General features: G+C 43.2%; 1 protein-coding gene across 3 annotated transcripts; it reads left to right on the top strand.

Moving 5' to 3' along the window:
- Positions 1–30,569: 30,569 nt before the first annotated feature.
- On the top strand, positions 30,570–62,652 carry LOC147902630 (E3 ubiquitin-protein ligase BRE1-like 2). Of its 3 annotated transcripts, none has more exons than XR_015540891.1 (20): positions 30,570–30,820; positions 31,098–31,259; positions 31,344–31,431; positions 31,577–31,804; positions 34,192–34,359; positions 34,533–34,699; positions 34,846–34,929; positions 35,032–35,151; positions 35,255–35,441; positions 37,513–37,673; positions 37,761–37,832; positions 37,984–38,060; positions 44,994–45,188; positions 45,499–45,571; positions 45,667–45,753; positions 45,903–46,040; positions 46,207–46,409; positions 46,505–46,670; positions 61,330–61,968; positions 62,519–62,652. XR_015540891.1 is itself a non-coding variant. In XM_087373670.1 (19 exons), exons 1-19 carry the CDS (start codon positions 30,701–30,703, stop codon positions 61,459–61,461), a joined length of 2,628 nt encoding a protein of 875 aa, XP_087229796.1. In that variant the 5' UTR covers positions 30,570–30,700; the 3' UTR covers positions 61,462–62,512. The 3 variants fall into 3 exon arrangements, 1 of the variants encoding a protein (XP_087229796.1); XR_015540892.1 differs by having other exon boundaries at positions 37,761–37,837; positions 37,989–38,060; XM_087373670.1 differs by lacking the exon at positions 62,519–62,652 and having other exon boundaries at positions 61,330–62,512.
- Positions 62,653–72,089: the final 9,437 nt, after the last annotated feature.

Genomic DNA, 72,089 nt, shown 5'->3' with positions numbered 1-72,089 from the left:
CACAACACCCATAGGTATCTCAATCAACCTTAACTCTTTAACACTTACCATGTTTACAGTCGAATCCCATTCTCCATACTTTGAGATGTGATTGAGTGTAATCCTGCATGCACGATACATGTTTCCTCGACATTGATCACACATACATTTAATTTTTTGCTCCAACCACATTTCGCGATGGTGGATACAGAGGGATTCATCCTGACTGGAGCTACTTGTTGAAGATGAAGACATCCTACAAACAAAAAACCCAAAAAAAATTGCTTTTCTTCAAATATATAATCTTAAAACTCTGTGGCATGTGTAAAGGTGTCTAAAACCGCATCTGTCTATTCTATGGTGCATGTCTATAGGTGCATCTATTACCACGTCTGCTCTGTGTATTTAGATGCGCAATTATACAGATATTTAGATGTGTGTGTAGATGCACCATTAGACATAGTTTTCAAATCTACTTTTAGTGTGCTTGCTTTGTTTTTCTTCACATAAGCTTTGCGCGGCTTGCTTGCTTTGCTATTAACAAATCCATAGTCTGACACTTAAGAGGAAGGCACCCACACTTACTTCCAGGCTTACACAATCATCTCCAAGCACACAGGAGAAGAGGGTGAACAAGGAAGAGAAGCACTTTGAAGAAGGACAAGAAGCTTCCATACTTCTATTCAAGGTAAGTCTCTTTACGGTTGATCTTCTTTGAAAGTTGTTCTCTCTGGATTCTTCATCCTTTGTCGTATCCAAGAAACGAATGATTTTGGTATCAGTGTTATGCTTTTCTGTCGGGCGCATGTCCTTTTTGTCTTTTTAGAATAGTCCATCTATTGGAGTGCGTCTACGGATGCGTCTCAGAGCGCATCTAAAATTGCATCTACAGGCGGGCCTATAGACATAGACTGCATCTTCCCCAATGGACTGCATCTGCTCTGCCTTTGCTCCATCGATGGCCTCTATGAGCTAGACTTGTAGCAAAAGACATGCCAACAGCTCCTAGGTGACTCCATTCTGGGTGACGCAGTTCGATTTCCCCAGAATTTCTTTGAAGCTTTCCCTAAGGTTCTCCAAAAAAAAAAAACCAACCACTTGGCAAAAAATAAAATTTAACTATGGTTAAGTTTACCTTACTTTGGTCAATGGTCAAGTAACTCAAAACCATGGTTAGAGTAAGGGTTATCATGATTGAGTTTGGTCAATGCACACATCATTGTCATAAGCATGCCAAAAGTGCAAGTGTATGAGATGACCATAGCACAGAACATGGCATCCACACATAAAGCATTAAATCACATGGAAGTACAAAGCATCTTGCATCAAGCTACATCAAGCAAAGAAGACAATGACATCAACAACATGTATTGAGAAGCAAAAACCTTTCCATCTTCCACCCATATGTTTATAAATCAAACCTGATCACCTGAGAGAAGCTATGAAAGCACCCAATGGAGGTATTGACATTTAAAAACCACCCTTTACCACCTTAAGTAGCAATGCATGCACTAAGGGGAGGTGATGGAATATAAACTCACATCTAACCACCTTGCAGTAGCCAAAGGATCATGGCACCAAGGGGACATGTTGAGATATGGTGCCATGAGAACATGAATTAGAGGTTAAGGTGTGGTATAGGAAACAATTAAAGTAGCCACCCTAGGATGTGGACTACATGATGTGGAGATGTGGATCAAGAATATCCACACAAGGAGAGATGTGGATAAGAGGATCCCACATGTGTTGACTATTCAAAGGGCACTTTCGATATAAGAGACCTATCATGTATTGTTGAATACACATTGCAAGAGAAGAAATGCACATTCAATCAAGATTTATGAGTCCTAGCTAATCTATTTTGGAACCTAATTGACTTGAGGTACATGTCATGAGCATTCTCTCCATCATGTTTACACATAGATTCCATCCACCTTGGAGCGCTCCATAGATCCCGAGGCACACATATTTTGTCAAAGGGAAATTATCATTTTTATGCAAGACTTATTGAGAAACAAATTCTAACAATAAAATAAGTTAATTGACAAGCCATAACTCACATTATTCATGTCACGACATAGATAAGAAACTTATTGACACTACAAGGCACAGGCCATTTTTTGACGAAAATACTGACCTTTTTTACACTATGACGGATGCAAAGGTCGAGCATCAAAAAAGAACAGTCACTATATAAGTGTCGCTCTATAGTGACATTGGTAAACGTCGCTATATAGCGACGATTAACAGAAGCTAAAAAAAACATTAGTGGGGCTAAATAGGGCCACAAAAAGCCTTGTTTTGCCCCACTAATGTTTTTTTTTAGTGATTACAAAAGAATGTTGTTTGTTACAAAATTTCCTTGTAAAAGGGGTGATACAAAATCACTCAAACAAGGCGAGAGATAGAAGCATATACATGCCGAAGATATATAACATTGTTTGTTACAAAATTACCCTTTTGAAAAGGGTGATACAAAATTGCTTAAATGAGCCGATATATAGAATCATATACATCTCGAAGTATATATAAACTACTACTACTACTGCTCATCCAAATCGTTGTCCTCATCCTCGTACTTGTAGTGGTCACATTGGGCTGATCCCTAGCCCTCGTGAGGTACGCCTGATCCTTGGTCCTTGTCGAAGCTGTGTAAGCCTAGTCCCTCATCATCACCGCTCACCTCCACTGATGGGACATTTGAGCTTGCACTCTAAGACTGAAACCATATTAATTGAAAATTAGATTGGATCTTAAAGAATAAAACAATTTAAAAAGTGGGATTACAAGTAGGAGTAGACTTATATTGTGCGAGCAGCCACCTCATCCCAATTGACCATTGCCATGGCCTCCATCTCAATAAACCACGGCTTTGTTCTTATGTGAAATGCACGTCTCGCCTCTGTGTTTGTGGGAAGTGACCCATCACAACTTGTTGTGGGCCCAATTTATGAGAGTTAGATAAAGTGCATGCAATATGTAATAAAACAAATAGAACAATAAATTAAATTAGGAGAAGTAGACTTACCATGGTTGCCTCTCGAATGCCAACCATCTGCCTGCACCAAAGTGGGAAGTACCTACAGAGTCCAACCATCTCCTCGTAGCCCTCCTCTAACCCTCAAACTTTTTGGGATGGTCCATGTACTCCTTCTTGAAAAACTTCCAGTGTGCTTTGTCTGCCTTAGCCTTCCCCTTTGCGATGGAAGTACGCAAGGTTGACCTACAATGCTTCAAGACCAAACCCATGTGCTCTCACATGTAGTTCTCATTGAAATCCCAATTTGCGGGGTTAGGGTTTTGTCTTTTCAATTCATCGATCACAGCCTACTTCTTTTGGTCATCCTAGTACTACCAGTCAGTAGCTATGCCGCTCTTGAAGTGGGGGCTCATTAACCGCCTCATGGTGGCCATCGCTACTGAGCCCTTTTTATTTTCTATTATCTCTCCAGCCACCATGATTTCATAGAACACGTCCTTGGGTGAGAAAGGAGGAGTCATGCGAGTGGTAGAGCTAGAGCGAGGGTTGTTACTACGAGTGTTGATGGAGCGAGGAGTAGCAGAGGGAGTGGGAGAGGGCAAGGGATTGACTGGTACTGGGTCTCATGAACAAGTGGAGACCTCTAGGATGTGAGTGTGCTGAGTCGTATACATCTGCCGAGTCAACACAGCATAAGCAACCCTTCCTACTCTTGCTTCCCTTACGATAGGTATGCCCAGGTGATGGTAGAGAGGATGTCTGTCGAGCAGGTCCAGTTGGTGTAGGAGAGAGAAGAGCTGAGGTTCTCTTGGATAGCAGAGAGAAGAATCTCGTTGCCTTCGCATCGCTCATCTATGTGACAAACTCGTTAGGACTCCCTACAAAGCCATGGACTACTAGCAAAGGAGTTCCCCAAGGGGTAGTCATAGTGCTAGGTCCAAGAGAAGTTGTCATAGGGATAGGCCCCTAAGGTATTGCCTGAGTGGAATCAAAGTCATTTGGAGAGTAGAGATCCTGATGTCTCCTCCTACGAGGGTTTTCGTACTCGTCAGACATGCGACATGATCCCATGTCTAATTTGGAGGGATTAGACAAACGTAGACACAAACACGAATACAAGAAACAAAAAACAAAAAACAGAGTGGGTAAGAAGCGAAAAGACAATTAATTACTTGAGAGAATTATGAAATTCAAACTCAAGAAATTATGAAAAGGTAATTAATCACTTGTGAAAATTATGAAACGATATCAATGCATAAAAGATAAATATGAAAGGACAAATATTTACTTAAGACAATTATGAAAAGCTAGTTTTGAAATGACAAATATTTATGAAAGAAAAGTGGAATCCACGAAGATTTTCATATATAAAAAATATTGCCAAAGGTATGTCTCCAAAAGTATCACAAAATTTGTCTCCAAAAGAGACATTCTCCAAAAATGCCAAAATGGTGGAGGGGTTCTACTGCTCTGTGTTACTGTCCGAGGTACTTTCCTTCTCCGAGCCACTAGGTGGGTCACTGGGGACCTCATCCTCCACTTCTTCTAATATGTGGTCATGCTCTTCAATGATTATGTACTCGTAATCCCTAAAGGCCTCCACACAATCCATTATGTCCTTTACACAATCATATTTGGTGCTCCACTGGCCGTGGTGGTCTCTCCAAAATCTACGGAGATCTTGTAGGTTGTGTCGTGCATTCCTTAGTTGCCCTTGCTCCACTACCCTTCGTCTTGGACCCCACCCAAGCGCACACACCCCCACGTTGTACTTCACCCAATCGCTCTCTTACACAATCTTCTCTTTCACATGAGCTACTAGAGAAGCTATGTCTATAATCTGTGCGACGTGGGGAACTGGGTGGGGATTTAGGGAGGACACCCATGGGTGAGGGCATGGTTGTTCCATTTAGAATCTGTTTGAAAAAAAAAAGAACAAAATACGGCTAAGGAGCATGTGAAAAAAGAACTGAATACAGCTAAGGAGAAGGAAATAAGCATAAGCATAGGCAAATGCATATGCTTATGAAAAGAAGAGAAAAGAGGATGAAAGAGAGGAAATAAGAGAGGGAAGAGAAGAGAAAGAAAGAGGGGAAAAGAGAAGAGAAAAAGAGAGGGGAAAAGAAGAGAAAGCATATGAGGGAAAGTCGAGAAATAGAATATGAGGGAAAGATGAGGGGAAAAGAGAGATGAAAAGAAGAAAAGAGAGGAAAAAAGAGAAAAAGAGAGAATGCATATGCTTATGCTTATGCTTATGCATGAGCATATGAGCACATGCTCATGCATAAGCATAAGCATAGGAAAATGCATATGCTTATGAAAAGAAGAGAAAAGAGGATGAAAGAGAGAAAATAAGAGAAGGGAAAAGAAGAGAAGGAAGAGGGAAAAACAAGAGAAGGAATAGAGGAAAAGAGATTGAAAGAGGGGAAAAAGAAGAGGGGAAAAGAACATAAGCATAAGAGAAGGGAAAGCCTATGCATAAGAGAAAAAGAGAGAAAGTAGAAATAACAAAAGGAAAAAGGAGGAAGCACTTTCTTACCAGGAAAAGTCTTGCTCAGTGTTTCATGGACTGGCCCTACAAAAGAGAGGAAACAGACCATTTTTCAGATAACTAGTTAGAGGAAGGAGGAATTTGGAGATGCAACTTTTCAAAGGGATTGGATTGAGGAGACAAGCATAAGCCTACAAACAAGGAGAAAGCATAAGCCTACAAACAAGGAGAAAGAGGAGGAAGAGAAATAGCAAAAAGAGAAGAGGTGAGTCTTTTTTCTTTCACCAAATCTCGTTTTTTGTCCTTAACCTCTAAAAATCAATCATGAAAATCAGCACATAGGCTTCGCAATGCAAGGAGAAACATGCTTCAACACTCACAAAACAAAATCTCACAAAAGATGAACCTACATTGCTTAAAGAGACACACCTTCTTGAAAAACTTTCTTTTACACCAGCAGAGAGGGAGAAGGGTGGAGAGGGAGCACAAGTGTTGGGATAGGGGTTGGGTAGGGGTGAGGAGTGTGGGGATTAGAGAGGAGGAAAGCGAGGTCATCAAATATAAGGTGGGAGGAGAGATTTTTGCTTTTTCTACAATAGTGTTTGAAAGACATCATCGCACAGGGTTTCGGGTTTTTAGCCCCAGCTGTTGCTATATAGCAACACTGGTTAGTCACTATATAGCAACAGAATAGGACAAAGTATCTATATAGCAATGGTTCAGGGTACTTATTCTAAGGAGAGAGGAAAGGAGCTCATGGGTGGCTATTTTTTGGATCTTAATGGATTTCCTTGCAGATCATGTTGTCATTTTGGAGGTGTGCAGATGGAAGGGTGAGTGGAAGCTCATTAGATGATGCGCCAATGCTGGGAGCACAGAGTGGCTTATGAAGAGGTTGTATTGTCATTGCACTCATTGCAAGCGAGAAGAATGACATCAATGCCATATTGTCATGTGCCACTTGCAGATGTATGGGGAGGAGCCCAAGCAAGTAGCCACCGTTGGTGCACATGGTGATGGATCATTGGTAAGTCAATGCTATTTGAGTTCGTGATTAATATTGCATGTGTACATGACACGAAGCCTTGAGACAAGATCTTATATTTACACGAAACCTTGAGACATGATGAGGAGGGTGGTGAGGGTGCGCATATAGCTTCACACTTTGAGTAGGACTATAGTCTCCCGGATGTGCCAGATGATGAGACAAGGTTATGGTGGACATGATGGATTCTATTTTTAGGGGCACTACATCACATGTACACGTGACATCCGAGTCTGAGGTCAATATGTGAGAGTTGCAATCAACACAGTTGTACGAGGGTGCTAGGATGTCTAAACTATATGCTTGTCTCTCAATCTTGAATTTGCAAGCAAAGTATGGGTGGTCAGATACAAGTGTCTCGGCCTTAATGAGGTTAGCTTTCGCATTAATTTGTCTCATTATTTGGATATTGTTTGTTTTGAGAATCATCATGTATGTTTGAGAATCATCATTATTTGAAGCCTATGTATGTTTGAATTGCAAAAGGTTGCTCCAAAAGATGTTTCCTACACCAAATACCATGCCCACGTCAAGAAATAAAGCGAAGAAGATGCTAACAATGGTGGGTATGGATTATGATACCATCCATGCTTGCCGTAATGATTGTATTCTCTTTCACTACCATGAGCATGGAGATTTGGCTAGTTGTCCGAAGTGTGGGGAACAATGATATACAAATGACTTGCAAGGGTGAGCAGATACTGGTAAAGGTCTTGAGACACTTTCCCATCATTGCAAGAATACAACATATGTTCTGATGCAAATCCATAGCGGAGTTGATGACTTGGCATGCATCTCATTGGTCCACTGATGACACATTGAGGATTCTTAAAGATTGTGCAGCTTGGAAGCACATAGACAATCAGTGGCCAAACTTTGCAAGGGGGCCACACAACTTACATTTTGGGCTCGCTATGGACAGCCTGAACCCTTTTGGGATACGCTCGACATGGCCCATAGTCTTGCTAAATTACAATATCCCACCATGGCTAACAATAAAGAAGGAACACCTCATGCTTGCACTGCTTGTGCTAGGTAAGTACAAGGCCAAAAATATGGACGAGTATATGGCACCTTTGATAGAGGAGTTACAAATCTTATGGAGAGGAGTGCGGGCATTTGATATTTCCAGAGCTCCTAGACATGCCAATGACATTTTGGTCCGGGGAATCTTGATGTGGACCATGCATGACTACCTAGGATATGGAGAGTGCATAGGTACGTGGTTGTTTCTTTACATGTATAATATAGGATTATGCTTTTATGACTCTCTTTCTGCCTGCAAACCTTATATTAACACATTCATGCATGTGTGTAGGACTTGTTACAAATGGGTACCATGCTTGTCCTATTTGTGGACTGGGTTTGAAACCTCTTGCACGATACTCCAAACATATGAGGAAAAATGTAATGTTTATGAAGGTTATGCTCGATACCTTCTGCTAGACCATCTCGTGCGTGGAGGTCACCTTGATCCACCACCACCATATTTGTTGAAGGCAAGTGATTGGATCTAGGCGAGGCAAATGGAGAGGAGCCTCCTCGTGGTATGAAGAGGCTATCCATCTTTCACGAGCTTCCTTATTGGGATCAGTTGCAAATCAATCATCTCTTCAAGCCCATGCATATCTTCAAGAATATGGGGGCTATTATTTGGGCACACTTGGTGGGTCCCAAAGACTTGAGAGGAGTGCGAGAAGACTTGCACGCTATGAATAGGATGCCTCATTTGTGGCCCCAATTGCATGCTCACAAAGTTGTCCTCCCGAAAGCAACATGGATCCTCTCCAAGAGAGAGGAGTCAGTGGTCAAGGTGGACATTGCCTCTTTTCGAACACCCACAGGGTACATGCATTGCTTGAAAGGATCATTTGCAAAGGACAATAAGCTTAGTGGGCTCAAGTCCCATGATTGGCACAAGGTCTTATAGGTATTCTAAGCTGTAGGATTAGTATACCAATAATCGTGATGCGTTAGTGTAATTATGATTATGTTATATTATTGACATGACTTCTTTGTTTCTTTGATAGTTCATCCTCCCAATTACAATCAAAGGGTGCTTACAAGAAGATGTTAGAAATGCTATATTCAAGATCAGTGGTATTGTGAGGTATGCTTACTATCAAATTGTATTAATTGCATTTTCTTCAATTTAAGTTGAATAATCTGTAGACTGATTATGAATATATCTTACTCCATCGAAGCCGTATGCTTTCTTGAGAAGCACTTTCCCTCGAGCATTATGACAACTCAAGTGCACTTGCTTGTGTGCATAGTTGATGAGGTGGCCATTGCAGGTACCATTCATAGTTGGTGGATGTTTTTTCTCGAGCGGTTTATGAAAACTTTAAAGGGATTGGTAAGGCAAAGAGCAAGACCGAAAGCAAGCATGGCTAAGGGATGGCTTGTGCAAGAGTCATTATTATATATCACGTAGTTTCTTACATCCATGGATCTCGATATGTCGCAGGCTTGGCATAACAAGGATGGTGATTGCATCGTTGGCATTAGGGGAGAATTGGGGTCTCAAAAGGGCCTCATAAGGAATGGATTAAGAAATGGATTAGTCCTAATGAAAGAGCCAAGGTGGGTCCCAAAAAGTCCTAACCCCCCCTCACCTAGATGGGTTAAGCCCAAAATGACCCCACCTCTTACACCTTTTGGAACCAAAAAATTCAAGATTCAAAATTTGAATTTTGAATTCCCTCCCTCCTCTCTCCTCCCCCCCTCCCTCCCCCTCCTCCATCCCCCTCCCTCACTCCCCCTCCTCACTCCCTCCTCCCCCTCCCTCCTCCTCCCCCTCCCCTCTCCTCCCCTCCCCCTCCCCCTCCTCACTCCCTCCTCCCCCTTCCACCTTCTCCCCCTCCCTCCCTCCCTCCTCCATGCCTGCTCCTCTTGCCCTCCTCCTCCCTCCCTCCTCCATGCTTGCTCCTCCTTCCCTCCTCCTCCTCGCACTCCCTCTTCTTATGTGCTACTCCTTCAAGCCTGCATCTCCACACCTTCTCCTTCTCTACAGTCCTTTAGTCATGGCACCATTCGAGGACATCTTCAACAAGTATAGGTTCACTTAGAGTTGGAGGCTGGATATGCAAGCACACAGTCTAGGATTGAGGGGAGCTTCCAAAATCCACAATCTTCATTCGTAAGCAAAGAAGTATCTCGACCTTTGGGTAGAAGGATCCTTGTATCCTTTAGATCCTACCAACCAAAAGAGCCCTCCTTTCCATAAAATGCATGAGCTAGTTTGGTTTGTTGGAAATGTGTAAAGAATGAGGGAGAGAGATAGGAGACTCAAGTTTAGCTTTCTTCACAACACACAAAAGAGAGAGGACACAAGGTTGGAGGGTGAAGCCTTTCTTCACTTTTGCACACAACAACAATACAATAGAAGAGGGAAATACCCTATATGTCAAAACCTAGAATACGTGGTTCATATGTGAACCCAAACCAAAAACATACGTGGTAGTCTAACTACACCACGAGTACAACTAACATAGGCGGTGACATAAATGATAGTCATCTAGGAGATATATCGGGGGTAGAGCTTGATATCTCAACACTCCCCCTCAAGCTCAAATCCATCTCACGTACACCAAGCAAGCTCCTAAATCTGCGAAGCTTCTTGGTACCCAATGCCTTCGTAAAAATGTCAGCCACCTGCTCCTCAGTGCTGACATAGACAAGATCAATCTCACTAGCTAGAACCTTCTCTCTCACAAAGTGATAATGCACCTCAATGTGCTTCGTTCTAGCATGATAAACTGGGTTATTAGCAAGCATGATGCTGCTAATGTTGTCACAATGAATGACAACTGCTGCATGAACTGACTGTCCCATATCTGCAAGTAGCTTCCGTAACCAAGCTACCTCACATGCAGCCATTGCTGCACCCCTGTACTCAGCCTCTGTGCTCGACAAGGCAACTGTTGGCTACTTCTTGCTGCTCCAACTGATGGCACCACTCCCAAGGGAAAACATAAAACCACTGGTAGATCTCCTGTCTGAGACACTACCAGCCCAATCAGCATCTGTGTATCCATGTACCTGTAATGCACACCCAGCTTCATAAAACAGTCCATAATGCAATGTGGACTTCACATACTGCAGTATGCGCCTAGCCGCATCCAAATGTGGCTTCCTCGGTGCCTGCATAAACTGACTCACCAGCCCCACAGCATAGCAGCTCAAATCTGGTCTGGTTATAGTCATGTAAATCAAGGTACCTACTATGCACCTGTACATAGTAATATCTTCAAGAAGCTCACCTGTCTCTGCATTGAGCTTCACATTCTGCTCCAATGGAACAGAAATAGGCTTACAGCCTGTCATCCCATATTTGGACAGCATGTCCAAACCGTATTGCCTTTGCAATAGCCATATCCCACTCGGGGATCTAATAACCTCAATGCCCAAGAAGTAACGCAGCTCTCCCAAATTTTTCATCTCAAATTTCTGCTTCAACAGCAGCTTCACTTCATTAATGTCTGCATCACTATCACCTGTAATAATCAAGTCATCAACATAGATGACTATAAGCACAATCCCTCTATTTGTCCTTTTCACATAAAGTGAAAAATCTGAATTGGAAATCTGAAATCCAATAGTGACAAGATATTGCCCTATCTTGTCTGACCATGCCTTCGGCGCCTGTTTTAAGCCATACAAGGCTTTGCGCAACCTGCATACAAAATCGGGGTGTGAATTATCCTCATAACCTTCTGGCTGCATCATATAAACCTCTTCCTGCAAATCACCATGCAAGAAGGCATTTTTCACATCCATCTGATGCAAAGACCATCCCTTTGCAGCAGCCATAGCAATTACTGCTCTCACGGTTGCCATCCTTGCAACTGGGCTGAAAGTTTCCTCATAGTCAATTCCATATGTCTGTGCAAAACCTTTGGCAACCAATCTTGCCTTGTACCTGCTAACAGACCCATCAGCATTGTGCTTTACTTTGTAAACCCACTTGCAACCAATAGCCTTCTTATCATGAGGCAAAGGCATCAAATCCCAAGTGTGGTTTGCATCCAAGGCAGCCATCTCTTCATCCATAGCTGCTTCCCAATTTTTATGCCCTGCTGCATCCTCAAAACATGTGGGCTCTGGCTCCTCTAGAACCTTGACCATATAAGCATAGTGATGTGCTGTATACCCATCATATCTCAGCCTGTCAACTGGATACTTAATACGAGTGGACCTCCGTACAACTGGATCAGTTGCAGGAGTCTTTAAATCATGCCTGCTTTTCCTTGCACCAGGTGTAACAACAGAAGGAATCCCAAGTTCCTCATCAAGGCTCATTTCAGAGCCGCTTGACTCTCCATCAACATGAGAGCTACCAGCAGACACATCAAACACTGGAGCATGGTCCACTTTTTCTTTTCCCTTATGTGATACCTGCACAACACTATCAGGACTGCCATGTGACGATTCACTAGATCTCAATCTCCCTGTCCATGCATTAGATCCACTAGTAGAGGACTCTCTGGGTCCACTCAAGGCTTGAGATTGCTGCTCTGGACTTATTGCAGCATTCCCATTTCCTGCATCTGCATCTCCTACCATAACAGTTGGTGCATACCAGCTGCTCATTTCATCAAAAACAACATCTCTGCTCACTTGCATTTTGCGGGTGGAAGGGTTATAACAGCGATACCCTTTCTGGTGCAGAGCATATCCAATAAAGATGCATTTTTCTACCTTTGGATCCAGCTTTGTTCTCTTCTCATCGGGAACATGAACATAAGCTATGCAACCAAATACCTTCAAGTGAGAAATATCTGGTTTTTGGCCTGTATACATTTCTTCAGGCGCCATGCCACGGACAGCTGCAGTGGGGGTTTTGTTCATAATATAAACAGCAGTTGCTACTGCTTCAGCCCAAAAATAATCAGGCATGTTTTTCTCATTTAGGATCGCCCGTCCTACTTCTGCAATATGCATGTTCTTCCTTTCTGCAACCCCATTCTGCTGAGGGGTAGACCTGCATGAGTACTTCCTTTGAATTCCCTGTTCTTTCAGATATTCACAAAATTCTTCTGAAAAGTACTCTCCCCCTCCATCAGATCTTAGCACTTTAATATGCACACCTTTCTCTTTTTCAACCATGGCCTTAAAAGCCTTGAAATGGCTGAACACTTCACTTTTGTGCTTCATAAAATAAATCCACACCTTCCTAGTGTAGTCATCAATAAACGTCACATAATAATGGCATCCACCAATAGAAGCAGCTTTGGTTGTCCAAACATCTGAATGGATCACTTCCAAAGGTCTTCTGCTCACCTTAGCATTTTTGGGAAATGCATGTCTGGCCTGCTTACCCATTTGGCATGCTTCACATACCTTTTGCATTCCCTCAACTCTGAATTTAGGCAAACCTGCAACAATTTTTTTCTTTTGCATAGATTTCAGCCTTTGTATATGCACGTGCCCAATGCGCTTGTGCCATATCTCAATATCTGCAATGACACCTCTCCCATGCGCAAACATAGCAGCTTTCACCTCAGGCATATCAACATCCAAGGTGAACATTCTGCCATTTTTGTTGCCTTTCGCAACCAAGCGGCACTTATTTTTCAAGTCCTCAACAAAGCATCCATCAGGATTAAATCTAACCTGCAGACCTTGCTCAACCATCTGGCCAACTGAAACCAGGTTCTTAGTGATTTTTGGAACATGAAGTACATCTGCCAAGTACTTCGTTTTGCCATCCTGCATAGCCAATGGCACTTTACCAACCTACGTAATTGGGTGCGCAGTATCATCACCTGTTTCAACATAACCTGGCTTATCCAAATTTCTAACATCATGAAACCACTCACCATGACTGGTCATGTGGTTAGAGGCACCTGAATCAACATACCAAACATCATTGCAAGCTGTAGCATCTCCTGACATGGAGTTAACCATATGCTGCATCACAAAAAGGTGCTCATTTCTGTCGTCACCATGCCCACTTGATGATGCATAGTTGCTTTGCTGCAACTTCCCACTTTTGATGTCATTCTGCTTTTTATAGCATGTATTCTCCTTGTGTCCAGGCTTTCCACAATAATAGCATTCTGTGCTGCTATTTACTTGCTGGTTCCTTTGCCATGAACCACGGCCTCTTTGGCTCCCCCTGCCTCTAGAATTACCACGTCCTCCTCCATAGGACTGGTTTTCCTGTTGTTGCTGTTGATTCTGATTTCCTGCACGGCCACCAAAACGGCCTCTTCCTCTACCCCTGCCTCTACCTGTATTCGAGTAGAAAGCAGTCTCTTGAGAAGTTGAGGTGGCTGAACCACCATTCCTTTGCTCTTCACTCAGCAAGAGAGCAATAAGTTCCTGAAAATCAGGAAATATTTCACGGACTCCAATGGATGTCCGAAACTATGCATAATCTTTCCCAAGACCATTTAAGGTCACGGACACTAAGTCCTCATCATCAACAGGTGCTCCAATGGAGGCAAGAGAATCTGCAAGGCCTTTCACCTTCAGGGAATACTCATTTATATTCAGATTTTTCCTTTGCACATTGTGCAACTCCTGCTTTAGCTGCATCTTTCGTGCTTTGGTATTTGTGCTATACAGCTTCACCAATGTATCCCATGCCTCCTTAGGCGTCTCTAGATCCTGTATATGCACAATCATAGAATCTGAAATGCTAACAGACAGCCAATACAGGCATTTTCTGGCTTTTTCATGCCATTCTTTAAAGGCCTTCAATTCAGCAGGAGCAGTACCCAAAACTGGTTCTGCAGTTTCACCACTGATGTAATCCCAAACTCCCTTTCCCATAAGGAAGTTTGTCATCCTGAACTTCCATGCTTGGAAGTTGTTCTTATCAAGCTTCTCACTGACAATGGTAAACAGATTCTCAGACATTTTACAAATCTCGAATTGCAACAGCAACCTGTAAACACAGCAAATGCCTCACAAGGGCAAATAGCAAAACTTCTGCAAAAAGCCTCACAGGGGCAGATCTGCAACACTGACGAAAGTGGTATTTCACCACACAGTCACTTCCTAGTGACGATTTTGCATCAACAGGCAATAGGCATGAAACTGCAACTCCCAATATCTCTGCACAAAGGCATACGATGCAATTTCTGTGGCACCTTTCCACCGACTAGCCGCGCAGTGGTCGCACAGCGAAAAATAGGGCCTTTTTCTGAGTGCCTGCGAAGAACTTGCGCCTTCAAAACGGGCCCCGAAACGGCCTCAAATCAAAAAAATAAAGTCACCAAGGGCTTCGCCCTTTCCGCAGCATATACTGCGCTCTCGCCACACCGCGAAGGGCTTCTCAATCTGAAACAGTGCACTCCTGCACTTCTGACTGTGCTACCTGCAGAGATTTGCTCCCAAACTCGAAATAGGAAAGCAACACTGGTCCTCTTACCAGGACACCACAAACTTAGCTTGCTTTCTTGAGCTCCTTACCACGAACAAGGCTCTGATACCATGTAAAGAATGAGGGAGAGAGATAGGAGACTCAAGTTCAGCTTTCTTCACAACACACAAAAGAGAGAGGACACAAGGTTGGAGGGTGAAGCCTTTCTTCACTTTTGCACACAACAACAATACAATAGAAGAGGGAAATACCCTATATGTCAAAACCTAGAATACGTGGTTCATATGTGAACCCAAACCAAAAACATACGTGGTAGTCTAACTACACCACGAGTACAACTAACATAGGCGGTGACATAAATGATAGTCATCCAGGAGATATATCGGGGGTAGAGCTTGATATCTCAACAAAATGGACATGAGATTGCTTGGTTATTGCAATCGGTCAAACAATTCTCACTCAATGGCTATGCAAGCAAGCGAGATGCACAGATCCCAAGCAGAGATGCTAGCACATTTAGGAAATAGCACCATTGTTGCAATGCATAACTCTATGTAGGATCTTCAAAGGGAGAACCAGGATCTTCATGATAAAGCTAAAGCATTGGACTTGGAGCAACATAAATTAGAAGAGTCACTCTGTAAGCTAGTTGAGTCCAAAAAAGGCTTGGAAAGATCTATATACAATCAAGTTCAACGAGGCATAGAGAAGGAATGAGAGAAGGCTGAAGAACGAGTGAAAAATATGAAAGAAACACCTTTGGGATTGAAGGAGAGGAAAAGAAGGTACTTGCATAACATGGATGCATTGGCACCCACTAGTGGTGCTAGAAAGAGGAGAGTCCAGGCTACAAGGTTGGTTATCGAATGTTCGAATGAGATTACACTCTTTTGTGCTACACTGTTTGTGACTAAGTTTTTATTGTGTTCTTCTTTAGGAACTTCATGGAAGATGTGATAGGAAGAACGGATGGGGATGATATTGACTGTTCATATTCTCTAGCTAGTTTATTGAAGTCAAGTGATGTCATTGGGTACTAAGGGACCCAAGACACAAGCACCTATGTGTGCAAGTTGTTGAGGAGGAGATGAAGGACTTCAAGGATATTGTGGATGCAAAGGAGATGCTTGTAGCTTGTGATACTGCCGGTGTAATCGTGAAGCTTACACATCTATTTTCAAAATTTTAAAGTCTACTATTTTGGGAAAGTAAAAGAAATCTACAGTGCCCCTACCCACACCTTGGCCTGTGAGATGTGCACGGTGAGAAACAAACCAATGTGCAAGAGAAATGCTTGGAGGTTACCATTGCATAAGGGGCACAATGACTTGGAAGAGTAAAAAGAAATGTAGCTTGCAAACCTTTGAGATGAATGCTTTCGACAATGTCTACTTAGATGTTGAGAAACTGCAACAAGCAATGGTCAAATTCTATGGCATGAGAGAAGATGGTAAGAGGAAATCCATTATAGCATTGCACTTTACTTAGTTCATTTCCTATATCATGTTTATCCTAATGATTTTTCTCTTTTGTTGTACAGATTGCAATGGAAAGCTCATATTTGTCATCAAAATGGATGAAGCTCAATTGGTGAAAGAACACAAGTTAGAGAGAGTCAGCATTTGCATTATGAATAAGGCCTTAGCCTTTGTTCAAGGGGATGAAGAAGTAGATAAAGATTTCTCAGTGCAATTAGAGAAAGATAATGGTGGCTTGCAACATTTGAGACTCTGAAAGAGTGCCATGAGAATTGAAGTGGGTTCTAGATAGAACAAGAATCCCATCGACCATCTGAAGACAAGAGGAAGTGCAAACATTAACAGTCGATGGCCATGGAACCTTTCAAGTTGAATGGCATCTTGCTAGTGATTTGAAAACCCTCAAGTGCTCTCATGGTTGTGATACAAGGGCAAATGCAATGAAGACATGCGTTTATTGCATGTGTTCACAACGTAAGCAAAAGGCTGGCTTACAATGGGAGAATGGCATTCTATCTTGCAACCAAACGCAAGCTCCCAATTGTGACAAGAAGGATCCAAAGTGGGATCCCATCTTGCCCATCCCACTTGAGAGAGTACACATATGTACTTTACATGTAGAACTGCGCATACTTCATAAGTTGTTGTATTTGCATCTTGTTTATGCTTGGAATTTAATTTCGCAAGAAGTATCCACACGTTGCATTGCAGAAGCTGAGAAGTTATTGTCAGAGATGGGATTCCATGGAGGACATGTCAAACTTAAGGAGGATAAGAAAATGTCTAGGGCAACATAGAATCTTCCTGCAAAAGTGTCCATGGGTGGAAGGAAGGCAAGGAGATTCCTATCAAATCACAATCTCAACAAAGACAAACATACATTGTCTCAAAGTAGTTTGGGTTGGGAATATTGGAAAGCATTGTGTGAATGCCTGACCAATAAGACTTCTCATCCTCAAGTAGCAACTTTGAGAGCTAAAGTATGTACAAAGGTAGATGCATTGATAAAATTGCTTTGCCAGGTTCAAATCGATGAGATGTATTATGAAAAGTTCAGGATGGTTGTGAAAGATTTTATGCAAATAATGGTGAAAGCATGGGGGGAGTCGCACATTACACATTACATGGTAAACTTGGCACCATCATAATATTTAGCACTTGCTTTATAAATAGTTTTTGTTGCTGATTTGATTCTCATCATGTTTGCAACATATTCTCTATGCACACGGACCATGGTTTGTACAAAATTGGGGTCCCTTGTCCAGTTGGAATACACAAGGCATAAAGAAGTCGCACTATAGAGCCTTCCCCTCAGCCTTCCCCTCAGCCTTCTCCCCAACCTTCCCCTCAGCCTTCTCCCTAGCCTTCCCCTCAATCCATCCTCAACTTGACCCTCAACCTTCCCCTCAGCCTTTCCCCAGCCTTCCCCTTAGCCTCAGCCTCGGCCTCAACCTTCCCCTCAGCCTTTTGCTCAGCCTTCCCCTCCCCATGAGAGCCCTCTCCAAATTGAACAAAATGTGTTTGATAACCTCCTGGACATAGAGAGGCTTCCTAAGGGCTAGCAGACTGCCAGGAAGAGCAACATCTTCCCTCTCCTAGAGATACAACCCATTGCAAAGATGATCCCTTTGCCCATGAGGAGGGTAAAGTAGACTCTAAGGAAGCCCCATGCCAAAGAAGGCCAAAGATCTCGATGTTAGTGAGAGGAGGACTCGGAGGAGGACCAATGTAGACAAGAGCAGTGAAAGAAGTTCAAGGCAGATAGGAGGCCGTGGGAAGGTGTTTGGGTACTGTAAGGCCCCCACCAAGAGTCAAGAAGCCGTATAGAGCAAAGTGAGGAGCCTAGTCAGGAAAATGTAGAAAACCACCGACAACTTGATCCCGCATGCTCCTTTCCAACATGTGGTACGGCAGATAGCACAAGGATACAAGGATGACGTGCGCTTCAGCACAGGAGCTATGGGGGCACTCCAAGAGGCTGCGGAGCAAGTGACCGCCGCTCTGTTCGAGGATGCCAACTTATATGCCATCCATGCAAAGCGTGTCACGGTCATGGACAAGGACATGGCTCTGGCAAAGCGGCTACGAACTGACCCAAGTTTGAAGCCCTGGATTCTCTTACAACCCACTCTTAGGACTTAGACCACCCCCTACCCTTGAAGGCATTATCTTGTATCTAAGGCCCAAGGGCTGATTTTTTAAAATAAAATATATCGACATTCTTTACACTCTCGTATTGTTGTGTATTTTCCATTTCTATGATTGTAGTAACTGATCATTTTAATGTAAGTTTTGATTTTTGTCAAATCTTGAAGGAATTTTACCATCACGCAGAAGGGAAAAGTGTCCACCACATCACCAAGACTCCAGAAAGCCCAAAACCTGCCATGATGTGAATTTGGGCATTTTGGACTTGCCAGAATGCCCAAATTTGCACTGTGGTAGGTTTTGGCCTTTCTGGGGTCTTGGCGATGTGTTGGACACTTTCCCTTCTATGCGATGGTGAAATTCCTTCAGGATTTGATAGAAATGAAGTCTTGATACCCAAAATTGTTGAAAATGATACTAAATTGGCTAGAAATTTATTAAATTAACACAACTAAAATGATGGAGAAAATATATCATCAACGACTTAAACAAAATACAATGGAATTCATGATGAGCAATGATAACTTAAAACAAATCATAAAGACATATAGTCATGTATCCATTTAAATAAATATTTATATATACAAAAGGCCTCATAGGCTATCTTTCTTCTTGGCTAGTTTGAGTACATCGAAAATAGGGGTCTTTGAATCCCCTAGTGGATTCCTAGATATAAATATAGCCGCAACAGCACTAACATCCTCCTCTCCTACTACCAAAGACATAGCCGTTGCCATCAATGCCTTGCCATGAATGTTCGATCCAAAGGCATTGATAGCAGCCAGGCGATGTACCAAAATGACTTTGTCGACATTCTGAGTAATGTTGGAGTATCCAATAGCGTGCGACAATGCCTTGCACTTCAGCAGCTCCAAAGGACCTCGAGGAGAAAATTTGTTGTGAAAGACCATGATATGCTCTACGACTTTGCCAAGGTAATGGGCCAAAGAATGATCTCGCCCAAATGTGCTGCGAACATTGCCTCGTCGAGATGACAATTCATCAAGCTCAAACACATCTTGCAATAATTCAGCAAACATTAGAAGACCGACAAAACAAATTAAACTGAAAGAACATCAAAAGAAAAAATATTGTTCGAACTTACCAGTCACTTACCACTACAGTGTTGTCAGCTTCTATCCCTTCCTCATTTGCAATGTTGATGGAACTAGGTGCTGTGTGATGTTCCATTTGGGAGGTGGACACCTTCTCCTAACCTGTGTTGGAGATGGAAGCTTCTACATGAGAGGGTTGTCCATCATATACAGACATGTCTGCATCCCTCATTAAAATAAGTGTCATCAAGAGAAAGTCTTCCATTACCTAGTCTTTGGTACCTAAAACCCTACGATCTTTGACACTTGTGTCAACATCGAACCCCGATAGGACTCAGAGTGCCTCATCCTCTTATAGTCCAAAAAGAATCCCTATGTCATGGAGGAATACATACTCTTTTCCATCGATGATGAGGGGAGACAAGGACCATAATTTTGAGTCTGGGTCAATGGTCTCCGATGCAGATTCTTGCTCTACTGCGGCTTCTTGAAGTAGGCTTAATGCTTGAGTTGCTTCCATCTCCTCTATTGGATCATCAAGACTCTCTTCCATGTAGATGTCTGAGTCTAGTCTAGGGATGACCAGATCAGCAGTTCAACTAGAGGGGGTGCTAGACGATGAGGCTTCTTCCTCTAAATTTCCTTCTTGGAGAAAGGAGATGAATTTCATCTCCCATGAAAGGAATTTGGTGCCAGTATTTCTTGTGATCCCTACATCTAGGATGTCTTGAACTTTGACTGTCCTAAACCCTTTGTCTGTAAGGTTGTCACAAAAGCGGGCCAAGCACTTTACAAACTTGAGTTCCTCTACGAACAGATACTTTATGTAATCTATGGGAACCCATCTCTTTGAAGTGTGGTCAAGTGTATAGGCAAAATTTGAGAAATTATTTGCATGTAAAGGATGAACCTGAGAAGTCATCCTTGGCTCGCATATATGTGCCTAGGACATCTAAAGTCCTATCAAACACTAAAAATAGCTCTTCCTCATGATCTGCAAATGTAGTTCATGAGGTGAAGTTATGGAACATAGTTCTAGCTGAATCCATGGCAAATAGCAGTTGATGGAGGGAGTAACTTCTGAGGATGGGAGTTTCTATGGATCTCTAAATGTGAAAGTGAGAATGTGATGTAAAAAGGGCTCTTACCCCTTAATATATATCAAAACCCTAAAAATTAAAATTAATCATAAAATCCCCAAATTTTTTGAAAAACATTTACCATGAACTGAAAGGAGAAAACATTAAAAGAAATAACATTTTAATTTAATTATCCATCATCTTTTGAAGCAATAACTAGGATTTGACAAACAAACCATTAAATGCTTCACTAGTCAAACACATTGCTAGCAATCTTCAAAGTTGCAGGAGGAATGAAATTGGCACTATGCATGCACTTCTCCACACGGCGGCTAATCTTACCACCATTTAAGGTAAAGTAGAAGGACTCTGACATGCCGTCCTCCATGACGAATAGGTGTTCTCACACATCCCTTAGATTCCATTGCGATGTGACATTCACATTCTTGACATCTCCCTCTTCAACATCAATAGACAAACTTACCCCCATATTGTCTTCATCATTAGAGTCAAGTGGAAGCCATCGGCCATTTGTTTTCTTCCAGCGCCTTTATTGAAAAGCTTAATACAACATTTGGCATGACAAATGCTATCTAATAACCACATTGTCTTTACATGCATGACATTGAAACACATCACCCTTTTGGTCGCCTGTAGACTTGCTTCCCCAATTCATCCCAAGTAAATCTTCAAGAGCATTTTCATCTACACGCTTGCAAGACCACATATTTTTTGTTCTATGCATATGTATATTCTGAAATAAAGAAGCAAAAATGTGTAGAGGCATAAACCAAGATAACCTTGCCCATTTGGATCCAAATGTAAACATCACCATGCCCACATCCTTTGCAATCTTGTCCTTATACGATTGCAATGTCCTCGAGTCCACATTGCTACAATCTATGTCTTGAAGTTGTGGTGGTGTAATGGTTTGTAGACGGCCATAGCTTGATGATGTCATTGGAGTGATGTCTGTTGCATTATACCAATACACATTCTTCATTAGCAAGGAGACCAACTTCTCCCCAGCATGCATTTGCTTACCTAAATCCTCATGAATCACCAGTGAACTTGCCTATGAATAATTCAACTGGTTCCCACTCCTCGAGGTCCGAAGGAAAAACATATACCACATGGATAAGAGCTCTTAGAAACAAACACAAAATTTCCAAATGGACTCATTACATTTACAGGTGAAAAATGAACATAGATAGGAAGGCTCACAATGTGATGGTATCCTAGATTGATTGAATGATGGAGGAAGCCGCATATCTTTTCCCATGTAAACATGTTACACTTTTGCGAGCCATCCTTTCTTCCCAAACTTGAACTTCAAGATGCGCCCCTTCCACTCATGCAAGATACCTCTCTTGCTCTTGGGAAGCTTATGTGGACCTTTGGTCAATCCTTTTATCACTATCTAGTCATTTAAGTTGTAGGTGCAAGGGATCCACTCATCCAATGCATTTTTGGTGTTGTGGAAGACACAAGAGGTCAGAGCATTGCATGATCTTGTAGCCTTTTTCCTCACCATGCTTGCAGAGGTTGCAACATCAAGAATGGGACTCCTACACAAGGCATTGCAACTCCAATAGAGGCACAAAAGAGGGAGAAGGAGAGGGATAGAGCACCAACAACAGAGGCACTAGAGAGGGAGAAGGAGAGGGACAGAGCAGCTTCAACAGAGGCACAAAAGAGGGAGAAGGAGAGGGACAAAGCAATAGCAATAGAGGCACAAGAGAGGGAGAAGGAGAGGGACAGAGCAATAGCACAACAAAGGCACAAGAGAGGGAGAAGGAGAGGGATAGAGCAGCTCCAACATAGGCACAGGAGAGGGAGAGGGAAGAGAGAGAGAGAGAGAGAGAGAGAGAGAGAGGAGCTGCAACAAGCAGGCCAGAGTAGAAGGGAGCAGAGAAAGAGGGGAAACAGGAATGTGTGGGATTTGGTTCAAATCTGAGTGATTTGGTAGGCTGGACCATAACAATGGGGGGCAAAGGCCCTAGAAAGAGTGAGGGGAGAAGAAAATTTCACCATATGGGCCCTACCATCCCATTGAATGCAATTTTGGGCTCATGTGGGTAGGAGGATCAAACATGGGTTAAGAGAATGGTTTGGGTGGTCCCTAATGTAAGGGGAGCAACCAATAGGGATTCTCTATAGGCCTGCCCACCCTCCAGCTCAACATACCATTGCCCCACACCTTCTAGCACTCTCATTGGTACACCTCAAATCACTCTCTAATCCCTTGAAAGTAGAAAACACTAATTGGAGGCCCTTTTGAGACCCCAATTCTCCCCTAATGCAAGGTTCCCTAAGAAAAAGGGATTGAAAGAAAGATGAGTGAAGAGCAAATGGAAAATTCAATAAGTTTTGTATCCTCAATAGCAAGGAGATGCAGAAGTGGATTGAGAGATATGAAGAGGCCAAAGCAGAAAGAATAGTTGCAAGGAAGAGATTTAGAGTAATGTACAGGCGATCACAACCATATCCATGGGATCTCATGCTTCTCCCCACTCACATGTCACTTGATCAGCTACAACTGGCTCTACATAAATCCGAATGCAATGTGGAGACAATAAACGAGCGCGAGTGAAAGTTATCATCTAGATGAATGATGCATGTTTCTTACCTCTTGACATAATTATTTATTTGTGGCAATATACACTATAAAATAGATGCATCCTCATTGTTTTAATGATGCTCTTTTGCAGTACAAAAAGTATAGTGCATTATGGTCATATGGATGACATTTTTGTGTGGAACGCATCGATTCAAAGAGAGTCACATATGATTGTGGAGTCATGGATAACTTCACACAAGATAGCTGAGCAAGTGTTTCAATTACCAATCTTTTCTCCTCACAATTGGATTATTGTGGGACCATATGTGAAATCTATGAAATTGATTTCAGACGATTTAGTATTTTCATTCTTGATGTAAAGTCGTTTAGAACTATTTACAATGGTTCCCATGCAATAGTGAGGAAAGACAGTAGTGGTTTCTTTCCAATAGACTCCACCAAACTTTGGACCAATGAAAGTGATGCTTTTGTTCTTCCTGAAGCATTGTGAGAAGGTGCATACTAAATATTTAATTAATAGAAGCTTTCGTTTTTAAAGATCCATATAGTGACTTTGTATAAACATCGCTATATAGCGACACTTGCCTAGAGTCGCTATATAATGGCACTTGACTAAACATTCTTTGCTTATTGATGATTCGCACCCCACATGTGCTAAACATTGATGCATAAATAAGTGTCAGAGTAGGCCCCGTGTGTAGTAGTGTGAGTGACAAAATGAATACGAAACTTTTGCATAGTACTTAACTATTTATATGTGTATATAGAGAAGAACATGGCTCCAAAGAAAGCAGGGTGAAACCCTACAAAGGCACGTGATTATGTTACACTCTTTAGTGCCACGAAGTGAAGATATAACATCTACCATCATGAAGAGTACATAGGTTAGGTACTAGGGTTTTTTTTTAAACGTTTATTTTTCAAAAAATTCTTTGAAATCGTATTTAATTCCATAAGTCTCGAATTAATTTTTTTTAAACCTTATTTCTTATCAGGTCAAAGAAAACCTAAAATCTGCTACCTTCCACAAGGGACTTTACAAATGCCTTACGGTATATGATCTAATCATGTAAGGGACCTCTAAACTCCTCTATGGGACTTCAAATCCCTCATGGGACATGGATCAAATTCCATAAAAGACCCAAAAACTCCTATGTGGACTTCAAATTCCATGAGGGATCCCAAACTCCTGTATGTAACATTAAATCCCTTGTAGTATGTGGATAAGATCTCATAAGAGACTTTGATATTCCTATATGGGACTTGAAATCTCATAAGGGACCCAAGAACTCCTATGTGGGACTTCAAATTCCATAAGGAATCTCCAAACTCCTGTACGGAGACTTTAAATATCCTACTTGGAAATTCAAATATTCCATGTGGCATATTGATCCATTCTTATATGGGAGTACCAAACCCATATAACCCTTTAAATAGCAAGATTTCAACAGTCTCATTAGCCATCATGGTTAAATCCCCACCCATGGCATCCCAAAATTCCATAAATCAAAGGGTAGCCCATCAGCTCCAGGTGATTTTTCTTTTTTCATGCTGGCCAATGCAATAGAAATGAGATTTGACAATGTGCAATACAAGTGCAAAGTAATCAACTGCAAGAAAGATTCATAGTAGAATTCAACATAGCCAAAGTGGGATGCAATAGAAGTGAGATTTGGCAATGTGCAAGGAATGCTTGTACCTAACCATGTCATGTTTCATCTTCTCAGATAGATTAGTCATGTGCTATGTGATACATTTTTTGCACTCATTTGTTTGACCAAGACATCTTTTGTCAGTAGTGGTGTAGTGAATATAGTAAATGCGATATCAATGTTTTGTACTTTCTTATTTCTCGTATGCACTCTAAGTTGAAACATTTTTACAAGAAATAGCAAAATTTTTATGAAGTAATGGGATCTTTGCAATGCAAGGACCTCATAGGATGTGACATGGAATTTTATTAATTTGGGAAGGAATTATACCTAATTGACTTGCTGGAATTTATTAAATTTTTTGAAGAAGTCAAAATTTTGCAACACTAGGTCGAATATAACTAAAACATGCTATATTGTGATGACCAATTCTCTCATCTCATCATATCCACAATATTTCTCAACCTCACTCAATATAGTGTTTGCTATCTTATTGTGGAGATAGGGCACTAACATGCGGGCTATTGCATGATTATGTATTAGCCTCAATCCTTATCATTATAAGGCTCAAATGAGTTTTAGTGCTTTTGATTTGATGGATCATGTGCTTTGTAGGCCTACATTATTTTGTATGGAATTTAATGTCAGTACTTTCCATGACTTACAATGACTTAGTTTGAGTTTTAATTTTTGTGGATGTTGTTGCTATCATCTTCGATTGTCTCTTTTAAATTTCCATTTGTCCAAGTGCTCTTGAGGTTAGTTCATGAACTTTCTTAACCCTTGCATAGAAGTATATCCATATATGTATTACTCGGGTTCTTTTCCATCAATGTTTGCAAGCTTCATCTATGGTGTGATATAGTAGTATTTGTAGGCTCTCTATCTCTTTGACATTCTTTCTTGTTCCTATTTAGTTCACTATTCCTTGTACGTAAATTGATTGAGCATCTATAAAACAAAGATGTCAAGTTGACATATCCTATAAAGTACTTTAGGGAACAAGCTAATGCTTGTGTGCTTGTGCATACCTCCTCTATTGTCATATGGTTCTCTTATTTATGGTTTGAAAAAGTCAATGATTGATCTTGCTTGTAGAGCCGAATTATATAAGCATTCTAAAGTGCTAGTTCTCTTTCTGTAAAGAGTATATGCTTAGAATATTGTGTTATTTTCTTTGAATGTATAAATTATGTTACCCAATGGAATTTCAAGAAGCATTGGGACAAATTATGTGGTTCGATTCTGATTAAGATGCATGAACCATGTTGATAGTTATTTGTGAGAGGATTACATACATTAGACATCATGCCAATGACTTCTTAATGAATCGTGGGCATCTCACCTTGTAACTTGCATCTAGATAGCTATCGCACATGTGAGAATGTATGTATATGACTATAAAGGTTGCATTTTGATACCATATGAAGTTGAGCATATTGTGTCTATGTTTTGATCATCTAAGCGTGAGTTTTTTGTGTGTATTTCTTTTTTTGGGTCTTTTGATAGGATATTTGCATGGATCTTGGTTATGTTACCTATTGCTAGATTAGAGCCTAGTGATGTGACTATCATTGATCATGCCAATTCTAGCTCTAAGTGTTATGTTATTGACTTTGTGATCATTGTTTTAGCTTTGATTGCAATATATTGTATCAAGTGGAATTTGGATCCTTATATCCAACCTTCTATAGTGCATTGAGCTCTTTGCGGACATTGTAGTAATGGATGTCATTTTGGTGGGTGTACATAGAGTTGTCTCTAGAGTCCATATTAATGAATTGAGCTACCTCCTCACCATTAACAATCACCTCACCTAGGTAATATTGGATCTCATCTTTGATAAGTTGGCATATCTTGATGATGTTCAAGAGCATGATGTATACACAATTTTTGAGGTGACGTATAAATTTGTGGAGTAAGAGAAGTTGGTGGGTACCCATAACCATGAGTTATGGCATGTTATATAGTACTCACACTTTGGTACCTTGCATTTGTAAACCAAGGACAAGTGTTCCATATAGTAAATAGATCCAAGAAAAGGATAGTAAAAAAATAGCCAAGGGAAGACTATATGTAAGGTGCATTGGTTGCAAGTATGTGCAACGTGCAATTTAAGGGCAAGAAGCCTCATAAGAATGCACACCACAATGGGAATTCTTAGTTTAAGCCTGGATAGAACAAGAGCAATCAACTTTAGTAGAGATAGCAGTCTTTCGGAAAACCAAGAGACACCTGCAAAGAGCAAGGTGAAGTGCTTTAATTATTGGCAAGATAGGTCATATTGCCCAAGCAATCCCAAGGGAGGGCATGGCAAAAAAGGAAACAAATAGTTTTGGGCACATATAGTTGAAGTAGAGTATGCTTAAAGGATCAGATAAAGTTGATACATCTCATTAAATGTGTTGTGTGCAATGACAGCCTGACCAATTGTGCCTTTGCTATATGCAACATTCCTTGTAACACAAAGAAATTTGATCATGAGTGTGGACTCATGTGCATCATAATACATGTGTTGTAGAAGGGATTGTTCAAGACTCTTGATCTGATCAAGAGTGCTCATTTAAGAGACAAATATCCACTTCTAATCATACTAATTTATCTTCTAAATAGTAAGATCAAATCCATTTGTGATGTGTTATATATGTCAAGACTTGTAATGAATCTAGTGTTAGTTTACAACGTGGTATTGATTAGGACTTGTAATGAATCTAGTACCAAGAATTGTAATGAATCTACTAGTTGGTTTTACAATGTGGTGCTAATTAAAGGATTCATTTCTCTTTGATGAGACACTAAGAAAGGAGTCATTGTTAGATGCGAGATGGATCTTTTTATAGGTTAGCAAGTGTAGATGCCAAGTCTCAACTATGGAGCCAAGATTTTATCATGTTCATTTTTGAGCCAAGCAATTGTTTCAATGCAAGATGGGTATTCTAGAGCCAAGTTGTGGAACTAGGTTCTAGTTTACATACGAGTGTGAAAGGGTTTGTGGTTTTGTGACTTGTGTGAGTTTGGAGAATTACTTAACCTTTGGGATTAGATTTGATTATGTGACATCATCTTACTAACATAATTAATTAGGTATATGTGCATGCTAGATAAGGCTAGCCTATGTAGTCTTGCTCTAATTTCCAAATCCTTCCTCTCTTTACTATTCCTACCTCTTCTGTCTCTGTCTCTGTCTCTCTCTCTCTCTCTCTCTCTCTCTCTCTCTCAACCATGGAGATGTTCTACCCTCATAGTTGTGCAATCTCTAAACCAAGAAAGAGATAAGAAAGGACTCCCACCTATTAAGGAGCAGTATTTGCGTGAAATTTTCCATTATGGATAACAACATAGAGAACCTTTTCCCATAAATCAAGTTGGGGGTGAATTTGTTTTAAAGTCCAAAGAGGGGCAAAATACCCTTAGGACACAAGTTTGTCATTGGTATGGTCCCCATAGAAGGGGCAAGGGGCAAATGTATCTTAAGTTTGTCATTGATATTGACCAACTAGAAGGCCTGGGGGCAAATTAAGGACCAAGGGGGCAATCCAAAACGTGGATGCCCATGCAGTATGGTTTTGGAAATGAACTCCTTGGAAGGACGTCGGGCCGCAGGATCTTCTTGACACTAAGAGGAGTAATGATGGACGACAGAGCAAAGAGGCACATTTTTTGAGGCATTCATTCACCTGGGTATGCATAGCTGAAGGTCAAGGTGCTTGGCTGGGACAGGGTCCAGACGACGTACGGAAACTAATTGTCATCTTTAAAAAAAGAGGGCATAAAATGCTAATAATATTGCTCTTTTCCCAATGAACTCACAGGTGAACAAAAGGAGGCTACATTCAAAAGCTAGCACAAATAGGAGCAAACAAAAAAAAAACACCACTGAAGTATGTGAGGAAGACTTTACAAAACTCAAACGTTTCCATTAGCATAGCCTTAAAGGCATATGTAATGCACCCCCGCCCCCATGGTCAACTACGAGGGGCTAATTACTCATGGCCTACGCTAATAGAGGAGCTTCCCAACGTGGGCGGCTAGCTGAAGCTGAGGAACGCCCAAACCATTTGAGTTGCAGTTGCTCCATATAGTGCCTTGGCCCATTAAAGGGCTGTGCAACTTGTGTGATGCATCCAAATCACCTGAGTTGCCAATGATGTGCATTTGTAGTGCCTTGTTCCTTAAAGGTAAATGTAGTGCCCATTGTGTGATGTGTTGTATGTATATATATGTATATATGTATGGGCACAACAAGAGAGGAGTTAAGTAAGATGCCATTTTTGTTAGCTGAATTTTGTGTCACTCCAAAGTTGAGGTTATTTGAGATGTAGTGTTGAGAGCGAGGATGCCATAATTATTACCTTGCCAAGCTTCTTCTTCTCTGCTAGCAAACCCTCACACACACTCAGCTCACAATCAGAGGCATGCATAGTGTTGTATATATGTATGTGTGTTATATCTATGTATGTTGTATCTATGTATGTATGGGCAAAGCAACATCGTAGTTAAGTAAGAAGACCTTGTGTTATTTGTTGTAGCTATGTATGTAAGAGAGTAGTTAGAGCCCTTCCCCACAGCGATGAGCCTGAGCAGTAGCAAGAAGAATGTTCCCATGAACTAATATCCCTGCTAGTCCAACATTGCAGTGCTAGGATAGAGTTCTACTTTTTCACGACTTTGGCTTATCGTTGAGTTGCTGGAATGTTGTGTCAGAGTTTTGACAAATGAAGATGGAGTAGAGCGTGTTAATTAATGCTTTTTGCTTAATGAGCAGCTCTCCATCTAATTGCCTAGGCCTGGCTTTCCAGCATAGGGATGCAAAATCATGGTAGGGCTGGGCCTCCTGGTGAGGCTTCCAAGGTTGAAATTCTAGCATTGCCATGTTGAAACTAGCATGGTCATAACAGGTTCCCATGAAGGCTTGGCCTCATCTCAGAGGATATTTATGAGGCTTGACAGGGTTTTGGTAGGTATTCTAATTTGCATGGGGCGTTGGAGTCTAGCCTCGCTAGTGCACGTGAGGAGGCCCTCTTAGTGATGCCAATGCTAGCGATCTTCACTAGCCTTTGCGTGGGGAGACTGTATGTTTGTATGGGCAAAGCAAGAGTAGTTAAAAAAGATGGCCTTTTGATAGTTGAATTTTGTGCCAATTCCAAGTTGAGGGTACTAGAGACGTAGTGTAAGTTGTGGAGAGGGGAACGCCATAGCCATGACCTTGTTACCGAGACATTGTGATCTCCATCACGTAAGCAAACCCTCACATACACTTAGATCACAATCGGAGGCATATGTAGTGTTGTATGTGTGTATGCTTGTTGTATCTATCTTTGCATGGGTAAAGCAAAAGAAAGACTACCTTGTGTCAAGTGATGCTTGTATGTTAAGTAAGATGACCTTTTGATGGTCTTGCCAAACTTCTTCTTCTCCCCTACCTAATCAAGAAAACTCTCTCTCTCTCTCTCTCTCTCTCACACACACACACACACACACACACACACACACATTTTTTTGTGTGTGGAATCTCTCTCTCTCTCTCTCACACACACACACACACAGATCACCTTTCCCCTTATGCACCTCCGGCCATGGGCAGCATCGAGGAGCCGGAGTGCAATTGTGAGGTGTCCCCTCATGGACCTTCGGAGCCGGAGCGATACTGCGAGGTGTCGCTGCGGGGCATATGTGGTTGTGAAAGGTGCCCTTGGTGTGATGTATGTATGTATGGGCAATTCTCTGCAAAAGAAGTGAAGTAAGACTTCTACAAGTTGAGGGTATTAGTAGATGTTAAGTGTGGACGCCATAGCCATGACTTTGCCAAGCTGCTCCTTCTTCTTCTTCTTGTACCGTTGCTGATCTCGAGCAAACCCTCAGATCACCCTTCCCCTCATGCTCCTCCCCGCCATGGGCAGCACCGAGGAGCCCGAGCGCAAGCGTCGTCATGTCAACAACTCCGTTTCTTCCCCCAAAAAGCAGCCCCTTCCCCCTCCCCCTTTGGACGAGAAGAAGGTCTGCATTCTTCCCCTCGCCCTCTCCTTTCTCCGCAGCTTGATGCTTTCAATCTTTTGCTGCTCGCCTTTTTTGCATTTCTGCCTGCTCTCAACGCTGGAATTTGGGACTGCTTTGGTGCCAAGACCATGCTTTTGACGCTCGGCTTGCTTGCTTGCTGCTTTCCTTGCCTATTGTGTTGACGAGCTCGGTTGGCGAGATATTGAGGCGGAAAGAAGCGGCCAGTTGTTAAAACAATTCATCTGTTCTTCAAAAACCTTTGTCCTTGGTTCTGCAGATCGATGCCACGGAGCTTCAATACCAGAACCACAAACTTGCACAACAATTAGAGGTTCAGAGGAGTGAAATTCATGCTCTAGAGACCAAGTTCAATCAACTAAAGGTCAAGCAGGCTTCCTACGACGATAATTTGGCGTCTATTCAAGATGCTTGGGAAGAGGTAGGCCTTCGGTGGCTTGTGGGCTTGGTTCTTGTCTTTGCTAAATCTTGGGAGCGCTAAGAACATCTTGCTCATGTGATATAGCTGGTGGACAATTTGGAACTGCTTTCTGTGCGGGCAAATGCTCCAATTAATGGATTCAGAGTATTGCAACCTTGTTCCTCACCGAAAGGCATGGCAGTGATCCCAGTTAATTTTGATCCATTTGCAGATTTCTTTTGCTTTTCTTCTACCATAAAATGATAACTAATGTTGCACTTATATTCATGCTATCTTTGGTGAGACGAGCTCTGTAACAGTAATTGTTTCATACGCAGGGATTGATATTATTCCACCTGAAGAGATATTCCTGTACAGACTTTTGGATACTGGCGCAACTGAGAGCAGTGGCACAAGCAATGGTGTAGTATCTCTTGAAAGTGCGCTTGAGCAACGTCAAGCGTCTACCATGAGAACTATAGAGCATCTGGTTCAAGCCATTGACACCCAGCGCACTAAGAACGAAGAAGTTTCTCGCTCACTTAGGGGAGGAATGCCACCAGAGGGTAGATTATGAAACTCTTTTCTTCGTCCTTGTGTTGGGAATCAAGTGCAATACAATCTTCATTTTTCTTATGCAATCTACAACTTGCTGGTTGAACACGCTGGACTTTCTGCAAACAGATGCAATTATTGCGATTATTTCAAATGGGAGTAGGTCTATTGCACCGTTAGGGTGTATGACGGGCTGCTCATTTTCTTTTCTTTTATTGTTGCTGGAAGTATGAGAGTGGGATAGTACGAGCAGTGATGGGCATCCTTGAGTTTTTAGCTTCCATAATGCTCTCAGTTGGTGCCTTTTGATCAGTAGGCTTATTTCAACAAATAGTCGTTTTTTGATCAGGAGTAAGATTCGATTAGCGTTCTTGCTAAGCACTAGCCTCGATCAGAACCGACTGACGTTCATCTCTGGACATTTTGTACAACTCTTTGCCCATGCTTGTGTATGTGAATGTGTGTGGAGAGTGACCATGATGACCTCACCACGTGGAGACCTATGTGAAGTTTGTGATGTTGATGGCTGTAACAAACTCCCTCCCCTGTTGTGTGAGGTCTCCTGCAAGTGCTTGATTAAGGCGAATGTGAGAGATGAAGGATTGAATCATAGAGAGGTAAGATGTGACATTTTTTATTGGAACTGTGGTGAACAAAAGTGGCCAACGATCAGTTCAAACTTGACAAGACCGCCTGGATCTGTTGTGGATTACATACATGATCTTGCTGTGCTGGAGGAGGGACACCTGCAGGTGTCTTGACCTCCTGTCTTGTGCTTAGGGCTGAGAGAAGTCGTGATTCAGGGAAAAGTCTTGAAATAAGGAGACTAAGTGGTGAGAGATGGTTGAACTAAGGCCTTGCATACTGTTATTAATTGACACTGTTCCAAACGAATGGAACAAAGTAACAAAATTTCATAAATCACATCTGCCATCTGCACAGTGAGAAAAAAAAGGACATATTAAGGGGCCATTTGAAGGATTTGATGGACCATTCTCCAGTTTGAAATATTGTCTTTGAGAGCGGGGTGGACTGATTAAGCTCCAAGTAAATGCTGGAAACAAACAAGACTAGGTTTTAGACATATGACATGTGGACGAATCATAGAGATGTAAGATGTGACATTTTTTATTGGAACTGTGGTGAACAAAAGTGGCCAACGATGAGTTCAAACTTGACAAGACCGCCTGGATCTGTTGTGGATTACATACATGATCTTGCTGTGCTGGAGGAGGGACACCTGCAGGTGTCTTTACCTCCTGTATTGTGCTTAGGGCTGAGAGAAGTCGTGATTCAGGGAAAAGTCTTGAAATAAGGAGACTAAGTGGTGAGAGATGGTTGAACTAAGGCCTTGCATACTGTTATTAATTGACACTGTTCCAAACGAATGGAACAAAGTAACAACATCTGCCATCTGCACAGTGAGAAAAAAAATGACATATTAAGGGGCCATTTGAAGGATTTGATGGACCATTCTCCAGTTTGAAATATTGTCTTTGAGAGCGGGGTGGACTGATTAAGCTCCAAGTAAATGCTGGAAACAAACAAGACTAGGTTTTAGACATATGACATGTGGACTGATTGTAGAGTTTTTCAGAGAGAATAGGGGGCAGCAAAATAGGCAAAGGAAAAGTATATTACCAGTGTGGACTGATCTAGTACAAGAAGCGGTGGCCTTGGGGCTGACCTACCTACATCCAATGTTCTGCAACAAATGCACTCACACTGCAACAAATTCACTAACAAGTAAACAATAGCTCCTACTTCTGTTGTCATATCTCCCTCCTCGTGGTGTTCCTGCTAGATGGCCAACTCGTCTTGCTTTGTCACTGTCCTGTATGCTAGTTGGTGGGTCTTTTTCCAGGGCATTCGAGCCCTATATAAACTTCCATGCCTCAGGCTGTCCAGCCCTTTTGGTGGGCATAGATGTGCCCATCTGAGGGCCAAGTGGGAATGCGAGACCGTGGTGCCAAGTCAACAATTTAAAGGGTGAGGTGACAGCGATGTGGATGTGGATATTAAGGTTGGTGGAGAGTGACCAGTGTTTAAGCTGAGCTGTATGGAAACCTCTCTTACCTAGACAAGGGTTGGCCTAAAAAACCATTGACCCGTGTTGAAGGAAAATTTAGATGCTAGGAATGAAGAGTGACGTGGTAACTCTTGATGTGCGCGCGTGTGTGGTACATATGTACATTTTTATGCACTTGTTTATGCATATTGACACCAGGAGTTTGGGGCATGCTTGCATGCATGTATATTGATATGTATCTATGTGGGATCTACACATATGTATGCAGGGATGTATTGATGGATGCATTCATGTAATACATATGGATGTCTTTAAATGTAGATGAAGAGGTCACATGGCTAACTTCTTGTTTTGGTGGCTTGGGGGCAGAGCACGGACGACAATTACAAAGAATCGTTGAAGATATGAAAAGTGAAATTGGAACCCTAAGATCGGCCATGAATTCCCTTCATGCAAAGCACAATGAATTAGTTTCAGAGATCAGAATATGTCAAGACAATCATATTCATGACCAAGCAGAGATGAAGCGGCTGAAAGGTTTAAAACTGAATCTTTAAATCGATTGTTAGAAATATAATTGAGTGAATTTGCTAGGGAGATCTCATCTTGCTATTAATGAACTGATATTTTGTCTTTGTGTTATTCTTTACTTTTACTTTTTTTTGGTCGAGAACTAGCTAATTAGGGCACAATCTTGTTATGTTTTGAAGGTGAACTGGAAGAGACTCTGGCTGATCTTGAAACAAGTAGGCGCAAATTGGCTGCAATGCGCAATCAGAAGGATTGTTTTGTGTCTAGTACAGGCTCAGTTTCAGGAGGTCGGGAAAATGTATCACGAGAAAGCAAGGAGTTGGAGGTTGCATTGGATGAGGCAAAGGTGTTAAGTGTGATATACTTATTACCCTTAATCAAGGGTTTTCAGTTTTATTGGGCCTTCATTTTAGGGGAGTCAGGTTTCTGGCAGCGCATATATGCTTTTGAGCCTAACAAATCGAAGAATACTTTGTCTATTTCTTTTGGTAGAATCTGGCATCACAGAGGCTCAATGCATTGAAAGAGGTGCAGGTGGAGAAAACAAACATCTCTCAGGAACTTCTACGAATGCAGGTGATTCTGACACCTTTGCATGATACGACTTGATTTCAGCTGTTTTGAGGGTTTATTGTAAGCTTCCCAGGCTGAAGGTCTCAAATTTCACAAATGTTTCAGGAGTTGCTCATTGATGAACATCATATTGTGTCATCTGCTCCTTATCTTTTAATGCGTGATCAAGTTGTTCATCTGAAGGAAGAGGTTGAGCATTATCAATCGTTGGTGGACGACTCACATGTAATATGATCCTTGACAATCCTTTACAAACTTTCAAGGGTGCTTTGCATGCTATCTTATCCTCTTTGTCACTGCACTTATCAGCATAGCTTGATCTTCACAGGCTGAGCGAGATAAACTCTGCCTCCATGAAAAGGAAGCCCTCTTAAGAGCTGAGGCAGGGGAAGCAGCTCAAAAAGTAAACAGCATCCTCACAGCAAGGATGTCTGATTTAGAGTCCAGTCTGGAGCAATGTCTAACACAGAGAAGCGATTTGCAAGCAAGACTAGAAGAGTTGTCTCACTCTTCAGGTAAGACCCTGTGGATCATAAAACTCTTTGTTTTTGTTGTCTTTTATCCCTGCTTGTGTGCCTAAAATATTGCCATAGGATGTTCAATCCTTGCAGTTGAAGATAAAATGGTTCACTAGACACGGGGAGAAGCAGATGGCAACTGCTTTTCTCTGTGTTGGCAAATCGCAATTTCAATTTTTTGAAAATTAAAAAGTGTATGCATGTCATATTGTTGTAATATTTAATCCGCTCTGTACCTGCCAAATTTTATAATCTACAACTTTGTGATGTACCTTTTGGCATGACTCCATGTTTCATGGAGTCTCTCTCTCTCTCTCTCTCTCTCTCTCTCTCTCTCCCCCCCCCCCCTCTCTCCCTCCCTCCCTCCCTCTCTCCCTCAAATTTAATCTACTTATACACGCATCTCTGTCTCTTGAAGTTGGAGCGTGTGGTTTAGGGAAAGATGTGGAGGGGTGTGAAGGGAGCCGGTGATCAGAGTAGCTCGATCCTCAGACGTGGGATGTGCTCAAGGTCTGTGAGTAGGGTAGAAAGGCAGGCTGCGTACTTGGGGGATAAGCTATGGTCTAAGTGGAGTCGTGGTACGTGGTGTGTGGGGACGGTGTCGTAGTGCGTGGGGGGGGGATGGTACCGTAGTGCGTGGGGGGGGGATGGTAGGCTAAAGAAGAGATAAATATGCCTACTTCGGGAGGTGGTGGGGAAATAGAGAAATTAGTGGTGTGAGAGGCGAAGGTAAGGGATCCCATGAGGTAGTCAGCTATGTTGGAGCCTCTCCCATGTGAAAAACACCCGAGGAGGGCCATCGGTTGAGACCATTATAGATGATGAGGTCATGTATCTTGCCCATGTCCAAGAAAGAGTGCCTATGCGATGTGATTGGGCTCTCCTGTCTATCGATATGCCACCTCATCCACATCAACATCAAGTAGCAAACTAGAAGCATCGTGAAAATCAATGAGCTGTCCATGACGTGCAGCTGTCCTCTCGTTGAAATCTCTGACAAGGACTTTCTGTGTCTCAAAAAATCCATGATGTGTAGATGTAGCTGCGTACAGTGAGGTCTCAGCCTCCTCACGAAGATCTCGCTGAATACATTGCATTTGGAGTATCTTAGCCCTGATCTTGGCAAAGCTTTTTAATGACGTGGTTTGTACGGGTTTTTTTCACGCCTAGACCCTTAGTACCATCATCCCTATTTATAAGGCAGGGGGGGATCCCATGAGCACGGAAAATTACAGGACCATCATGATTGGGCATCTCATGTGAAAGATTTCTGCCTTGGTACTCGACATGCAAGCTGCAAGGGACTTAGAGCTGCTGGACAGGCAAGCTTTTGCACTGATCACACAAACTTGGATCACATGCTCGCACTCCGAGATGTCATTGAGGAGGCCAGGTCATGGAGGTAGAGGGTTTACTGCTGCTTTGTGGATTTTCTGACATATTAGATTCCTAAGATCTGGGTCATGGTGAGGAGATTATCTGGGCAGTTTCGACACTTTATGAGAGCGTGTCAGGCAGGGTTCGAACGGCAACTTGGACTGCGGAGGTCAAGGAGCACAATTGGAGTGAAACAGGGTCCGTTGTCAGCTCCTGGTTCCTTGCTATTGTGGGCCATGTTCATGTGTAAAACAAATGAAGTTATTACACATTTTGTAGTATTCTTTTCTGAACCTGCCCTGGAATTCTTTACTTTATGCATGTGTCAATCTTTCATTATTACCTTATGAAGTAGGTGCTCTAAATAGCTCTTCATTGTCAACTGCGGTTGCATCTTTGCTGAATTGCTAGCTTGCGTACTATGCTGTGTTTATCTTTAGAGCAAATGGCAGAAAGGTGGCAGATTTTAGTCTAGATCTCTGTTATGCTAGACAATCTTGTCATCTTGTGAAATGCAGAGGCATGCATAAAGGCGTTTGTGAGAATACATACATTAAAGATATAAATGTTGCTGAAAAGTGAACTCCTTTGAAGAAACACCAGTCTCTCCTATAATCAGTATCCTTCAAGATCTGATTTTCTGTTGTTGCTCTGGTCCTGGACGTTTGGCTCATTAACATACTTTGTGCAGAGAAAAAAGATGAAGTTGCGGAATTCAAGGTAATGGTTTCAACATTACACAAAGAGATGCGCATGATGCAGCAACAACTTAATCAGTATAAGGAGGCTGCATGTGGGGCTTTCTCTCTTCGTGCAGAGGTTCAGTCCGTGAATGCTGTACTTGATAGGAAGGTAAAACTAGGTGCTCTTTTGGGGTATGGTAGTTTTAATAGACTTTGTGGAATACATGATGCAAATCCTGCGGTATTTTTTGTGCAGACAAGTGAATGTAAGCGTCTAGCCGAGAAGGTTGCAGATCAATCTCTAGAGATTATTGCTATCAAAGATGAGGCATGGTTCCTGCTTTATCTTACTTGTTTGGGCATCCTTAATCTACCTTCATTCATTCTTAATTTAGATGCTCTTATTCCAAGCGGCTGCCTTTCATTTGCCTTTATAATAAGGAATTAGTTTGCATGTTTGTGGGTTCTTCCATGACTAGGTGAGGCTTTTGCGGGAAAGTGAGCAGGAGTTGAAATTGATACTAGAGATGTACGGAAGGGAATCTACAGATTCACGGTAAGTTTCTATTGTTTGGAGAAGGGGTAAGTTAAATTGACTTGTAGAATGCTGAAATAGACTGAGCAAATAAGATCTTTGTAAGCTACTATTTCCTCTTGGAATTGGGTAATAGCTTTGAATCTCTTTTTGATTTATACCCTGCTTTTTAACTCTACAACTCATGTGATAAACACACGCCAAAGCAATTGGCAGGTCGTTCTAAAAATCCACATCACTCATGTGAGGGTGGAGGCTGAGGGCATTCTAGCAATTCCCAAAGCTTGACATCTAGTAGTGTATACTCGCATCATTATCATAATGCATGATTTATGGTGAATGATGGTCCCTAGCAACTAGTCCCTTCAATGCAAGATGGAGTTTTTGATTTTTAAGCTTGCTCTTGACCATTAGGACGTTCACATTTGGTTCTCTCTTAAAGTATGAACTTTGATATATTACAACTCTGCATGCAGTTTGTAAATCTAATACGTCAATTTTTTGTGTATTTTGAAATGGCTTTTTAGGTCTGCTGAATGCTAATGGAGATATTTCATTGTACAAAGCAATTGTGTATTAGCATGGAAGCTTGATCCTCTAGAGGTTTTAGGTGCATTTATTAGATAGGGGAGCAGGATTGACAGGAGTGAAGCAAAATGAGATGCTGATATTGCTAGATTGAAATGAAGTACAACATAACGTCCTCACACCAAATTAAAAACCCAATGGATAAATCCCTAACCGAGGGCAAAAGCTTTGGGTGAGGTGTTGACACAAATTCACTACTAACATCTTACAATGTGAACATCTACAAGGTGATAGATGTTGGAGAAATACGGTGCCCCACCTGTGAGCCAGCTGCTGCCCCTCCTTTGAGCCCCTGAATGAGGATAGCTCAGGGGGTTGACACCTCACCATACTCGAGAGTAGATGAACCTGTAGGGTAAAGGGGAGAGGTTGCCATGTGGGCAGCAACATTGCCGCCACATGAGCAAAACCTAGGACAAGTCCAGAGCAGCGACTGGTTCAGCAGAAACAGCAGCAGGTATCAGTGGTCATGAACAGCAGCAGGTATTGGTGGTCATGAACAGAAGCAGCAGGTACGGAAGGAGGCGTGGAGGCTACATCAGGCTGCAGCAGGCTGTGCAGGTACAGATTGGAGCTGGAGCAGCCCGATGCTGAGCTGGTTGGCAGTATTGCAGGACTGGACAGGTTTTGCAGTAGGTACAGTGCAGGGTCTGGAGACTGTAACAGGGCTGGGGCAGAATCCAAGAGAAGCGCCTGCAAACAAGGGCCTATTTGAAGGCAGAAACATGTTGGCTGATCATTGTAGGAACAGACTGGGTCCACTGTCTGTGGGATCCTTGGTTGGCTGACAAACTGGTCGGCCAGTCTGTAGCATGTTGGCCAGTCTGTAGGGGGCATCCAGCCCCTATAAAAGGCCTTCCCAGGAGGCATTTCAGACATTGTTTGGGTGCTCACTACCTGCCCTATCATTTTACATAAGCTTAGCCAAGTTAGGCGTTTTATAGATGATTTATTTGTACCCGATGTTCCTAACTTTCAAGACTTTATGTACAAGTTAGGAGTTTATGCAACGTCTTATTTCTATCAATACCTGCCGTATCATTTTACATAAGCTTAGCCAAGTTAGGCATCTTATAGATGATTTATTTGTACCAGATGTTCCTAACTTTCAAGACTTTATGTACAAAGATGCTAGTGCTTTTGGAGAAGGAATCTATCCTCGTGACTCTTGTGAACTGAACTGCACTTCAAGAGGGGATTCTTGTGTTTTCTTAGATCTTAGAATTTCTCAATCTACCATAGGATTAGAGGTTGATATATATGATAAACGTGAACAACCTGAATATAGTGGTTTACACATTATAAAAATGCCTCACATTGACTCAAAACATTTCTGATTTGGCAAAATATGGAGTCATTTCTTCCCAATTCCATAGATTTTTTCGCCTTTGTACAACTAAGGAGTCTTTTATCACTCAATGTAGTAATTTGATCACTTTACTATTACACAAGAGGTATAATCCAAGGAAAATAAGGAAAAAAGTACGCACAATCTTAAATATGAAGTCTTTTATCTATGGTGTATCGGCCTTAAGTATGTTTAGAATGATTGAACATAAGTTGAAAACAAAAAGCGGGGAGCTGAATAGCCCGTTTTTATTTTAGTTTCAAAAGAGAGTTTGTTTGAGTATGCTTGTGCTTTCTAAGTTAGAAATGTATTTTTGACTCTTTGTAGGAAACAATACATAAGTGTAAAGGACCATTTACCTTTTTATGTTTTAAATAAGAGTGAGAGAGAGAGAGAGAGAGAGAGAGAGAGAGCGAGAGCGATATTCCAGTTTTTTGGAAGATTTTGTTTCTTGACTTGCTTGTTTATTTTTGCTTAGTCACTTGCTTCCTTTCTTCTTGTTTTCTTGTTTTCTTTCTCTTTTGTTTATTTGACGTATTTTAGTAAGCACTGGGTTTGCCCAAGAGACTCCGCGGGTCTTTAGAAACCCAGTATAGCTGCTTATGCTTGGGCACTGATGACGACATAAGTGTTGCTTTGCTTGCTAAGTATGCCTTCCTTTTGTTTTTCTTAAAAGTTTTTGTTTACCTCTCTTTTCTTCTCTTTCATATTCTCTTTTATTTTCTCTTTTCTTTTTTGTGTAGATTTTTGATCTTTAGAACAACAAAAAATCTAAATTTGTATGATTGGACTTATTCTAGTCTTACAAAGGTATATTGTTTGGGTGCTCAGCCTGAAGATCACTGTACAGCAGAGAGTTTTTACGGGAGCGAGTCCCAGTGTAATCTCGATGTAAAAACGTCCTGCTCTTTGCAACCACAAAACACTCTCTCTTGCTCTCCTTCTCTCCCTCTCTCTACAAGCACACTAGGGCCAAGGACAAGTGTCGGGCTGGACCCTCCTGAAGGTTTTTATTCATAAGAGAGAATTGGAGTACATGAGTTCAGCGTGGAAGCTACTGTTAGAAATTTCAAAACGTGAATAAATTACATGAGCTCTTAGGCTCTCTTTCTTGGCAATAAGCCACTCGTCAAATTCTAAATTACTTTCCTAATTACATGCCACTAAGGGCAACTTTGGAGTCTTCGAAGCGATTGGTCACGCGAACAGCCTCCTAGATGCTTGTTAGGCTCCATAGCGTTTGGGAAAAATAACCCTTCCTAGTACTTGCAACAACTAATTAAATGGCACCACCATGGCACCCATTTATTGTTAGCGCTTTGCATGCAAAAATAATAAACTGTGGACTAATCCTAGTCACGGTGGGCGTCCCCATTGAACACGTGCACACATAATAAATATATAAATATATTTATTCTCTGGTTGACTGGAGTCAATGCTCTTCATCATGATTAAGGGCTTTGACCAAGGGTCGAGGCGCCTTAATTATAGTCAAGTCTCTCCAACCGAAGTCGGCACATCTTGCTTAAACATAGTTAATCTTCTTGGTATAAACCAAGTCTTTTTGACCGAAGTCAGGCTTACTTGATTGAAGTCAATTATTATTGACCGTAGTCAATTCTTTGACCAATAGAAGAACTCTTTTGACCAATATTAACCTAGATGAAAAATTCTTTAATTATGATTAAATAAATGGTCTACTGTACTTTGACTTAGGATATTTACATTGTGGTGACACCCAGCAGTCCAGAGCATATCTAGGTGCATATCCACAGATTGTAGGAGAGTATAAGAAGGTGCACAGGAGGGACCTCTATCAGCAGTGAACTCAAGGGCTGAACTTCGCAGGAGTGTTGGGCCTTGAGCAGCCGTTGAAGCTTACCATGGCAAAGAGGAAGAGTTTCCTACAGAGGGTGCAGCACAAGAGAGCTTGTTTACATTGGAGGGCAAGTTTTTGTACTTAGATTCTCTATATATATATATCTCTGTTTTGGCTATGCATCTGAGTATTCTTTCAAGTTTGGATCACCCTCTTACATTTAATTAAAGCATATGTTTGAGTTGTTCCATTAGTGTCTTGTGATCTGAGGGTTCATCGTCCGCTGTAGAGTAGTGTTGGCCATACGAAAGCAACCTACTTCTACGTTTTCTAACATGGTATCAGAGTCGAAGGTTATCATCCAGGAATAGCCTTGTGGTGTGGGAGAACAAGGGGCAGGTTGCTTTGATGCCAAGTGTCAAAAATAGGAGGAGGAATGATAGTGGAGTGAGCAGGGGTGAAGCAAAATGAGATGTTGACAAAGCAAGAGTGAAATGACGTATAGCATAACTTAGGGATATGTACCCTCACACTAGAATAGAAGCCCGAACTAGTCCTAACCAATTTAAGGGGGAATATACCTAACTAGGGACAAGTGTGCCCCTTGGGTGAGCTTTTTACACTAACCCACTACTAACATCTTATAGCATTGCCAAGATTATTCATATTGATTTTCATAAAAATGGCCTTTCTCCATAGCCAAGTGATGCCCATAATGTCTTGGTCTTGTGAAAGATACAAAAAGGACATGAGGTGTGTAAAAGTTGAAACGATAGAGAGAAAACTCTAAGAGATGGGCAATAAATGATGTAGGATGCATAGAGCAAATGCATGTTAACATAAGAAAAGGCTTGTCAAAAACTGCTTCCACTTCATTCCAGGTATCTTTCGATAGGCTGCCTCCCCTAAACCCGAACCCCTAATAGCAGATTTGGCATGTCAAACTAGTGTTTCTTCAAACCTTAGCACTGATGTCTGCAATGTGATAGATATAGCCGGTTGAGTGGACTTGATATGCCAGCTTTGGGTTAAGAAGGATGGCGATGGTTCGTAAGCAACATATTGAGAAGTGTGTCAAACAAGTGTTTCTTCAAACCCCAGCACTAGATTCTCAATGTGATAGATATACCTGGTTGAGTAGACTTGATATGCCAGCTTTGGGTCAAGAAGGATGGCGATGGTTTGTAAGCAGCATATAGGAGTAATATCGATGCAAGCCTCAGCCAGCCTATGAGAGAGAGAGGGGGGACTCGTGTGTTTTTGGGGGGTAGGGATAGTAGCCAGGAATCGCACATTTGGGCAAGGTTGATCCATAGGGGCGAGATGCATGGTGGGTAGTTGAGGTGGAGACAAATTTCAAGGTGAGTGGAAGATTCAACTCTGTAAGGGCTGGTGGATATAAGAACCAACGTTTGAGTGGTAGTTGGGAGTCTCAAGTGTTTGCGCTAGGTGAAAAGTGCTAAGTGTTTGAAGGTGGGTGAGAGCATGAGAGACTTGTAAAAACTGTTGAGGAAAGGGAAATCGTAAGGGCATCTTGTGCACACGTGTGATGCATATTTGGACGATGTGGGATATGTGGTGCATATTTGGATTCGTGTTCCAAGTCATACTTGAGTAAATGATTGACGACATTCAATGCATGTGCATTCAACTATGACTAGAGGATTTGGTCTTCATCAAAAGTTCTACGAGTTTTATAAATGGAGGTCTAGCCTTTACGTCTCCTTAAAAATACACAACCCAGGTCACATTAAACCATATTTTCTAGCATCAATTCTTGTCCACGCTTGACATCATTTTTCACTGTGATGATCCCTGACTTGACCTCCATGTATTGACCATTTCTTATGACTCTCTTAGACTTGAGCTCTAGGAGAGTCAACTCAGTTGTGTCTTTCATACCCTTGGTATAGCTTGATCAAGTTTGTTGTCTTGCCAATTGACTCTATGCCCTTGGTCCACACCCAAGGTGCTTTGGATACTCTCTTCTGACTTTATACTTCACACGTCCTTCCCGTGATTTCATTCTCTGGATGGATCACCCTTGTGTGGAAAAAGCTGGAGAATAAACTCTTTTCCTTTCTGTTTTCTCCTTTAAAAAAAAAAACCCTTTTAGTTGGTATGCAGAGGGGTTTTTCCTCTGGTATTTTGTCAATAGAGGGCCCTTTTCTGGGCTCCTTTTTCTTGCTTCACATGTCCTACACCTGGCCGGGTCTTGGTTCACAGGCCCTTCGAGGGTTGGCTGTCGAAGACGGGTGGCCCGGGTGACCCCCATTGGGCCCTTTTGTGGGCTTTCTGTGAGGGGATTACATGCCCTTGCAGGCCGTTGTAGCCTCAATTCACCTGAAGGGGAGATCCCAAGATAATATTTTTCGATTTACTATTGGCAGCCGTTTTGAGTCATTGTTTTCTCCAGCGTGTTCTCATATTTACCTGAGATTCATGAGTGCGAGAAATAATGTGCCCATGTTCTTAATCCATTTACGGAGTCATATCGGTTATCAACCTTCTGCTTCCAAACTTCAAATTCTGGACACCTTGATAAATGAATTGTGTATTCATGATGTTGAATTACTTGGGATAGGTAGCCTTATGATGGGCGAATTAAAGGCATTATCTTTATTTCCTCTAAATCTAGGGAGTTAAGTAACTGAATTGTGCAGTTAAATATGTCTTCAAACACTGCATTCAAAGAGTATAGCTTCTTTTCTCTTTGAATTCCTTAGCACTATGAAGGATTGTATATGTGGATCATGTGGTGCGTGAAAGTTTTATCTAGACAAATTTAAACCTTAAACTGAACATGGATTATTTTATTCAGAGTGTAAAGCAATATGTGTAACGTCTTCAAGTCTTCACCTTTTAAAGTAATGTTGATAAGATCTGTACCACTGTACATAGTGCCAAGGTAGCCTCTGAAAGAAGACCGCAAACATGGTGCAGAATGAACGTTTATATAATGCCTGTATTATTATTGGTACTGTACGGAACATTGCTTTTGATTTTCTTATGATTTTCTTAAGGAAATCCACTTTATGGCTCTGTTAATTCTTTATCAAAGGTATTTCAAGCAAGGTATGATCAACTTTAGAGTGGGTTCTAGACTTAGTATGGCTTAAATATCCTATATTCATGTTGTGTAAATGTCATCTCACCTTACCTATTTAGTTCTGAATACCCACCCTTGATATATTGTCAGGGAGGCAAGAGAATTGAAACAGGCTGAGTGTAGAGCTTGGGCTCAGGTGGAAAGGTTGAAAGCAGCTCTTGATGAGCACAGCTTGGAGCTCAGGGTGAAAGCGGCCATTGAAGCTGAGGCTGCATGCCAACAAAGGCTTGCAACTGCAGAAGCTGAGATTGCAGAACTAAGGCAAAAGCTTGATGCTTCTGACAGGTTTCTTTCATCACCTTTTGATGGGATTTTATATAAGTATTTCTGGCCACTTCGTGTGATACACTTATAAGGATCAGAGAAAACTGAAATGTTTAGCAATAGCTTTCCGTAACTGCCTTTATGTATGAAAGCATACTATCAATAAACTTTTCTGTGGATATGTTCAGCGTCATGAGTAAATTGGTGATAATTTGTATCTATTGTCTCTCTCCTCCGATTAAGAATAGACTTGTTCGCTTTTTACAAGGAAACGAAGGGTCTGTTTTTGGGCTTGATTCCATGTATCAAATTCTCCCTTGAGGTGACGCAGGGATGCTATTGAGTCAAATGAGGTTTTAAGGATGAAAAGCGAGGAAGGGGATGCTTATCTTGCTGAGATAGAGGTTGGATGCTCTTTTTTGCAGTTGTCAGGGTTTTGTGGTTCTCCACTTCTTCCCTCTAGGAACTCTTACGATCGTGCTTCTGTGATGGGTTTCAGACAATCGGCCAAGCTTACGAGGATATGCAAACACAGAATCAGCGGCTACTGCAACAAATTTCGGAGAGAGATGATTATAATTTGAAGGTTGTAATGTATGCAAACATCGGGTGTCCAATCTCATTCTGTTTTCTGCCCTCCTGCATTTTTTGGGATTATTGCATACTTTAGATTGATGATTGAACTTTTACTGTGCTATTACAATAGACTTATCTTTTTGAATTCCATTGGAACAGTTGATTTTTGAAGGTTTCCAGGCAAGACAATTTCATGCTTCTCTTCTGGAAGAGAAACAAGGCTTGACGAGTCGTCTGCAACACATCAATTCCATGGGGGAATGCTACAAACAGAAAGCAGCACGGTTGGAAGAGGAGGTATTTTATGAAGTCTGAACAAGCTGACAATTATCTCAAATTCTGTGTAAATATACTTAAGAAAGGACAAAAGCTACTCACAAGTTTGCAAGTTTCTCCTGAATTGCTTGTATGCAACGAGTAAAATCTGAATAATTCGAATGACATTATAGACCCAAAACTGCAGGTACGATCTTTCTCTGAGCAGCTGGGAAAAGCAACAGAGGAGGCAAGGCAACATTTTAATGCCTTGGAGCAAGCAAAGCGGAAGTCTGCAGATGCAGAAAAGGAAGTATCATCTGCTAAATCTTCCCTTGAAGCTGCCTGTAAGGAACTTGAGCAGCAGAGGTCTAAGATGGTAGATGCTCAGACAGACCTTGAAAAGGAACGGTGAGGACAGTCTGTGTATTCGATGTCTTTCATAAGCTGTTGAATGATAATAACCTACAGGTAATTTAAATCATCATTCCTACATTCTACTGAAGGTTTGAGAGGAAAAGGATCCAAGAAGATCTTGCAAGTTGGAGCACTAGAGCTGCACGACTCAATGTACACAGTGAAGGCGGGCCTCTGGTGGAGAAATTGCAAGAGGAAATTAAGGAGTACCAGGCTATCCTGAAATGCAGTGTGTGCCATGACCGTCCTAAGGAAGTAAGTTACCAGAGCTTGCAATTCGTTATTGTATTATAATTTGTGTTATTGGACATTGTCTATATGTATGATTTTGTAGGAACTTTGCTGCCCCCCTTCCCCCTACTTCCCATCTTTTCTGCATTTCCCCCACCACCCATGCACACAAAAGAAGGAAAAGAAATGAAAGGAACAGATTGTACTGGACCAATGGGGGGAGCTGTAGCATGCTGAATGACACTTTCCATTATATTTTTCATAATGGATGCCATCTGATCTTTTTTGATTTTAATTGAGTGGTTAGAAAGTACGTGGCCTTGCTACTTACAAATTTCAACCTGTGATCTGATCATTGATCCTGATTGTTACATTGAATGGTGAGGGGGATACATTCATCGTAGTAGAATATCTGTTACTTAAGCAGAAACTCACTTTGAGTTTAGCTTTGTTGTGTACCTGGCCAGCAGAAATATTTCTGGATAGAAACGGTGTTTCTGTCCAAAAATGTTTCCCCCAAGAAAAGGCTTCTGAAACGTTTCAGAAGGGGCCTGAAACATTCAGCCCTCCTGAAGCAGGTCGTTTCAGACTGGCAGTGTTCCAGGTTTCAACTTTTTTCATTTTAAATTGTAGTATGCACTATGCACTATGTTTAAGTTACAGGTAGGCTATATGCTGTTACTTGTAGCATTCTAAAGTGTGTGTGCGCTCATTGTGCTGAACGTAATCTCAAAACCCCCTTGCCAATGTGGCATTTCCCTGTTTCGGCCTCCCAGAAATCCCGAAATGTTTTGGTTTCCTTTCCCGTTTCCCCGTTTTCGTTTCCTGTTTCCCCGTTTCCATTTCCCCCAACTATGGTACATGGATGCTTATCCTTGGATTAGCAGACTTATTCCAGCATGGGTAAGGGGCTGTGGGATTAAGGGAAGCAGGCTAATGTGGGTGTAGAAAGAAAGAAAGAAAGAAAGTTTATTAAAGTCTTCGGTGTTGGAAAGGTCACCTCCCCATCTGTAAGCCCCCATATGAGGATAGCATGGGGGAGGGAGACCTAGGGCAGCAGATGCCCAAAGAGAAGAGAGAGAGGGGGCTGCCACATGGGCAGCACCTCACCAGAGAAGAAGGCTGCAACAGATGGCGCGAATTACAGTGCAGATGGCGGGGACATCAAGCCCTAGATCTGACCTGGCAGGGCACGATGACATCAGCAGTGTACGGCGCTGGACACGTGGCCGGAGAGAACCTGGCAGAGGGCAGAACCAGCAGGCCTGGTGGAGCAGCAAATGGGGCTGACAATGGGCAGTGGCATGCCTTATATAGGCTGGGCCCTTTCCTAGATTGGAGGGCCAAAAGCCCTAAAAGTGTGGGCCAAAGGGACCTAATTTTGGAGCCCTTAAAGGGCTGGTTTTGGGGCAGACTGGTTGGCCCAAACAGACCAGCCAGTCGGCCCATTTAGGGCTGGCTGGTCGGTTACTTCAAGGGGCCCTTGGGGGCCTATAAAAGCAGAGGCCACAGGCCTCATTTCACATCCAGCAGTGCAGCTTCCAGTAGAGCAGAAAGGAGCAGCAGAGCACAACCCTTGAGGCCTACATCCAGAAGCTGAAGGAGTACCAGTGTTGCTGCAGACTTAGCTCAAGTGTGAGGCTGAGACTTTGGCTGTCTTCTAGGGCAGCAAGGAGCTGAGGTCAAAGGACGGAGAGTCCACATAAGCTCGAGGTGGAGCACGCGGGCTGGAGTCTAGAGATAGCCAGCAGATAGGAGAAGGACCTTGTGGTAAGATTAGAGGACCACACCATTGGTGGGACTCTAGATCTCTCTCTCTCTTGTATTGTGTCCATAGTATTGGACGGAAATATTTATTTTGACGTACAGGAGGTTGAGATAGAGGAGCATTTCATCTTCAGGTGTCTTGTGTACTATGAGATTTGAGGACGTTTCCATTGCCTCTTCAGGGATAGTTATGGGATTTTAGCCCGTTTCCTCTCCTACCCAGACCAGCGGTGTTTGGCAGGTTTCATTCATGAGGCACTTAGACACCGCGAGAGGATACTCCGAGCACGGAGACAGGAGCAGACTTCTTCCTCGGTTGATCCCTCTCAGAGCTCTATCACGGAGTTCTTTCAGCTAGATCACATGGACCCCAACGAGATGAGGCCTCGACATGACCGTGATCCGGAGCCCGTGACCCGATAGCTGAGATAGAGAGTCGACACACAGATCACACTTGGAGACATCCCCTCCTTGTTTAGAGTCGGGGCCCGACCAACGGGGGTCATAGTAGCCCTGGTTAGACGCACGACCAGGAGACGTGTCAGGACCGCACCTCTGAATGGCCGACAACACTCTATGGCCGACTTCATGCCTCCACTGCCTCATCCATCCTGATATCTTGCTGTTGTTGAGGATGATGATGATATTGATGATGATGCTGAGATTGATATATAGTCGACCATCGACATGACTATGTTGTACTTAGGACTTAGTACTGCCATTCTGCATTTTTGCATTTTTTGCATTTTGCATTGGTATGGATGCTCGTTTAGTAGCTCCACTACCACAGCTCGTTGTATCAGAATTTTCACAGTCTCATATAGACCCATCGGTCTTTTGAAGACTTTAATAAACTTTCTTTCTTTCTTTTCTTTTTCTATCTGGCCGGTTCATTGTCTATTGATGAGTCTGCACATCTATTGAATGCACATAAGTAAAGAAGTTTGTGATTCCACACCCACACTACACTGTGTGAGCTCCTGGGCATTACTATAAGTCTTCCGTTGTGTGTACCCTCTGTTGGGTCTTTTTTTAAACATGGTATCAGAGCCCAAGTAAGAGGCTCACAGGGGTGGGAGCCTGAAGGCTGGGACCTTGCTGAAGGACGACCTTGATTCAGAAGCTCTTGGGAATCGACTTCCACGCTGGATGATTGTGCCCTTGCGAGGAGGGTGACTCAGGTTCAGTCAGGTGCGTTCAGAGTTCTTGTCTATTTAAATTGAGTTTGATTGACTTTGCTGTGTGGTATAAATAGCAGAGATGTTGACCTCAACAGCCTCTTTAGTCCTTGCTCTCCCTTCCTCCTCCCCCAGTTTTCTCTCATTCACTCTCCCTAACTTTGGAGAGGCTGAGAAACTGGACGGGACTAACTACCCGATCTGAAAAGTGAAGATACGGAGTCATTTAGTGGCTCAGAAGTTGTGGAAGCTGACCACGGGAGTGGAGGCGAAGGCAAAGGACATAGTGGATAGGCAAGGGAAGATATTCATGGCAGTAGACAGAGAGGAGCTCGAAGCTTGGGAAGACAAAGATGCCCATGCCTTGGCAATAATCATAGGGACTACGGCGGACTCCGTTCTTCCACATATCCAGCCTGGTCGAGACGTCAGTAGAGGCGTGGGCCACCCTGAAGGATCTGTACGAGACGGACAACACCTCCTGGATTTTGCTTCTTCAGCATCAACTCTACAATCTTGATATGGAAGAAGGAGATACGGTACATAGCCATTTGACGAAGGGCAAGGTGGTGAGGGATCAGCTGGCAGTCGTTGGTCAGAAGACATACTCATGCCATTTGGCCTTGATGGTACTGAGGAGGCTACCTCGGAGGTTCAAGAGTTTTGTTACGACTGTGACAGCAGGACAGAGGACCAAACCTCTGACGTTTGAGGAGTTGGGTCCATTACTGCTACAGGAGGAAGCTCGGGAGAAGCTCTACAACGAGGACAAAGATGACAAGGTGATGCTGGCAAAGGATTTCGCTGGCAAAGAAAAGCGCAAGCCTAACAGTGGCAAGTCCAAGAAAGACGACTCTGACGACGAGGGGACTTCTAAAAGGAAGAAGAAGAAGAAGTGCTTCTACTGTGATACACCAGGACATTTTGCAAAGGATTGCAGAAAGAAAAAGGTGGATCAGAAAAACAAAAAGGAGTATGACTTAGATTCAGAGGGAGAGGCCAAAGCAAATGTGGTAATCAAAGAGTTGTTCCTGGTGACATCACCGAGTGTTACCAAGGTAAGATATGTTGATCTAGAAATCACAGTGAGGATGTCTGACATAGAGATGTGGGTCGACGGGGAGTCAGATGCCTTTGTGAAGGTGAAGGACATCATGGAGCGCTTGGTACCTTCCAGGTGTGTGGCTGTTGACACTGACACGAGGGTGGATTCCATGGAGGGTCCTGGGGTCTCATGGTCAGATGGATGCTGGAATTTAGAAGGGGACAGTTCAGGATTACACAGGTTCTTGGTGGGTGCCTCATTGAGGTACATGGTTTGCTTTCTGGGCAAACACACAAGCAGTACAACAGTCTGGTATGTATTTGATATTTTGCATTTGAGCCTTTATAGCATGCTGTGGAGAGAATATGCTCTTCATTTGTCTCAGGTGATACGAGATTGGAAGGAATTGGCCTTCTTCGAAGGCAGAAGGGGAAGTATTGGTGCTTCTTCAAATCTTGGATGCAGATTGCTAGAAGGTGATGGACAAAGAGTACTGAAGTCAGAAGAGTACCTGCTCGAGAACTCAGCGAGACTTCATGGTCCAGGCTATCTGGAAATATTCATTGGTTGCAGACCTTGCCAAAGGAAGGACGGGTTGAAACAGAGCCTTAGAGCATGGTGCCTGGAAGACTCCAGGTTGTTCACTCATTATGAGGGGCACAATTGGAAGATCGTGACGGTTGGGTTGCTCGAGTTCAAAGGCAGGAACGTGATTGAAGGAGGTGGTGCCAGGAGGTGCTACCAAAGATGGACTTGTGTGCAGATTGCTAGAAGGTGATGGACAAAGAGTACTGAAGCCAGAAGAGTACCTGCTTGAGAACTCAGTGAGACTTCATGGTCGAGGTTATCTCGAAATATTCATTGGTTGCAGACCTTGCCAAAGGAAGGACGGGTTGAAACAGACCCTCAGAGCATGGTGCCTGGAAGACTCCAGGTTGTTCACTCATTATGAGGGGCACAACTGGAAGATCGTGACGGCTGGGTTGCTCGAGTTCAAAGGCAAGAACGTGACCGAAGGAGGTGGTGCCAGGAGGTGCTACCAAAGATGGACTTGTGTACCTGGATGGTGTGTAGAGGCGGAACCAGACTTGGTGGAGCAGGAGCCACTGGATGAAAAGCTAGGAACCAAAAGGTTCCAGAGGATTACGACTAGGGAGTTACTGGAGCATCTTCATCGACGTGTTGGCATTGGGCTTGGATGTGTCGGTGAGAGGGGGTGTTAGAAAGGTCACCTCCCCATCTGTAAACCCCCATATGAGGAGAGCATGGGGGAGGGAGACCTAGGGCAGCAGATGCCCAAAGAAGAGAGAGAGAGGGGGCTGCCACATGGGCAGCACCTCACAAGAGAAGAAGGCTGCAACAGATGGCACGAATTATAGTGCAGATGGCGGGGACATCAAGCCCTAGATCTGACCTGGCAGGGCACGATGACATCAGCAGTGTACGGCGCTGCACACGTGGCTGGAGAGAACCTGGCAGAGGGCAGAACCAGCAGGCCTGGTGGAGCAGCAAATGGGGCTGACAGTGGGCAGTGGCATGCCTTATATAGGCTGGGCCCTTGCCTAGATTGGAGGGCCAAAAGCCCTAAAAGTGGGGGCCAAAGGGCCCTAGTTTTGGAGCCCTTAAAGGGCTGGTTTTGGGGCAGACTGGTCGGCCCAAAGAGACCAGCCAGTTGACCCATTTAGGGCTGGCTAGTCGGTTACTTCAAGGGGCCCTTGGGGGCCTATAAAAGCAGAGGCCACAGGCCTCATTTCACATCCAGCAGTGCAGCTTTCAGCAGAGCAGAAAGGAGCAGCAGAGCACAACCCTTGAGGCCTACATCCAGAAGCTGAAGGAGTACCAGTGTTGCTGCAGACTTAGCTCAAGTGTGAGGCTGAGACTTTGGCTGTCTTCTAGGGCAGCAAGGAGCTGAGGTCAAAGGACGGAGAGTCACCCATATTTGAGATTCATTAGTAAGAAAACATATCAAAATCTTGAGTATGAGATGAATTTAACAATATGCCATGAGTAGAAATTATTCAAATTAACACGATTGTGTTCTACTCTAAAAGAGCTTCAAATATGTCTTTACATCTTAAAATTTGGGTAACACATGAAAAAGTTACATTATTTTTTGTTTTACCCCCCCTCACGAGCGTCCATACCAATGCAAAATGCAAAGATGCAGAATAGCAGTTCTAAGTCCTAAGTACAACATAGTGATGTCGTCATCAGTATCATCATCATCATCGTCAGCAGCCAGATATCAAGATGGATGAGGCAGTGGAGGCATGAGGTCGGCAATAGAGTGCTGCCGGCCACTCAGAGGTGCGGTCCTGGCACGTCTCGTGGTCGTAGCTCTGTGTCTGACCAGGGCTACTGTGACCCCGACGGTTGGGCTCCGACTCAAAGGAGGAGGGGATGTCCCCGAGTGTGATTTGTGTGTCGACCCTCTATCTGAGCTATCGGGTCACAGGCTCCGGGTCACGGTCATGTTCGTCTCGTGGGAGTCCATGTGATCTAGCTGAAAGAACTCCGTGATAGAGCTCTGAGAGGGATCAGCCGAGGAAGAAGTCTACTCCTGTCTCCGTGCTCGAAGTATCCTCTCGTGGTGTCTAAGTGCCTCATGAATTAAACTTGCCAAACACCGCTGGTTTGGGTTGGAGAGGAAACAGGCGAAAATCACGTAACTATCCTTGAAGAGGCAGTGGAAATGCCCTCGGATCTCATAGTACACTGGACATCTGAAGATGAAATGCTCCCTTGTCTCAACCTCCTGCATGTCACACAGTGTGCATGCGCCTCTCCCTGGGTAGTCGTTCTGCTCTGCCGCTCTGTGTGAAGAGACTCGGAACTGTCCAAGAGAGATCCTCAGTGAGTGGGGTAGGTGAATCTGCGTGTATCCTGGTGGGTCAATGAAACCCTCCGCTGTGATATGTAAGAAGTGATCTCTGTAGAAGCTAAGCTTCACTGGGAGTTCACTCGGTCCCAACCAGGTCTGAAATGTGTGTAGCTGTAGTAGATCCTCACGGATAACCTAGTGGACCTTGTGTGATAAGAGGGGAGAAAACGGAGCATGCATGCTGTACTGGAAGGGAGGTAGTCTATCCATGTGGAGCCCCAATCGCTCAAACCATCTCTCTGTATGTGCATACCAGCACCTTTGGTCTCCTGCTGCAAGTGCGATAGAGGAGGATAGAGCTATCCATGGTAGCCTGCTACGCCCCGAGGTATAATCCCCATATTCCCTATCTCGGTACATATATGTGATGACCTGAAATGCAGCATCTAATTGTAAAGGGGGTGATCCAAACTCAGCCTGAATGATCTGGTGAGGAACGGATGACTTACCACGAATCATCCGTAATAACATGAGAACCTGTAGCCGCTCCACACGGGCCCACTCTGTATCCGATAAGTCTGGCCCCCAACAAGAGTTGCCGTACATCCCTGCTGGGCGAGCCAAGGAGTCAAAAAGCAACCCCTTGGTGCATGGATCCTGAAAGTGCGAGCGGAAGCACTGCCTCTCTAGTCTGGCCAATGAAGCATACCCTCTACTCAAGCGTGCCTGCATCGCGGGTCTCATAGTGAAGCTGGGTCCGGAAAAGATAACCCCAAGATAAGTGTATGATGAAACTATTTTAACAGATGACCCCACAAATGTGAACTGCTACTGATGCATGATGGCTCGAGATGTATTGAAGATCATGACCTTGGTTTTACCCAGGTTGACTTTCAAATCATGAGACTCACCAAAGGACTGTAGTGCGTCTAGGTGTCTCTAAAGCCCCTCTGCTGAGGAAGACAAGAGAGCCATGTCATTTGCATAAAGCAAAATTTGGATCAGCTTGTCCACAAGAGAGCAACCTACACCCCCTTGTGTCTGCATCATTGTCTCAAGCTCATCAATGTAGAGGCCAAACAAGGTAGGTGACAAAGGACACACCCTTGTTTGACCCTGATGGTGCTCATGATCTCGTCTGTCCACAAATGTGAACTGCTCCTGATGCATGATGGCTCGAGATGTATTGAAGATCATGACCTTGGTTTTACCCAGGTTGACCTTTAAATCATGAGACTCACCAAAGGACTGTAGTGCGTCTAGGTGTCTCTAAAGCCCCTCTGCTGAGGAAGACAAGAGAGCCACGTCATTTGCATAAAGCAAAATTTGGATCAGCGTGTCCACAAGAGAGCAACCTACACCCCCTTGTGTCTGCATCATTGTCTCAAGCTCATCAATGTAGAGGCCAAACAAGGTAGGCGACAAAGGACACACCCTTGTTTGATCCCGATGGTGCTCATGATCTCGTCTGTCCACCCGGATCTTGCCCGAACTTTGCTAGAAAAACTCTCTCGTAAAGTGCCATGACAGCCCAAATGATCTCCTGGTCATAACCCAAGTCCTATAGGCGCCGTATGAGGCGGGCTCTCGAGGCCGTATCAAATGCCTTGCGGAAATCCACAAAGCAACAATAAACCCTCTGCTTCCGTGACCTCGGCTACTCGATGATACATCTGAGCATGAGAATGTGGTCCATGGTTCCATGATCACGCCGGAATCTGCCGGCCTGTCCTGCTGCTCTAAGTCCTCGACACTCTGCAAGTCTGCTAACCTCGGAGTCAAGTACTGATGCATAAATCTTGGACATGACATGTTCAATCATAATGGTCCTGTAGTTCTCCGAGCTCATGGGATCCCCTGCCTTGTGGATGGGTGAGATAGTGTTAATGGTCCAAGTGTGTGGAAATCCCAAACAAACCGCTTCATTAAAAAGCTTTGCTAAGATCGGGGCTAGGTAATCCCATATGCAATGAACTCAGTGCATAGCCCCTCATGATCCTTCGCTCAGCCATTATGAAGTTTCATTATGGCATCCTTTACCCCTCCTCTAGTGAAGAGGGTGCAGGATGTGGGACTGGCTGATTTGGGATGTCATAAAGTGTGCGTGCATAATCAAGCCAGATCTGAGTGTCAGTGAGTGGCGGAGGGGACCGTCCTTCTAGAAATCTCTGCCAGAAGTCCTTAGAGTTGTTACTAAACAAAATGGTCAGCAGCTCCTCCTCGTTCCGACAAACGAAGTCTAGTTTCTTTCTCCGTACCAGTCTAGAGTTGACGGCGTAAAGCCTTACACTTATCATCATACCGACTATTACAGGGTACGGTTCCAGGGGTGATGGGCGGGTGGAGCAAGTGGTGTGGGGGAAAGCGTGAATGGTAGCCTCGTGTAGTGAGCGGGTGACAAGGGTAGCACAATCCTCTAAAAGGGGTATGAAGTCAATATAAGCGAGAAGTATGTACAGACGGCCAGAGTAAGAAGGTGAGTGATTCCGATCAAAGCATATATCGTGGTAGGTGGAGTAAGCATTGAGTGGGGTGGAAGGTGTTGTGCGAAGGGAGGTGGAGATGCTAAAGAAAAGGTATGTATGATCAGCCCCTGGGGGGAGAGGTGCTACAGTGAAGTCAGTAATGTGAGATGTGAAGATAGGGGATCCCATGATGTAATCAACAACATTGGAGCGCCCCCCCCCCCCCCGATGTGGAAAGCATGTGAAACCACCTGAAGCGGGCCATCTGTCAAGACCATCATAGATAATGAGATCATGTATCTTACCAAGGTCTAATAGGGCTTGCCCATAAGATGAGAATGGACCTCGCCTGTCAGCCGAAACCCGTAGCATACCTACCTCCTCAAGGTTAATATGTGGCAGTAGAGTGGAATCATCTCTGAAGTCAAGAAGTGGTACCTGACGGGCCCTTGTCCTCGCGCTGAAGTCCCCCGCTAGAAGGACTTCTCCGCGGCTAGAAAAGTCAATGATGGACTGATAAAGGGCAGCAAATGGGGATGTCTCATCATCACCTCGGATATCTCTGACAAAGTGGGAGGTCTCAGGGGGGAAGTAGCAAATTGCGACAAACAGATCCCGGCTGTCCATGTTTCGAATCCCGATCCAAAGAAATCAGGAAAGTGTATCTCTCTGCTCTACTGAAATGGTCTTCGAAGTGTGAATCTGAAAAGGACTACAACTCCACCTGAACCTCGAACTCCTCCTGTATCCCTTGTCTCATCTCTTTAGGCAGACTCCCATGTATATCCACTGACTATTGGAAGAGGGCGACTCTGATGTATCTCTGTATAGAAGACTATGTCGTGGCCTGTATAGGATTCCGAGAAGTTCCCTGGTTCTGACCAGAAGATACCATTATAGTTGCAAATGGTGCAGGACAAGGTCTCGGATATCTGAGTCTCATAGACCCCGCTTCCCTATGTAGGGGAGGGGGCAGTTGCCGCACGCGTCTCTCCTCAACTTGTAGAGGTGTGAGGTCCTCATCCATAGAGATTGTTGGCTGATCTCGAAGGACTGACCTACGTCGTAGAGCTGAAAGTTGTGCCTGAGTGTCATGGATCCGTATGATCAAAGGTTGCTCTCGGTTGGGATCTCTCCCCACCCGCCATGCCCTCTCTATCCTGTGCTCAGCCACACCCAAGGTAGCGGCCATGAACACAGTCGCATCTACCATCGGTGTAGCCTTAGTGCGTGCGATCTTGCGTACTCTGATGTAGAGAGCCTTACTGGCTCTCTACTTCTGCTCCATGAGGGTAGCCGAAACGGTTACCCTTGTGGGTTCCCGTTTGGCCATGTCAACCCATCTGGAAGTCTCATCAATAGCAGATTGCATGCTCGCAATTTGTGCCTTGACCACCGGGGTACTCCCTGGGACAGTGTATATGGTTGTGATCTCCTGTCGGAGCTACATGATATCCTGTCTGAGTCCCTAAATAAGACCCGCCTGCTCCCGAATGGCCCTAGCTTGCTCCTGTATGATGTGGCTCTGCTCCTGGTTGAAGCGGACCTGCTCTCGTGCGAAGCGAGTCAGCTCCATCTCATGCTCACGAAAACTATGTATCTCCATGAGCAAGGTCTCACGGGCCTCTAGGGTATCAATCCACCCACATCCATGCTGAAATTGTGGTGAATGTGGCATGAAAGTGTGGGATTGAGTTCGGAAACTGGACGGTGACTGAGTGAGGAACAGAGATGACAGTGGAATGGATGAGGCAGTCCCAACGGGGTGTGGGAGTGTGGGCTGACTGAGAGGGAGACGGGAGAGTGAAGCGTAATGCGGAACAGTGTATGACACCTCCGAAGTAGGGGTCAAAAGCAGTGCGAGAGCTGTAACAGGAGAGGAGGGGAAGGGAACAACAACCGGCGCCATGGGCATGAGTATGTCAGTGATCGTAGATGTAGAGGGAGCTGAGACTAGAACTAGAGTTGAGCCTGAAGCGGGGGCTGAAGTCGAAGTAGAGATAGAGATAGAGGGAGCTGAGGCTGGAGCTGGAAACGAAACTGAAACTGTAGCGGGAGTTGAGGTTGAGGTAGAGATAGAGGCTGAAGAAGTTGAGGCACCTAGTCCACTTCGGTTGTAACGTGTGTTCACATCCTCCAATTTCAATTGTGTCGTTTGCTTGTTTTTGTTGGTGTTGTCGTCTTTCTTGGCTTTGTCCCCCATTTCTCTTGGGGTGTGGGTCTAGGTCTTAGTGTCCGATCGGGAGTGAGCATCAGTTCCCCCCCCCATAATGGGAAGCACGTCCAGTGCGAGGTGATGGAGAGGCGGGGTGGAAGCTTGAGGTGGAGAGGCAGCCAGGAGGTGAAGAAGGAGAGGCTAAGATGTCGGGGAGTGTTTTTTTTTTTTTTTTTGGTGGTGAAAAAAAAAACAAAAAAAAGAGGGGGGAGGGAAAAGGAAGGTGGCGAGGGGGGCGGGGGTATGTGGGTGTAAGAAATCCTAGATTTACTATATTTAGAAATGTGCTTAGGAACAGAAAGAAGACTGAAAAATAGCAGAGAACAAGGAATATTTGTATTGCTTGAGTGTCTGTAGTGTGTCATCCATACATTTGGGCCTCTCTTATATAGAGAGTGGAGAGTCACACATGAAAAGGTGTGTACTCCAAAGTGTATGTGCATGAAGAGGTGTGTACCCCTTGTGAAGGGTGTGACCCTTGATGAGAGGGTACATTACAATGGGAGTGTCTCTTCAATAGAATGTCTCTTGTGAAGGGTTGTGCCTCATAGGAAGTGTCCCGTGAGTGATAAGCATGTACAACAGCAAGAAACTCCTTATCATAAACTGGGTATCGGGTTTGGATATCGGAATGTTTATGGCTGTCAAAAGCAATAACTCTACCTTCTTGCATCAAGACTGCTCATGTAGCGATGTCAGAAGCGTCGGTCACTTCAAATGGAAGGTTTTGGTCAGCAATAGCCATAACTGGTGTGGTAGTGAGTGCTTGCTTGAGTTGTTGGAAACTATACTCTGTTTCGGGAAGCCATTGAAAAACTGCTGTGCTTTTCAATAATTCGGACATAGGAGTTGCGATTTCGAAAAACTAATAGACCTTTGTATGGTAGAAGTTTGCCAATCCGAGAAAAGAGTGGACATCATGAACATTCTTAGGAGTAAGCTAGTTTCGGATTACCTTGACCTTCTTGGGATCCACAGAGATGCCTTGAGCTGAAATAACATGTCCCAAATATTTGAGTTGGGTCTTGAAGAACTCACTGTTCTCAACGTTGATGTAGAGAGAATTTGTGCGGAGAACTTCAAGAACTTGGTGAAGATGTGGTTTGTGCTCGTATAGGGATCTACTGAAAACGAGGATGTCATCGAGGTAAACAATGACAAACTTATGGAGGAAAGGCCTGAAGATGTCGTTCATTAATGTCATGAATGTGGCCGGGGCATTGTTCAACCCAATAGGCATGACCAAATATTCATAGTGTCCATACTTTGTTTGAAAAGATGTCTTGTACTCATCGCCTTCTCAGATGCGAATTTGATGATAACCTGAATGAAGATCAATCTTTGAGAATTGTGTTGCGTGTAGAAGTTGATCGAAGAGGTCATCGATGCGAGGCAATGGATACTTGTTTTTGATAGTGAGCTTGTTGAGGGCTCGGTAGTCGATGCAGAGGCGCATTGACTTATTCTTTTTTTCCACAAGTAATACAGGAGATCCGAAAGGACTGCGACTGGGCCAAATGTGACCTTTGTTGAGTAGTTCGGTCACCTGTCTTTGGATTTCTTCATTTTGAATGTAAGAAACCCGATAAGGAGGTTTCGACGGTGGATTACTGTCGGGAATAAGTTCGATTGGGTGATCCACTGGTCGTCGAGGTGGTAATTGCTTTGGCAATTCGTGTGGAAAAATATCCAAGTAGGGCTGGAAAAAAGGTTGGTTGAGGTACTCAAGAGGATCCTTAGTTGGTGTCTCCTCTACTGCCATAACCAACAGAAGTGAAGTCTTTACTAAGCGCACAGATGTGGTCTTTCAGAAATGTATTCTCAATTTGTAATTCTCTTTCGTCGGTACCCATTTTGTCAAGTTGAATAAAAAACTCATCTTTCATTTCTTGCAGCCATGTTTTGATAATGCCAGAGGCAACTGGGGTTGAAGGAGAGTCCCTAGAACCAGTTAGCTCAATAAGTTTTCCCTGGTGGATAAACTGGATAGTATGGCTGCGAAGATTGATTGATGGATCATAGTCGTAGAGCCATTGTTGTCCAAGTATGACATCGTACCGAGAAAGAGGCATGATGTCGAAGTTCAACTTGTCCGTATAATGTTGGATGCGAAAAGACAAGTTTTTGATTTTGGTGTTGCACAAGAAGGTAGTTCCATTTGCGAGTTCAATCTGATAGTCCATGGGACTAGGATTGGTGGTCAACCGAAGTTTGTCGACCATAGAACTAGCTAGGGGGTCTTACTGATCGTGAGAGTACAGGGGTAGGTTGTAGAGTCCACAGAGTGATGAGGCATGTGGGCAAAATGTGTACTGCATATATATATATATATATATATATAGAGAGAGAGAGAGAGAGAGAGAGAGAGAGAGAGAGAGAGACTTCAGAATATTAAACCAGAAAAGATCAGTGTTGGCACATGTTTTTGTGGTCAGAGGTTAAATATATGTGCAAGCTTGCCTAGAAGCAAATAGAGCGAGAGAGAGAGAGAGAGAGAGAGAGAGAGAGGGAGAGAGAGAGAGAGAGAAGAGAGAGTCTTGGGTTGAGCATCTGGTAGAAGGGTAAGAGACTTTTTTCTCTCCTGGTGCTTTCCTAACCTGATTGTCTAACCGTTAACATTGCAGCGCTGCCATGATGGTAAATGTCCAGATTTTCTAAATAAAGATTGCTGCAATATAAAAACTCACATGTTTACAAGGATTAGTTAGTTGCTGCCACTGTTTCAGAACTCTTCTGGATCTGATAAAAATTTCCCCTTGAACTTAGACCATACCTAGGCAAACTTCGTAGTACTAGACTTGAAGACACACTGACTGCCTTGGTGCTTATGCAGGCATCAAGTGATACTCCCTCGTACCCTGGGCCTTCTTCTTGTCAGTGTTCATGTCTCTGTAGTTTCATGATTTTTGGTTGGCCTTTGGATCATGGAAAAGTGGGAACCTTTTCAGCAGAAGTATGAGCCATCGTCATTGCTGTTGGGGAATGATGGGCTCCTCCCTGCTGAGCTAGAACTGTCTGTTTGCTCCTTTAGTCTCATGTTTGCACTGTTGTGTGCAGAGAAGGTTTTTGAAATTCATGCCCAGGCACATATCTTCATAAATGGGATACCTTAGTTCGGCTCTTTGTATCTGTATTCATATGCAAAAAAATCTGTTGTCAAGTCATACTGACATGAGTTACTGTTCTTGACAGGTGGTGATCACGAAATGCTTTCACTTATTTTGCAGCCCTTGCATTCAGAAAAATTTGGAGATGCGACATCGCAAATGCCCTGGATGTGGAATACTCTTTGGACAGAACGATGTTCGGAATGTGTACATTTAATAAGCATATGTTAGTCCATATTTAGCTGTGTTATACCTGGATTCAATGTTTCCAAAGATGTTTTGGTCACCATACCAGGGGACATGTCCATATGACAAATAGGTCAGTCACAAGCAGCTATTGGACTTGTATTTCTTCGCCTCTTTTATTTGGCGTCGTCGTATTTTATCCAACCTCCAGTGCTTGTAGACTCGGACTATAACAGGTGTCTTGGTTGAGTGAGCCATCGATGTTGGGAGCATGTTTTTGCTTCCAAGTTCTTCCATGAACAAATTGAGCTGTAGTATCAATTTTTTTCGATGCTCTTCTACATATGAGCATTTTTGCTGCTTCGACATGTGGCAATTCCAGGGCTATGTTTGACACAGGTTCAAACAAGAAACTAATTAGACTTCTTTTGCAGTTCACTAAGCAGCACATGTGCTTGTCTGGGATACTGCCCAGTTGTTGCTGGCTGTTGGGTCTGTTTCAGAATTAGCTAAGCTGAACACCCTTTTTTTTCCCCTGGTAAATCCCTTTTTTTTCATACCATCTTGCATATTTGGTTTTTAGAAGAATGTTGAAATCACAGCCAGAATTGATGTTGCAGAGTTAGAATTTGACCTTAATGTTGAACAATGTCCCGAGGACACGGATTTGCCATCTCATTATGTCTAAAGGAGGAAAGAGATGTGATTTGTGCATTCCTGAAATACTGCTACGAACAGCCCATAAGCCTTTGACTTCTTTGAGCGAGTATTTGATATCCTCTGGAGTCTGTCTTCAGAGGGTTTAATGTACACGTGCTTACATTTGTGTTGTTTACACTATTGTGTTACATGTTAGATGGAGCTGCACAAGGTGGACAGGTCTCAAAGTTTTGTGCCTGTCATTAGTCTCTACAAGAGGAATGACTAGATAATTTTTTAATGGGTGTAGAAACATCACTTTTCATTACTCTGCATGTGCGTCAATGATGTCTTATGCTTTCATGGTCAGAGAATAGCCATGGACCTTGGGAATAGTGCTGTTGTACATTCTGTTGTGTTTGGAAGATTAATGCCTGCATACATTGCAGCTGTGGCAAAGGAGCTGTATCACATCATTCTCTGCACTCAAGAATCTTGCAGTCCAAATTGGTGGGAGAAATGACGAGGAATGGACATGAGAATTCTTGCACTACTTGAGCAACAAAGAAAAACAAGCTGTCCTATGTGATTCATGTAGTTCTAGAAGCTAGGTACATGTCCAATTGGGTTTGTCCAAATTTTGTTCTTAGAATACATTTTGGAATTTTTTTTAAGGTCCTTAAAAATTGAAGAGAGACCGTCTTACGTTACCAGGAAGAAGGGCATCACTCTGCAAGGCTTCCACAGTCCGACATGTCAGTTGTATGTATACTACACTATAACAAAATAGTATGCCTCAATGTAGGTTAAAACTTACAATTCATTTTAAGAGCATGTTACATCTAGAAAAATCTATTGAAAGGCACTTCAATTGAACATTTGAAACGGTCGTATGTGACACAAAGCTGGCTTGGAATTATTGAGATGTTTTCTAAATCCGAGGAGCTTGTCAAGGTAGCCAGTTGTCATGATTTTTTTGATGGGATTACAAGTGTCCTTAAAGAGGCCTCAATTCAGAAGGAAGTCAGGACATGGTTGATATCAGGAGTAGAATTTTTTTTGAACAGAATGCTTTAATCTTGAGAACTTGCCATTGCCTAAGAATGCTCATCATTGTTGTCATAACTTGGTCAAATGGGGAAGATTTTTTCCTGTTGATCCCTCTCTTTTCAGTTGAAGATTTGAAGGTTTAACATTGATTGTGATAGGATGCCTTTGAATCCTTGTGCTGCTTTTGAAAGCCGTGCTAACCCAAGGTTTTTCAAAATGGCTATTCCTCCTGAACGCTTTTGGATGATAATTTTTATTCATTGCTCCTTGAGGTTTCAATGCTGGGCAAATCAACAGCTTGCAAGTGTCAAAGTGTCCCAAATGGACCTGTAACTTGGGAGATGTTAGAACCAACGGTGCCAAAATCTCTCTCTCTCTCTTCCCTTATTCCCGTCTCTCTCCGCCCTTCCCTACAAGTTTCTATCTCTATTTTGCCTTCTTTTTCCAGTGAGTGGGCAATTTTATAAGCTAGAAAATTGTGTTGTGAAGCTATATTCTGTAAATGCATCTATGGTTACACTCATATTTTAACATCTATCTTCGTTAAAGCAAACAACCGATGGTTGATGAGCGTAACAGGAGGTGCTTTAAGTTCAATGTCCCAGTTTTTCTGGATAGTTCTTGTTAAGCGAATCTTTTAACTTACTGATGTCAGCCTGCAGGATTATTATAGAATACTAACAGGTTCCTTGTGGGAAAGGAGGCAATGTACAGTGTATTAATTGAGGAGATGAGCAATACTGAAGTATGTTTACATGGTTGTGAAGCACAGAGGATACTGTTTGTGCCAGATTTGAGCACGTCTAATATGAAGATAGCTGTTTCTAGTAAGAATAAGTAGGTTCTGGTGGTGACACTGATGTGCCTGGGCTTACCATGCAGAGTGCACTTCTTCTGCCTCACCTCTTCTTTCAACGCTCTCCTACCTTTTGCATTTTGCTTCTTCTCTCCGCCGCCACCTCTCCTCTGCAACTTTTCGTCATCCTCCACCGATTCTTTGCTTAGTTGCACTGCCGTCGGCTGTTTTATCAAACAGATGACCCCGCAATTTGTGGAAGCTGGTTCCCTCTTCGAACAGGCCACCATGAAGCAGCACTCGGTCTCGTCGGCAGAAGGCAGCGGTCGCACTTTCGACCTCAACGCGATCGCAGCTGGAGCAAATGGAGCTCAGGTAACTCAATTAGCCCAAAATGTCCCCTCAATGGCTGTACTAACATCACTCGTTACCGGTGCTATCCCAGTATTTATGGACACAACTTTTCATACCTCGTGTGAGCTTTAGAGACCCTTTCAAATTGAAAGTATCACTCCCCCGTGCCACCATACTTGATTGCAGAGGCTGTTTATAATTTCAGAAACAGAGGGCTTGAAAGCAGTTTTGGCCTAGTCATGTAGGCATAACTGCAAGAAAATAATTAGTGACATATGCTCTCGTGAAAATTTAATTGAAGAGATTGTTTTGGCTTTTAAGAGACAATAGAATGAAACAGTGACTTCGTGAGCGTTTACCCAAGCCATCTAGCAATCAGTCTAGTGTCTTGAGTGATTGACAGGATGGGAGTTGAAAGGTAAGACATGTGATGCATTTTAAGATCTGTCTAAAATTGGAACATGTAACTATATTTGAGTTTACTGAGATGCATAAATCCATGAAGGTTTTAATGAGTGCTCATCTTTGTTGAGGGTGTCTGAGTGCATGCATGAACTAGAGAAAGCGTGCATGAACTAGAGAGAACTCTTCTTGTTTTCTGTAACTTTTCTCCATTGAATGGAAACAATAAACTCATGAAATAGTCTCTCTCTGATTCGTGGTCTGATTCTGCGTCTAATTCGTGGTCTCGTACTGATTTTTCAAGACCGTCCATGCCTCCTCTGCTGTGGTGACACGTTGAATTAACGCCATGACGTAATCACTTACATTGCAGATAATAGAACACATCGCATATGTATTTTTTCTTGTTCACGTGAGAACCTCATCCGCAGTTGGTACTATCTGTTGTCTTGCATTGGCTGGATCCGGCCTCGTAATTGGCCTCACGTCCACCCCAGTAGCAGTCTCTCAAAGCTCATATGCGCTTAGGATGGTGTTCATCTTAAACTTCTAGAGTGGATAGTTAAGAGCTGTTCAACTTTTCACATTTGTCGAACGGTGGGATTCACAGGCTTGCGAGCTAGGCCATCTCTCACAATCTGCTCGCAAACAGAAATACACTACCAAATCTTCTTGCTAGAGTCCAGGCTCTGATACCATGAAAGAAAACAATACGTTTGTGCTCAACAGATAAGAGGATGCCCTTACCAGTTCTAGCTCGTGTGAGGATATGAGTACCCTAAGGTTGAACCACCTGCTGCATGGGAGTCTCTACTCAGAGGTACATAGCATACGAGCACAACAGGCCAGAGTCAAAGGATCAGGTCGTCCTCATCGAAGAGCTCAAGTGAGACATTATACAAGTCGGGGACGAGGTGACCACCTTGAGGGCAGCCTTGTCCCAGATTGTCTCTATGCAGTCTATCATTGTAGAGACTACCAAATGGGTAGATGTGACAAAGATGGAACTTGTAAAGGCAACCGTTTTGGACACCCTCTTAGAGTAGCAATAGAGGGTAAATAAGACCCTCAACATCAGAGTTTGCGGTGTTCCTTGCACGGATACCATTCACGTGGGTGATGTGATTACCTTTGTGACCACCACATTGGGGGTCTCAGAGCATGGGTTTGAGAGGATTGGCGAGTAGGTAGAGACCCCAACCGAGAGTAGCTCCTTGTCATACACTTTCGGGACACCCAGGCGTGACTGGCGACACTCTGACATAGACAGGCCTAGCGTGATCACCTTGCGATATCCACCTTTACAGGTCGAGGAGAGGCGTTCTCTTACAACAATGGGATGGGGTTGTGGTTCGAGATGGATGACTTATGACAGACGCCCATAGGGCACACACTTGTTCTTTCACATAGTGAGGCGAGGTATGAGACCCAAGATACCGAGTCCCTTTCATGCACCATTTGGAATTGCAATGGTACATTGTGGTCTGATTTAGGGAACTTCTCGGAATCCTTTACGGGACGAGACATAGTTTGTTACATAGACACCAGATCCCAGAGCGTCCATTGTTGATCGTCAGCGAATACACATGGGAATCAGTGTTCAGAGATGAGATGAGGGAGATACGTGGAGTATGAGAATCTGGAAGAGTGGTGGTGCTCTACAAATTCTCTCATTGTGACCATCTTGATTGAGAGAAGAGATGTACACTTTAGATTCATGTGGGTTCAGATCCGCGGATCCGACTTATAGAGAGCCATGATCTCATCATAGCAATATGCTACTTCCCACCTGAGACATCTCACTTTGCTAGGGACACACGTGAGGAGGGTGAGACATCTCCATATGTCTCTCTATCCAGACATTTTGGATCTCTCGAGTCGCGAGGAAGTCCTGCTTGTTAGGGACTTCAATGCAAGGACGAGGATATGTCAAGTACCACTTCTAGACTTTCGGGATGATTCCGTACTGCTACTAGACATTGACCTTGATGATGAAGGGATGACACGGGTATCTGCGGATAGACAAGGGCCATTCACATCATACAGGCATGCATTTTTCGAATTGGGTAGGATACTCGACCTCATCTATAATGGTCTTGAGTTATGGTTCTCCTCAGGTGGCTTTACGTGTTTTCCACAAGAAGGGGGCTCTAGCGTAGTCGAATACAACATGGGATCTCTTGCTTGCACATCTCGCATTACTGACTTCTTTGTTTCAGGGACATACTACACTTGCCTCTTCTTCAACATCTCTATCCCTCGTCTCACAGCATCAAACACATTGTCGTCCACATACACCACTTATCATGACATACACTTTGATCATGACCTATCACCTGGTTACTCTGCATGGCTATACACACTACTCACATATATTGATCACATATCCCTACTAGAGGACTGCGTCGCTCTGATAAGTTGCTCACTTTACGAGGTTGTCCTAGTATGTAGATTGTATGACGTTCCCAATCAACCAGCCTCGGACTCGTCACACTTACCTTGCCCTACCACTTGTACTCTCTTTACAAATGGCGGTGTCAAGGATGCAACACTAAAGCTTCACAATAGTCGAGCAAACAATCATGAGAGGTTATGCATTGAGTTTATTGCATATGGGATTGCTGTCCTAGCCTCGATCTTAGCAAAGCTTTTCAATGACTTAGTTTGCTTTGGCTTCCCACACACGTGGACTCTTAATACTATCACACCCATTCACAAGCAAGAGATCCCACATGATCGGAAAACTACAAGATTATTATGATTAGGCATGTCATGTCCAAGATCTATGCATCAGTACTTGATATGGAGGTCAGCAGGTTTGCAGAGATGCAAGGATTAAGGGCCGAGGGTCAGACAAGATTTCGGCATGACCATGAGACCATGGATCACGTACTTGCACTCAAGGGTGTCATAGAGGAGGCTAGGTCACGGAAGTAGAGAGTATATTGTTGATTTGTGGATTTTTGCAAAGCCTCTGTCACGATCCCACGAGCCCATCTCATTAGATGCCTACAGACGGGGGGTATGACTAGGAGATCATATTGGTTGTTATGGCACTCTATGAGAGTGTCTCAGGCTGAGTTCGGATAGGCGCCAGATGGATGGAGGAGATTATGAGCACCATTGGGCCTTGTTTCCTCTACATTGACTAGCTTGAGACCTTCATGGGATCACTAGGGGGGGGGGTGGTTTCTCTCTTGCCGATACTTTGATTCAGATTCTCTTATACACAGATGATGTGGTTCTGATGTCCTCTATTGAGGGCCTCTAATGGCATTTGGATGCACTATAGGTTTTTGGTGTGTCACATGATTGGAAGGTTAACCTTGGCAAGACCAAGGTTATGATCTTCAACACATCCCGAGCAGTCATGCATAGAGAACAGTTCACATTCACATTCGATGGATCCCCGGTTGAGATTGTGTCCTCATATACCTACCTAGGTGTCATCTTCTTTGGCTCGATTTTCACAATGAGGTCAAGGATGCAAGTCCATTTGAGCATGGGGTATGCTTCGATTGTTCGCCTGGAGAGAGAGTGCTTCCACTCACAATTTTAGGACCCTTGGACCAAGGCTCTTCTCTTTGACTCCTTGGTTTGACCAGCAGGCATGTACGATAGCCTTGGTTGGGGGCCGGATCTCTCAGACACAGAGTGGGCTCTAGTAGAGCGACTATAGATCCTATTGCTATCACGGATGATCTGAGGCAATCCATCAGTGCCACATCATGTCATTTAGGCTAAGTTCGGCGCGTCTCCACTGCAGCTAGATGCGACATGCCTGACCATTACCTATGTACATCGCGTTAGGCAATACGGGTCCGGTATAGAGAAGCGACGAAGGTTGCGATGGCTGGCTTTGTCTTCGTCCATGGACCTCGCAGACATTGGGGATGAGAGAGGTTGGTATGCCTAGACACGTAGGTGGTTTGAGAGATTGGGGCTTCACATAGACATACTACCTCCCTTCCAGTATAGCTTAAACGCTCCTTCTATCCCGCTAGGATACCATGAGGTCAACTAGGTCATTTGAGAGGATCTACTACAGTTGCATGCGGAGCTGAGGGAGCTTCTAGTGAAGCTCTGTTTCTACAAAGACCACTGCTTGCGCATCTCTGAGGAGGGCTTCATTGTCCCACACTAGAGTACACTCGAATCCACTTGCCACTCACTGAGGATCTCTGTCGGACAGTTTCGAGTCTCATCACATCGACTCTACATTGAGAGCAGACGGGCTGAGGGGATACCCAAGGAGGGATGCCTATGCACATTATGTGATTGATAGGAGGTGGATTCAGAGGAGCACTGATACCATTGCCTTTTTAGGACTGGTTTTGGGCCACTATCTAGACCTCTCATACCTAGACCAGGTATGCCTCGCCGCATTCATCACCAGCTCGGTGGTTGACTGTCCTTAAAATTCAAGGTGGCCTCTTTCTGCTGGCGTGTAATTACATTCACAGGTTGTGATATTATGCTTGCCGGCTCCAGACTTTTGTAGTCAAACGAGGAGTACTCTTGGGAAATATCATCTCTGAAGAAGTTATTGCGATAGAACCAAGGAAGGCTGAGACGGTCCGCCATAGGGAGTACTTACTCAGGACGCAGAGACAATCCACAGGCACATGGCATGACCCTTGTAAGAGCAAGATCATGGGGTTCTTCCAGTTAGACCACTCGAATTTCTCGGCCATTGATAAAAATACTCAAGATATAGAGACAATCTTTAGGCACATGTCCCGACCCTTCTCAGAGCAAGATCATGGGGTTCTTCTAGTCAGATTTCGTGGCCATTGATAGCAAGCGTAGCAGAGATCCATATCCTGAGGCATGCCGCACTTAATAGTTGATGGACGGACATGCAGATCGCATTGAGTGACCTCCCATCCGTGTTCATGCCTCGGACACGACCCCCAGGGGTTACGATAGCCTTGGTCAGGAGTAGAGTCATTGCTAGGAGACCGAGATGGGCAACACACACAGATGGTCGCCAGTGCTGAATCACTGTGGCTACACATCAGAACCTCTCTGATACACATATACACTTGTGGGGGGCGCATTGCCTTGAAGAGAGCCACCCCGCCTTGATGGTGATTAATGGTGATTGACTCGATGATGATGTTGTTGTGAATGATGATGATGATGATGGTGCTGACGACGATGATCCCATTACTGATGATATGACTATGTACTACTTAGCAGTTAGCAATTTAGCAAGGGTGATGATGCTTGTTTAGTAGCTCCACCTTTTCTGCTTGTTGTATCAGTTTTCTATCAGTGTCATAGACCCGTCAGTCTTCCAAAGACTTTAATAAACTTCTCTCTCTTTCTCTCTCTCTCTCTCTCTCTCTCTCTCTCTCTCTCTAAAGTTAACATAGGAAGCAAGAAATTTATAGGAGAACATTGAAATAGGAGAGGAACCAACCGACTCAAAACCGAAGACACTAGATGGATTGATAACAACACATCCGCATTGGGCTTGTTGTTGTAGTACAAAGACCAAGGCTCTAGACGATCAATTAGAAAATAGAAGACCAAGAATTTACTCTCATGTGTGTTGGAAAGTGTTTGGACAAAGAGAGTAAGCTCATGCATTGAGCCTGTATATAACTATGCGTTAGACTGCCTTTGTGCCTTCATTAGAATTGCTTCATTTGATTAGTCCATCTCAAGTTGACCAATTACATGCACCTTGCCACATGATGGCCATGCACAAGCCTCGTAGCATGTTGGAGAATCCACCCAAAAGGTATTAGACACCATCTCCCTTTAGACCTTCGAGAGAACTCCATAAATATTTAGCCAATTTTCCAAAGCCCCCCACATGATGATTTTATCAACATTTCCCCTCGAGAGACAAGCGATTGCCCAAAATATTATCGGCTGCAACAAGAAACCAAGCAAGTGCCAAGAACCTCTAGCTTATCCAAAGTTGAAGAAACAACTAAATGTGACTACCGAGTAAGAGCCAAGTCACCATAAATAGATTGAACACTCACAAAGAGCCTGATCAACCTCAAAAGGCACTGCAAGACTTCTAAAAATGCCCATTGCAATCTTGTTGTTGATGTAGCCCCTTCACCATGCAAGACATGTCTTCTATTAACGAACAATTGCCAAATACACCACAGGTAACAACTCCAGTAAAAATGCCCAAATAATATCCAAGCAGAGTATAGAAAACACCGAACTTTAATGCAAAAAATGTTGACTGTAGAAAATACAAGCCCACAAAGGGCTGAGCCAGCCACCCACATAGGGCAAGAAGCAACAAAACAACTCGAATAGCATTTAAAACGTATTCCATGCTTGAATCATCTGCAGTAGTTACAAGACCTTTTGATGGAAGATGATGCTTCAAATAATGTTAAATATCCAACTGGTGCTTTATTCTCCCCCATTGTTGAAAGCCAAGTAACAAACCTCCTATAAATATTCGTACCATGCATAGCTCCTTCGATGTGTTCTTTTACAAATTTCTTACCAAGACCTTGGCAAAATCTCTCACAAACCTTCTTAAAAATGACCGAATCTTTGAACAATTCCTTTTAGACCATTGGAGAGGTAAACGCTCATTAATAGCCCTCTTCAAACACCTCACATATCCACAAGAATCAACACTCTGATACCAATATTATGCTCTATGATCATGTCTTTCAGACCCTCATACACAAAAATCACGAAATACTCTCTCTCTCTCTCTCTCTCTCAATTAACATACAAAACAAGAAATATACAAGAGAAAATCGACAAAGTAGAGGAACCAAAATACATTATATTATCCCACTTATGACCAAATACACTAGATAGACTAACAATAACACATTCCTATCGGGTTTGTTTTCTTGCAACACAGAAACCTCTACCAACAACTGGCGGTCTACAAAAGATCTACAAAACCAAAGAGTGGGAGTTGAATCTAATGTTTGCTAGAGAGAGTTTGGGCAAAGATAGTAGCTCGATGCATTGAGCCTGTATGCAACGATGCATTAGACTGCCTCTATGCCTTCATTAGAACCTCTTCACTTGATTCTGAGAGTGCTCTCAACGAAAGTAAGAACGGAAGAAGGAGAGAGAGAAACAGAGAGCCACACAAGTTTTGGTGGGTGCAGAACCACCCTAATCTTCTTTTTCATTCATTTATATATGTGTTTGAGTATTGTACATAACCGGGATAAAGGCATAGTGATCTTTAACCCCCACAACCTCCCACTTAAAGGACAATGTGCCTTTAAGGGAGAACAACCAGTGAGCATACTATCCAATGCCCATCAATACATGACAATACTCAAACCGCTGACTAGGTAGACTCTTTGTCAGCATATCTGCAGGGTTATCATTTGTATGAACCTTGACAAGCTCTATGCGCTTGTCCTCAAGTACCTCCCTGATGAAATGGTACCTGACCTGAATGTGTT

This window comes from Dipteris shenzhenensis, chromosome 4 (genome assembly GCF_047967505.1).
Source record: "Dipteris shenzhenensis isolate YYH24624 ecotype China chromosome 4, Dip_SZ_1.0, whole genome shotgun sequence".
Classification (NCBI taxonomy): Eukaryota; Viridiplantae; Streptophyta; class Polypodiopsida; order Gleicheniales; family Dipteridaceae; genus Dipteris; species Dipteris shenzhenensis.
Note: the sequence above shows the minus strand (reverse complement) of the source record. Positions and strands in the feature narration are given on the sequence as shown.

Excerpts from the sequence above, each read along its gene's own strand:
- LOC147902630 (XM_087373670.1), top strand. The coding sequence starts at position 30,701 with ATGCTCCTCCCCGCCATGGGCAGCACCGAGGAGCCCGAGCGCAAGCGT. Across the intron at positions 46,041-46,206 it reads CAGCACGGTTGGAAGAGGAG|GTACGATCTTTCTCTGAGCA; the intron begins GTATTTTATGAA and ends CCAAAACTGCAG. Across the intron at positions 46,671-61,329 it reads GCCATGACCGTCCTAAGGAA|GTGGTGATCACGAAATGCTT; the intron begins GTAAGTTACCAG and ends TGTTCTTGACAG.